The sequence below is a fragment of the Bactrocera latifrons genome, unplaced genomic scaffold (assembly GCF_001853355.1).
Source record: "Bactrocera latifrons isolate USDA-ARS-PBARC rearing strain unplaced genomic scaffold, ASM185335v1 scaffold_61, whole genome shotgun sequence".
Taxonomy (NCBI): Eukaryota; Metazoa; Arthropoda; class Insecta; order Diptera; family Tephritidae; genus Bactrocera; species Bactrocera latifrons.
In genome coordinates this window covers 617296-684661 of record NW_017537279.1, presented here as the reverse complement: position 1 = coordinate 684661, position 67366 = coordinate 617296, and the positions used below count along the sequence as shown (strand labels likewise).

General features: G+C 38.5%; 2 protein-coding genes across 2 annotated transcripts; both read right to left on the bottom strand.

The window, feature by feature from the left end:
* Nucleotides 1-26040: 26040 nt before the first annotated feature.
* Nucleotides 26041-27833, bottom strand: LOC108975103 (trypsin-1-like). Its single transcript, XM_018943381.1, has 2 exons — nucleotides 26863-27833; nucleotides 26041-26805 (listed from the first exon to the last, which is right to left on the bottom strand). Exons 1-2 carry the CDS (start codon nucleotides 27532-27534, stop codon nucleotides 26356-26358), a joined length of 1122 nt encoding a protein of 373 aa, XP_018798926.1. The 5' UTR covers nucleotides 27535-27833; the 3' UTR covers nucleotides 26041-26355.
* A 217-nt stretch (nucleotides 27834-28050) lies between these two features.
* On the bottom strand, nucleotides 28051-30448 carry LOC108975102 (trypsin-1-like). The gene is made up of 2 exons (XM_018943379.1): nucleotides 29398-30448; nucleotides 28051-28570 (listed from the first exon to the last, which is right to left on the bottom strand). Exons 1-2 carry the CDS (start codon nucleotides 30295-30297, stop codon nucleotides 28244-28246), a joined length of 1227 nt encoding a protein of 408 aa, XP_018798924.1. The 5' UTR covers nucleotides 30298-30448; the 3' UTR covers nucleotides 28051-28243.
* Between the last annotated feature and the right edge of the window lie 36918 nt (nucleotides 30449-67366).

The window sequence follows — 67366 nt, the reverse complement described above, 5'->3', positions numbered from 1 at the left end:
CATCACCCTGACTTGGAATTTCTCACCCCCCAGATTAGCTGTTGTACCTGTCTCTTATACACATCTAGATGTGTATAAGAGACAGCCTTCTTCTAACTGCTATATAGTTTAAATGACTTCAAAATTTTAAAAATACTTTTCCAACGTATTCATGACATATCAAGAAATCTATTTATGAAAAAAGAGAAATTGAATTTTTTGAGCCCATCACCCTTTGACCCTAAAAAAGTGAAACGAAATGGAATGGCATCTAAAAAAGAATCCGCTAAGGCTCTAACAAAAATTTCCGATGCCTATTTTCATTCTTCGCCGATAATGGTCAATACCGATTAATCGGTCGGACGCTAATCCAGATTACAACAAACTGTTGGGTGAACAAAGCTGCAATACTCTGTAACAACGTATAGCGATATTTAATAAAGGAATTGAAATATGTTTGAAAATGAAATTTCGTAAATTATGTAGGAGCAATGCTTTGTACTTTTAGGCATACTCGTAGATAAAATATAAAAATGTAAAAAGTTGTAGAGAAATTCAAGAAATGTGCCTAAATCAATGGCTTCACATCTTCCCACCAAACAACATGCCGAAATTAAAGATATACTCATACAAAATGTCCGACATCCAATGAAGCTCTGAATTTAACGGGAACACGCGTACGCCGTTACTAAAATTGATACTTTGAGCTGGTATTTCTCAATCAGTTGCAATGAGTCATATCAAAAGCATCTCAAGGACATTACAGGCAATGAGCCTGCTACAGCTGCTGCTAAAATCTGCGTGCCGCACAAGAGAATCTCGAACGAAATACATATATCCAACAAAAACAGAGCAACCATGAATGGCAACTTAACAAGCGTCAGACCACTGCGAAACGCGATTGAGCGACGATAAATTCAATCATAGCCAGGATGAGTGACGCGCACACACACACACACAACGGCATGTAAGTATGAGCATAGCTGCCTTGCCTGTGGCATCATTTCACGCCACACGGCTGGGACGGACATATTGCATGCATGCCACGAAAATCGCACGTAAGTGAAGTGAATTGAACTGAGTGAGAATGAAAAAGAACACACACACACACAGACGCGCACTAAACCAAGTTTGTGGCCATGTGGCACATACGCGCACACAAACGCACGCAACATATGCGCGGCTCGTAAGTTGTTCGAATTGCGGCAAAAATCAACGCGCCACTAAAAGTACGTGTTAAAAGCCGTTTCGCATTTTAATCAGGCACAAATAGCGCCAACAACAACAACAATGGGTTTAACAGAATTGTGGCTTGCAGCGGATTGCTGTTACCAGTGGCGCAATAAGGCAACTGTTGTGGCGGCAATGATTTGCAGTTGAAAATACCCTTAGATAACAGTAATCAACGGCTGCCGACGCAACTATGTAACTGTATGGAGATTGAGGCGTTATTGCTTTAGCATTGATGGGCAACGAAATTGTGCTATGGCTGGATTTGTTTTGCTCTGATGATATTGCACGTTTCCTAGAAAGGCCGATTGAAAATTGACGCAAATGCGAAAGGAAAGTGGAAGGAATTTAATTAATGGCAGTGCGAAACTCCAGCAGAAGATAACAGAGTATGTGTAAATTATGTGGAAAAAGTACAGAAAAAAGTAGTAGAAACTAAATAGTGGAAAATGTAGAAAAATTAAAAAAAAATAAGTGTTAGGTTGCGCTTTTTAAGGCTATGGGTGAATATTTATTCAAATTTGAAAAATAAGTAGCAGAAATAAAAAAAAACGAAAAAAGTAGTATATTTTTTTCCAAAAAACTAAGAGCGTTTTCTACAAACCAGCTTTGGGTTGAAAATTTTAAAAATTAATTTAACAAACACAAAATCGTACTACTAAATGAAAAAATTCAGTTAGTGAAAAGGTAGTTGAAAAAGTAGTGAGTTTTGTTTACAATTTTAAGAAAATAGAAGTTTTAATTTTTTATTATTTTATAGAAAAATACTTCAAATTATTGTATACATCTTTAAAATGAGTTAGTATTTAAACTGAAGTAGATTTTAAAATGTAGTAGCAAAAGTAAGATTATATTAAGGACGATCTTAACTGGACTCTCACTTGAATAGCTTCTAGCAGGTCCGTTGTGACTCCATTCGGGTCCGTTGTGACTCTATTAAAATTCGTCCTAAAATCATAAATGGCTACTGAATAATGCCCAGTAAGAACTTCGACGCTTATAGTTCAGTTGATCTCCTACGTTTTTCTCTAAGTGGGAAGGATCTGGCAGTCACGCGAATGCTGGTCCTCAACCATAGCCAGCTAAACCGCAAATACACCATATTATAGTACATGATTTTTGCAAGCATTATTTGGTACCAATTGATCACTTGAAAGAGACATCTTTTCACCTAGGTCGGGTGGAGGACGACCGGCACACCAGTTATGCGCTCAATAAACGCAATGAAAGGTGACATTTGTCCCTTGAACTTCAAATATACAAGTATTTACAATAGAATAGGAATCTCATTCAAATCTCCTCTTACGACAGGCATATCTTACCTCGGGAGATATTGGGGGTACAATTAACATACTAAAAACGTGTTCACCGGGTTTCATCAAGATTCCATACATACAATATGCAATAAATTCAGTCGAAAGTTAAAAATTCTTTATATTTATTAGATTTATAGGACTAAAGGGTATATGGATCCGATTAAAACTATTTTTGACACAAAAGATAAGGTTATCCTATATGAAAATTAGGCGTGGTTTTAGTCCGTTTCGTTTATTTTCGTTCTATAATATTGGTAGAAATCGGTCGACCAGGTCCCGAGATCACGTTGGCAATCTGTCAATCAGTGTATTTACAGCAGCCCCTTAAGCCGGTACACTCAGTGCGATTCTTACAATGGATACTTACAGGGTGCATTCCAAAGTAAACTGGAATTTTTGCATCTAGCGCCCCCTGGTGGTTCCATGTATATGTCGATTGGTGTTTTAGAATCTGCTATCTTTATCCAGTGAGAATATCATAACATTTAATTGATTGGAAGTGAAGTTATTGCGTTTTAAGTGCCAGTATGTTTGTGTTATCGGTGCGAATATGAGCTTCGAACAAAGAGTCAATATTAAATTTTGTTTTAAAATTGATAAAACTCTTACCGAAACGTTTCAATTAATGAAACAAGTTTATGGCGATAATTGCCTATCCCGTGGCAGAATGCATGAGTTTTTTTCAACGCTTTCAAAGTGGTCGTGAGGACATAAATGACGAACAACATGTGAGCCAAAATCCCTGATCACCACAAATTCCATCGAAACTGTGTGTGAGTTCATCAAAAAGTAGCCGAAATCATCATTGAAATTCATGGATGTCTCCAAAACATCGATTTATCGATGTGGTCATGGTTTGACCCGCACAAATTTACTGACTCCCAAAAATTGCTTTCGTCCATCGACGCTTGTGACCGATTATTTGGTCAAAAATCACATTTTAACCATTAACCACTGTATTCACCTGATATGGTATGGAGCGACATCTTCCTTTTTGGAAAAATGCATTTGCCAATGAAAGGAAAGCATTATGCAGATGTAGAGGCCATTAAAAAGGCATGCACCGGCATACTGGCGACCATACCGGCCAACGAGCTAAAACACTCGTTCGACATGCTTTTGGACCGTGAAAAAAGCTGCATTGAAGCAGAAGGAGACTATTTTGAATCAAATAAATTGATTTTGCCGAAAAAACCATTTGTTACTTTGGAAAGCTCCTTGTATATAAATCATATAATTTATCTAAAATTTTGTAATTCTGACCAAATTTCGTGTGCGGCAACGTAACAATTGTTGGAGGAGGAAAACACAAGCCTACGAGTGCTACAAAGTCTGCAAACACGGTCGAGAGGTCGTTCAAGACATGCTTCGTTTCGGATGATCTTTGACCATTTCATCTGATGAAGAAATTACTAAATCAAATACATAATATAGTAATACATATATAATAGTAGATTATAATGATTTCCTTAATAATAAATAATATAGTATATGAAAGTGATAAAAAAAGTAGTAATTATTGACTAGAGGAAACCTGAAGCTTATTTGGTAAAAGTATTTATTTGGAAATATTTAAAAGTAGTTTTAAAGAAAAATTTGGAAGTTTTTTGTGAAAATGAAAAGTACTTTCTAAATGGCAGATAAGTAGAGCATTTAAGCCTAAATCTCACCGTTTTGGCAAAAACTGTGTTTTTTTTTTTTTTGTTTGGCTTTGAGACAGTTGGTATGCACTTTCCACACCTTTAACTTCCTTTTTTCGTTAATTTTTGATCATTGCCAGTTTTTGTGCAAAACAGATATTTTAAATACCTGAAGCCACCAAGCACGTCCGCTGCTTTTACCCATATCATTTATGTACACCTACTAAAATCGAAATTCAATCAGTTAGTCAGCATCCTTGCCTCAAGTGACCGCACCTTTTGTATCAGTCGAAAACTTTGATTCATTTCATTTTATTTCATTTCATACGCTTGTCATGCGATTCGTTGCGATATTCGCAAGTTCGCGTCGCGGCATTTCGGTGGCACAGCGGGTGGCATGAAATCAATTTAGTCTACACAGTGCAGTGTTACATGCAATCAAAGTTTCTACACGCGATTGGTTTTTGTGATTTTTATACCCTCAACAGTAGGAGATGTTGGGGATCAAAACAAATATATATATGAATGGTCAGCGTGATGGGCCGAGTCCATTTTGAAATATACCCGCATTAGTCACTCAGTTTTTATGGAAAAATATTTTATTTGACGAGTTGTATACACGGTACAATCTCCGAAAACATTTCACTTGTAAAGGTTATTAAAGCTTCTGTGCAGCCAAGGTGAACAATTTTTTGTTTCTTATTTCGTTCTTCTTTTTTCCAATAACTATTGTCTCCCTTGACAGCACTTCTCTCATTCCGGTGGCATGTGTTTGCGCCACAATGTTTCACATATTATATTTCGCGTTCCTTTCCGATGAATTTTGATTATTCTTTCCCCCAGGTTCTACACATACGAGCCACAAGCGTCTCACTGGCCTCTCATCCTTTTCTTTGTTTCTTTTCGTACATTTGCTTCTGCTATGTTCGATCTAGATTAGTTAATTAAGCAATTTAAAGTTTTAACTGATTTTGCAACGCCATGTTGCAGGCCGCAAACCTGCTGGCAGCAGTAAAGTCTGCTCCACTAAAATCAGTTGTACAATCAATGAACATCAGAATGTGTTGTATACGCGTGTTGCATGCTGATTGGCATTGATATATGTGACATATTTATCTTGGCGTTCATCTTCATGGCATATCCTTTTCATTTCGCTTTCCATGGCATGCTCTTGCTGTTTTTGTTCAACAAAAATTCGTTGGGGAACTAGTGTGAATGAATTATGTGTTAGTGTGAGTTTTGTTCTATAGCTGATTAAAGGAAATTCTTCATTATGGACAGTCCTCATAGCCGCACATCCCTCACAACCGTACAAATTTCATTATTTTCGTATAAAAGTAATTCCATTAATCGGACAAGAGAACGTTCTAATAAACGGAAAATAATTCATGGAATTTGTCAAGCAAACTTTGTACAATTAATAGTTCCCGCTTTTATAAATTCTTATTAATTTTTGGTTATTTTAAACAATTATTGTTCTTAAGAATAATACTTAAAATGATTGCAGGAAACAAATTGCCTTGCTCTACTGTCAACTGTTTCGCGGTGGCTCAACGGACACTAAAGTGAAAATTGTCATTCATTCATTCCAGTTTGACATTGGCTCGCATTTATTAGTTCAATAAAAAAAAATGTTCTCAGTTGCAGATTCTGACTCTAAATTTTAAGGTGACCGGTTATGTGGAATTTGACTGTATATAATAGTTTGTCAAAAAAGTCTTGCGGTATTTTTATTGAATTTTCAATTTTTCATAAAATTTGTTACAATAATGCGATTCAAGTCAAATATGCGCCGTTTTGTTCGATGACGTGTTCCCAACGGGATGCCAACTTCATAATGCTCCTCTCATAGAAGCTCGCTTCTTCCCATCCGAGCTACCGGAGCTTCTGGCGCGTCACTAAAGATGTGTGTGGCCTGGCGTTGTCCTGATGGAAGACAATTCGGCCTCTGTTGATCAAAGATGGCCTCTTCTGCATGAGTGCTGATCAAGCGATCCAGTTGTTGGCAGTACAGGTCCGAGTTGAGCGTTTGGCCATAGGGGAGAAAGCAACTCATAGTGGATTATTCCCTGTCAATCCCACCAAACACACAGAAGAACCTTCCTGGCCGTCAATCCAGGCTTACCCACCGTCTGGGCCGCTTCACCGCTTTTCGATCACGACCGTTTGCGCCTTACGTTATCGTAAGTGACCCACTTTTTATCGCCAGTCACCATACGCTTCAAAAACGAGTCGATTTTGTTGCGATTCAGAAGCGATTCGCATGTGTCGATACGGTCAAAGATGTTTTTTTGCGTCAATTCGTGTGACACCCATACATCGAGCTTCTTAGTGACTCCAAGCTTCTTCAAATGGTTTATAACGGTTTGATGACTTATGCTCAGCTCTTGACCGATGCTACGGCTGCTACTATGCCGGTCTCTTTCGACCAATTCAGCGATTTTATCGCAATTTTCGACAACAGGCCTTCCGGAGCGTGGCGCATCTGCGACCACCTCTACACCAGAACGAAAACGTTGAATCCATCGTTGTGCGGTGGAAATGGAAACTGTATCGGCTTCATAAACTGCACAAATTTTATTGGCGGGATGAGATGGCGTAGTACTGTAAAATATGCTGCATTTTCTCTTTATTTTGCTCTATGTTTGCGACGCTATAACTCACGAACGACTTAGCAGAAATGACAATCAATCAAACACGTGTTAGCGCGTGAAATGAGCTTTCCAAAAAGGTATAGCATGACGCGATGCGACGAATAAAACCAGAACTTTTGACAACATAAACTTAAAAATTTTAATCGAAAAATCATCTTCCGTCATGTCGCTTATTTCTAACTGAATGGCTTCGTCAATAAGCAAAATATACGTTATTGGTCAAGTAGCGACTTCAGCTGTTCTCTTAAGAAGGTCTGCAGTCAACGCAGTAGAACCATTGTGTTCTTAAAATCTTTGTATAATATTATATTTGGAATATACAAAGTTTGTATAAAATACTTAATTTTTTAAATGACAAAAAAAAACGCTGAAAAAAAGTCGTTTTTGCTCGAAAACCCCTTGTGACCCCGTAAAGTTGCGATAAAACTAGTATGGTATATTTAATAAATATCGGACCAGTACTAATAGCTCCCATAAAACACATTTTTTAGTTGAAATATTTTCGTTACCAACACCTTCAATTAATATTTGCTCGACATTATTCCGCGTATATAAATATGTGAAGATATACATGAATTTCATTATTGAAATTTGTAGCTTTAGCTCTGTTTGATACTTTCCACAAAATCCACAAAATCCGAACATCAAACAAATTTTTATGAATAAGACGGTCTTTGCACCACCAAAATCACATGTGAGATAGAAACTGAGCGCATAAACTCAAATTTGCACAAACAACTTCCCAACGACGGCAAATGAATTGCTTTACATGAAATATTCTAAATCACTTTGCAACAAAGAGCATACAATTTCCATTCGAGCACTCCACATCCAAACTTAACCGATGAGTCGAGCCACTGACCCATAAAAACGCTTGACTTCCTTGTACACCTCAGCACATTGCATGCTCGACGCTGCCGTAAGAATCAAAAGCGAAAGAAAAAACACGCTGAAACATGGTAAGCGGCGAGTGTATAAAGCAAAGGGTCGGAATGGTGGAGCAATAAGTTGCAACAAAAAAGGATACAGTTAAAATAAAAATGCGAATTTGAATTTGAAACTCATTTATGATTATGAAAACTGCAAATGAGTTTGCGATACTTGAGAACATGCGAAATGCTTGTTCCGCTCGAAATTAATTTCTCCACAGACATATTGGAAACGTTCGTGCAACAAATACATACAACCTTTATTATGTATATTTGATATATGTATGTATGTATATATAATCTCAGCATAACTACATGTGATGTCATGCGCTGGTCTCCCGCTGGGCTTCATAAATGCAAAAATACTATATGTATGAAATATCGAAATCGTTCAACATGCTGCGGACTAACAAGATACTTGTGTGGCAGAGCGAAATAGAAGCGCGGAGTTTCTCTTTAATTATTTTGCTTTGAAGTACTTGGAAGGTGACGTGGCGCGTTGTTGAGGTTTTGAAATGAAAGCGAGCTATCTCCGGGCAGCGGTGCTTCCAAAGGAAACTAAAACCAATCAAAATGTCCATGTGCGTTTACATACTATACATTTTATATACACAAATAGTCATAATTAATACAAAACTTCAGCAAAAATTCAAAATAATTCACATTTCAAGCGTAAAAGTTGGATGTTGTATTTAAATTTAAAAAACTTTATAAACGTTTTACTGCAGAATCGAGTTATTGAGCAAAAATTGCTGAAATTTATCTCAGCCAAAGTTTAATCTCATTATAAATACACGCGAAATCGATGTGCTGCAATGCGCCAAAATGCATTCAACATATTACTATGAGTCACTCCTGTTACATAAATTCATCTTAGGACTTGAAGAAAATGAAGTTACGAATGATGAAGCATACGAACGCCAAACCCTTTGAGGGTTTTACTATACTAACCTAGTACCATCACCCTGACTTGGAATTTCTCACCCCCCAGACAATAATCTCAAAAATGTTCCACAGTGTTAGCAGTGAATGAATATAAAAACAATAAAATTATTTTCGAAGTTCCTGTTGATTTTTAAAAGTGGTAAGACTTTGTTCATAATTTAAAAATTCTTAAATCATTTTTGTCGTCCCCCACAAAATAATCTTCCTAGGCTACGTTTTTTCCATCAGTGCAGTTTCTAAACAGCCAGACAGCAAAAGCATTCCATGCGCGTAGAGTTTCACGATTTATGTCATCAATCAGCACAAAATAGTTTTGTAACGGTCTTTTGAGTTTGCTGAATAGACAAAAATCACACAGGGCTAAATAAAATGCATAGGTTGATTGACTGAAAATTTTGCAAAAACCTTTCTAAGAAACAACTATGCGACGGTGCATTATCGTGGTGCAAAAACCATGGGTTGTCGGCCAATAATTCCATCCATTTTTCACGAATAATATTCCTTGTTGACAAAAATGTCAGCACAACCTCGATTTTTAAACTGCTTTGACAAGGTTTCTTCAGCTCCGGCTCACCATTGCCATGCTATTCGATCGATTGATCATCTGTTTCTGGAGCATAATCATAGATACAAGACGCGTCGCCAGTAACAATACATTTCATAAGATCGTGGTAGTCGGAAAGCATTGTTTCACATACTTTAACGTGATGCTGTTTCTCGAAAAAAGTGAGTGATTGTGCAACCAATTGCGCTTGCACTTTTCGAAATGGGTTTCACTGATCCTTCTGATTTTCCAACCATGCCTGTAAGATCTCCGACTGTTAATTGTCAATTCTCAAGCTCCAATTACTTTACTTTGACGTCATGAACCATCAGTTTCTGTTGACTGCCGTTTTGGGAGTGGAAAAATCGAGCTGAAACCGGAAAAACGACGAAAAAACCGCTCAAAAGTGAAAGTGATGCTAATTGTCTTCTTCGATATTCATACTTTGGTGCATTATGAATATACTCCGGAGAGATAGACGGTAAATACGAAGTTATATATGGCTGCATTAAGGCATTTATGAGAAAATATTCGTCGAAAGCGGACGTAATTGTAGAAAAACAATTCAACAATATTGGAGAAGAATGTAGAATGCAGCAAGAATTTCAGCTTTTAATGTGGATGAAAGTACAATATCTCTAATGGCTGGTGATTTCCGCAAACTCTTCAAGTTATTTATAGGGAGACAGCATTTGGTAAAGTTAAAGTATACATTAAATCACCATGCGCCAAATCTTGGAAAAGACCCGTGAAAGGATAATCGACACTCACCACCTCTTCGTCGATTTCAAAGCTGCTTTCGACAGCACGAAAAGGAGCTGCCTTTACGCCGCAAAACTTATACGGCTATGTAAGCTGACGTTGAGCAACACCAAAAGCTTCGTCAGAACCGGGAAGGACCTCTCCGAGCCGTTCGATACCAAACGAGGTTTCAGACAAGGCGATTCCTTATCGTGCGACTTTTTCAACCTGCTTCTGGAGAAAATAGTTCGAGCCGCAGAACTAAATAGAGAAGGTACCATCTTCGATAAGAGTGTACAGCTGCTGGCGTATGCCGATGATATTGATATCATTGCCGAGAGAAAAGTTCTGCGAAAGATTTATGGTCCTTTGCGCGTTGACCACGGCGAATATCGCATTCGATGGAACGATGAGCTGTACGAGATATACGACGACATTGACATAGTTCAGCGAATTAAAAGACAGCGGCTACGCTGGCTAGGTCATGTTGTCCGGATGGACGAAAACACTCCAGCTCTGAAAGTATTCGACGCAGTACCCGCCGGGGGAAGCAGAGGAAGAGGAAGACCTCCACTCCGTTGGAACGACCAAGTGGAGACGGACCTGGCTTCACTTGGAATATCTAATTGGCGAAACGTAGCGAAAAGAAGAAACGACTGACGCGCTGTTGTTAACTCCGCTATAATCGCGTAAGCGGTGTCTACGCCAATTAAGAAGAAGATACATTAAATCATCACGTTTGTGGTAAAAAGTTGAAAAATGCAGTTTGAAAACGAATATGGGATACATCTTCATAATCGTGTAGATTCCGAAATTTATGCAGAAATGCTTTCAATAACCGGTGATAGTTGTTTAGACGTTCACGATAATGGTTATACTATATTTCACTTTGAAGAAAAATTTTGTAATTTCGTTGAAAATGATGTTGATATCTCATTTCATATTTTTTCCGAAAAAGCTAAAAATTTGAGTAGTGATCAATGGTTGTAGAACAATATTATGCACCAAAAATTAAGTGGTTAATAGATTTATTCCGACACCTTGAAAAAAGTGCAAGTACAAATGAAGAAGTGTTTGTCAATGGATAGAATCATAAAGACGGAATTAAGTACTTCAGGTTCGCTGATTTTTTTAAATTGACTTGGACTAACGGGTATGCGGTCTTATAAACTGGAACCTAATAGTACCATAATGATTATGCGAAAAGTAAATTCTCTTAGATTATGTAATAGAGAATAATAATATAATAAAAGACGTCGGGTTACAAAATTGAGATAAAATAAATTTCGTTCTTTGTCCAAAAGTTTATTTTATGATTTTCTGATTAATTATGAACCAAAACGAAAAGAAAATACCTTTTTTTCGTATAAAGTTTGCTTTTGTAAAAGTTATAGTAATAATACACATTTTTTCAAATGTTTTGCACATATTTTGATTGCCCTCTTCGGAATCAAGACAAAACATGTTGCATGTAGTTATTATAAGAGATGTTTAGAAGGCATAGAAATTTTCATTAAACGGTGGATCAAATATAATAGACATATTAATTTCTAATTACATATGTTAGCTTAGTATCGAGGTGAGAAAAGTTTTAAGAAATTTGCAATAATGCACGAATCTGACGAGAACCAAAAGATCACGTTAACGACTGCTACTTTGGCATTGTGAATCCGAGTAACAAGCGTAGAGGTAAAAATGCAAAACCTATCGAATATCCTGACATTGAATCTTCTTCTGCTCCAGTTTCACACGATTCGACACGAGCTGTACCTGAGCCACCGATAAAATTATCACAAAAAAGGAGCTCATCTCTTAGTTCTCATAAAAGTAATTAAGATAAGAAGTTTTTACCGACACCAGAACAACCAAATCATCATTTCGTCACTGCAGAAGATTTTAATGATTTGATTAGAGATTTAAATTTGCTAAAAATTAAGACAGAGCTTTAAGGCTGCCGCTTAAAACAGTGGAATTTGCTTGATGATGCTAATATAACGGATCAGCGGACTCGGCATGAAACATTCTCAACATTATTTACAAAAGAAGAGTTTGTTTTTGCAATGACATAAAAGGTTTGTTCGAAGAAATTGTCATATTTTTGGTGTTCCTAGCGAATGGCGTTTATTTTTCGATAGTTCTACCAAAAGCTTAAGAGCTGTTTTATTACATAACGAAAATAAATTTCCATCTCTTCCAACGCTCACTCAGTATATCTTAAGACAATTATTTTTTAGGGGACTTCAAAGCGGATATACATACAAAGTATCCGTGTTATTTGTGCTTATGGGATAGTAGAGCGGATGCTAAGCATTATACTCATGGCCTGAAAGAAGAGTACTTTGCATCGGAAAAGAAAACGTAAAATTTGAGCCAATGGTTGAAGCAGAAAAAGTGTTAATGCCGCCTCTGCACATTAAGTTAGGGTTGATGAAACAATTTGTTAAAAAACTGGATCAAACCTTGAAAGCATTTCAATACTTAAAACAAATTTTCCCGAAGTTATCCGAAGCAAAGGTTAAAGCTGGGTTTTTGTTGGTCCGCAAATCAGACAGATTATAGCCGATCAAAAATTTCCAACGATGCTGGATCGTATTCAAAAAACGAGTTGGAACAGTTTCAAAACAGTCGTTTCTGGATTCTTAGAAAAAAATAAAGCCGAAAGTTACGAAAATTTAGTTCAAAATATACTAAAAAATTGTGAGGCCATGGGTTGTAGAATATCATTAAAAGTACATACGAGGTGTGTTCAAACACTATCGCGAATTTTGAATTTACGCGGGTTACGTACATATATTCGAATTTCGAATTTTTTGTGGCGTTATGTTGGTACCCATGTCTCTCATTTACGCCGACAAGCTCGGCCATTTTGAATGTTTATTTAATTGTTGACAATTGCTTTGCTTGCCCGTGTTTTGGTTCGGCTTCGATTTTTACCTATTCAAAAAAATGGATCAAAGAACCTGTATCAAATTTTGTGTGAAAAACGAAATTAAGTGCGCGGATGCATTCCGAATGTTGCCTGTGGCATACGGAGAAGCTACCTTGGATCGAAGCAACGTTTATCGGTGGTACAAAATGTTCTCAGAAGGCCGAGAAGATGGGACAAAAACTCGCTTTTGCACCACGATAACGCCCCTGCTCACACATCGTTGCTTGTGCGCGACTTTTTTGCCAAAAACAACACACTAATGATGTCGCAGCCATCGTATTCCCCAGATTTGGCCCCCTGTGACTTTTTCTTGTTCCCTAAACTGAAGATGCCCATGAAAAGACGACGTTACGCTTCTCTTGACGAGATAAAGACGGCATCGAAGGAAGAGTTGAAGAAGATAAAAAAAAAAAATAATAATTTTTTGAAGTGCTTCGAAGATTGGAAAAACCATTGGCTCAAGTGTATAATATCTCATGGGGATTTCTTTGAAGGGGACAAAATAGATATTCATGAAAAAATAAATAATTTTTGAAAAAACAAAAAATTCGCTATACTTTTTGAACACATCTCGTATGCTGCATGCTCATTTAAATAGATTCAAAAACAACATGGGGCGTATTCAGAAGAGCAAGGAGAATGTTCATCAGAACATTATGAGCTTCGAACAACGTTATCAATTCCAATACAATGAAAACATGATAGGAGACTACAAATAATTGGGGTTTATTAAGAGATAGTACTTATGAACATAAAATAAAAAGTAAAGGTGTGCACTTTTAAATTATTTATTATTTTCTTTAAGTGATTTCATTTTCAATTAAAAATTAAAATCACATATTTTAAAAAATATCGTTAAAGCGGTTTCCTAAACAAAAAAGCTAACTTTTTCATGGCACATATTTTTTTTCGTCTAAACACGACCTAAAAAATGGAAATTTACTGCTTTAAAGTTATAGTAAAATTTTGTGTTGATCCGTGTAATCAATCGAATCGTGGGCGACGTTCAGCACGCAGTGAAGAAAATGTAGCAGCCGTAGCTGAGTGTGTACAGGAAGACAGTGGGAGTCAAATCGGCGCCGTTCGCAGCAAAATAGAATGACGTATTAAACGATTTGGCACATTTTACGTTGAGATTTTAAATTAAATACGTTCAAAATACAGTTTTTGCAAGAACTGAAGTCGGCCGACCCACCAAAGCGACATCGCTTCGCTCTATGCGCTGTTGAAAAGTTCCACGAAGATCCGACGTTTTCGAGCCAAATTTTGTTCAACGATGAGGTCCATTTCTGGCTCAAGGGGTATATAAAGAAGCAAAACGGGACGAAGGGCAACTTGAAGAGACACAACAGCTGCTATTTCATTCAGAAAAAACCACGGTTTGGTGTGGTTTGTTATCCGGTGTAATCAATGGTCCATAGTTCTTGAAAAATGATGTCGGTAAAAACTTAACCGTCAATGCCGACCGTTATTGCGCCATGATAACTGACTAATTAATGTCTGAATTTGAAGCTCGTGATCTCGGCGATACTTATTTCCAACACACTCAAGACAATTTCACGTTTTGGACAGGTCGTTTGGCTAGCAAGATCATTTGATATCACACTGTTAGACTTTTTTCTGTGGGAATGTGTAAAGTCTACAGTAATATAATTCATATTCGCTTACCATTCGCCAGTTACCAGTCGAAATGCTCGATCGACCATTTTAGACCGAGGATTTGAAAGAGATATTCTTCAAAAATAAATGAAAGAATATTCTTTCTTAAGATAATAAACATTTCGCAATAAATTTTAAGTTTGTTTGGTTTTTCTTAAAAAAAAAAAAAGTAGGGAACTTCGCAATGGATCACCTTTTATAAAGTCTTACACGGCGGCCAAATAATACAGGGATATATGTCTCAAAGCGAGAGAAGCCGCAGCTAAAGCTAGTACATGATAAATTAACTCCCTAAATTTTATATTTGCATAAAACTAACTAACTAACTAATTTCTACCCTAAAATTTCTGCAGCTTTGTAATAGAATGTATTCAATCTAGCTTGATTTTTTATGTAATAAACCTATTAGCATTGGTACATATGTAAATGCAGCTATTTTTCAGCAATATCGGACATAAATAATTTTTCAAGAACCCTAAAAAAAAACGAAGCACTTGCAAATGCGCTTATTTGGACTTCTACAAAATTTCCCACCATAGGATTTGAGGCAGGGTACATGCTTACATTGGCTAGGTGAAACTTACACTACTCGCCCCTGACCTATAATCCTTTCTAATACCCTATTAATAATGCCTTGGAGTGCAGTTCGTGCCACCAAAGTTTCTCGAACAATAGCCACTTATGTGTGTAGAGACAATTTGAATTTGTGACACACACACGTACACATACATGAGCTTTGTTTAAGGCAAATGCATGAAGTATATATTATATTACTCAGATACCAGCTTATAAATTAGGGATTTACAAGTGTTTGCATATGCATATGAGTGTGCGTGTGCGTGCGTGTGTGTGTGTTTGTGTATTTGCTCGCTACGCAGATATGTCAAGTGAATTGTCAAATGTGATCGGCTTAATTTGCAGCTCATTACGTCGCATTGCAGGAAAATCTTCAAATTTATTGTTGAATACAACGTTACACGACAACAACAACAATAGCAACAACTAAGCCATGCGTCGTTTTTTCCTGCCACAAATGCTGGAAATATTTTGTTTGATCGGCTGGTCGCCTCGGCGGTTGGCTGCTTCGGTTTGGCTGATTGGCTTAAGCTGCTTTCCCCACCAAAGCACCACAGCTAACCGAATTTCTAATTTTTCTATAGTATGTGCATACTACATACAAGTGTGTGTTTGTGTGTGTCCCTGTAGCGGCAACCCTGCCAAACAACTTGTCGCTGCTAAGCTGCGATTATTAATTGTGGCAACAGCAGCAACAACAACATGCATGAGTGTCTCTAATGCCATCTAAGCGTTTTAGTTGCGGAATTTTTACATACATACGAGTATTTACATACAAGTAAATATGTATGTATTCATATATAGCATGTATGTTATAGCATAACTGTATATACATGTGTGTATAAGCATACAAGCATCGCACTCTGTTGCCACTCTGGTTGCAGCTTAGTTGCAGTGGGTGTCTAATGACTTTTTATGCTCCAAATCACACTTTTACACACACACACACTCACCCACATACATTTGTAGCTTACAAATACACCAACAACGTGTATGAGTGGCTGTCATTAGCGCAACCACCCACTAACGTTTGGCGTATTCATTATCGCTTTTAATGCTCTTAATTAGTTAAACTAGTTAATGTTGCAAACTTTTGTGGTCGCTTTGTGGACAGCATAGATGCTGGTTAGTGTGCGGCTATTTATTGAAAATAACATTGCCGTTAACTACCGCAATTTGTTATGATTTTGTTCGAGCAAATGAGAGAAAATTAATTTTTGAAATAGAAGTGGTTACAATATTCGATGATATTTATCACATTTTTTTTGGAAAACTGTGTATAAATTCAATAAGAAGCACTGAAAGCCCCACTCGTTAGCTGACCACACATAACAGGTCTTTTGCAGCCTAATCTGTATAAAAGGATAACTAGGGTCATAGGTTTTTAATTAATCTCATATTTTTGAGAAGGATAAAAAAAATAATCTACTTCAGTTTAAAAAAAGTTCCTCTTCCTGTTTTCCGTGAGAGCCATGACGTTTCCTTCATAAGCTACACACTTTATTGATTGACGAACTAAGTGTTCTCGCATTGTATGTGGTTGATCTTCCATACTTTTGGCTTCAACTATAGTCCAATCAAAATGAACTTGAGCTCTAGGAACTAGTCTAACTATGGTCTTTCGGAGACATACTAGCGATACGAAGGCTATATTATACTATATGATCTTCCTCTGTTATTTACGTTTACTAATATTTTTTATTTATCCAGTCGTTTTTATTTCGACAAATTTGAATGCTTTTCGTATACGAAACGTTGTAAGAAAAATCAGCTTTAGACTTTGTCCTACCAAGTAATGGGGATTCTCTTAGATCTATGATCATGTTTATGATCATGAGTGCCACTAGGAATTTTGTGTACTTCCAATCTACCATTTTGCACATGATTTTTGCAGTCCTGCGCCCAGGTAGCACATTCAATCGGGTTTGGATTGTCCTTACCATGCTTCTATTGCGACCGTCGTAAAGACAATGAATGGGTTTCTCAGCGTTGATCACGTTTTCGGATGTTAGCCGTACAAAATTCTAGGCAATCTCGTCCACTATTTCATTGCCTTCAATGCCTTTTGTGGCCTGGTACCCAGTATTGAAGTTGGCTGTTCCTGACAAAACTTTCCACTACTGCACTGCTTCCCAAGACATTTCTGGTTGATATGCGATACCAAGTTACTGACTTGATTGCTGCTTGGCTGTCTACGTAGATGTTCACTCTGGCATTACCAGCAGGTGCATTAGAGTCTAGATCCACGGCTTTCACAATACCAAAGACCTCAGATTAAAGTATATTGCAGTGGTCCGGCAACTTGAAATGTTGCCTCAGGTATAACTCCGGATTTAAAAAAACCGCACCAATTACATTTTCCATTTTCAAGCCATCCGTATAGATGTTTAGAGTGTTGTGCGTAGCTAACACACCTTTACGCCAGTCATCTTTCTCTATGTTTACTTTGAACATTCTTTCCTATTTTAAAAGTGGTATCATCCAGTCGGTGTTTGCACAATCTCCATTATCCACCGAGTTATGCCCGAATGTTCTAAATGTTAATCTTCTGCAGACAGTAGTCGTTCCGCCGATTTTGCTACGCAGTTTTCAGCGAAGAGGTCTATAGGTATAGTTGGTAACAGTTCAAGAGCCCTCGCTGGAGTTGTTCTTAAAGCTCTCGTTATGCACAGTGCAGCAAGCCTCTGAACCCCTTCCATTGGCTTCTGTTAGGTGGATTTCCGTACACCTATCCGCCATAATACTGCGCCGCAGAGCAGAATTGGTCCTACAAAAGCTGAGTAGTACCAGTATTTGAGAGAGACCCCAGGCTGTGCTGATCAGCTGCCTACACGCATATAAAGCATTACTACCTTTTCTTAATATTTCTTCCATGTTGTGCTCCCACTACAATTTGCTGTCCAAGGCTATACCAAGGTAATTGGTGCGGTTCGTGAGTAAGATAAGTATGAGTTGGAATAATCTTATACATATTTTTATGCCACTTATTTTCGTTTAGACTCCTTCATTGTCAACAACCTATAAGTTGTGTCAGTAAAGGCCGAATATTTCAGATATATATAAATAAAAAAGTGAAATAAATTACGAGAAGTCCACTCGAAGAAAGCTTTTAAACCCTTCAGCCAAAAATTTACTTCTTTCTACCCCATCTCTAATTACTCCAAATATTGGTATTGAGAAAAGGTTATTTATCTATCCAAGAAAAACTCTCTCTCTTATTAGGGATTCGATCAGCTTGTGAATTACAATGCAATCAGCAATATATCATCCTCTTCTATTGTCTTTTTAGTTTATAAGGGATAGAAAGAAAGAACTGAAAAAAAAAAGAAACATTCGTTCCAATTCCAGTAAAGCCACAAAGCGGAAGGTTTTAATGTTGCAACTTTTCTATTGCGATTTAGCCGTTTATTTTTCATATCGGTCGACAATTGCAGCGATATTGAAGTGAAAAAACTGAAACATCATGTTCGACGAAGATGCGAGTTTTTGAGGGCACTGTGATGATCATAACCTTTATTCTTAACAAGTAATCCTGTAGTAGTTTTCGAGATATGTACAAAAAAGTTAGTAGGGGGCGGAGCCACGCCCACTTTTCCAAAAAAATTACGTCCAAATATGCCCCTCCCTAATGCGATCCTTTGTGCCAAATTTCCGCCATTTTGTGGGCGTGGCAGTGTGCCGATTTTGCCCATCTTCAAACTTAACCTTCTTATGGAGCCAAGAAATACGTGTGCCAAGCTTCATCAAGGTATCTCAATTTTTACTCAAGTTACAGCTTGCACGGACGGACGGACAAACGGACGGACGGACAAACGGACGGACGAACAGACAGACAGCCGGATTTCAACTCTACTCGTCACCCTGATCACTTTGGTATATATAACCCTATATCTGAATCTTTTAGTTTTAGGACTTACAAACAACCGTTATGTGAACAAAACTATAATACTCTCTTTAGCAACTTTGTTGCGAGAGTATAAAAACGAGAGTTTCGCTGTCGAAGACCAGATCATTAGCACTTACTGAATTCTGCGACGCAGATCGAATCCGAATTGAAGTATTGCCATTTACGGGATGCGAAGTCTCCTTAGTCAATTAATCTAAGAAAAGTTTTAGATAAAGTTCAAATGTATGTTATGTGAAAATCATAACCGCACTAACCGGTTATAATAAGTATTCAATTAAATAAAGTGTGGACCTCACTAATTATGAAAATTTAAAGTCACAGCGGTTTTGGTGAAAATAAGAGGTCAAATCTCCAGCAGACCTCCAATTCATAAGCCAGCCAATTACGCGAGAGCACTCAAAAACATTTCAAAAAACAGCGGAAACTCGAACAAAAGACATCGTAAGACGACACAACCAGTCAGCGAGCAGCTTATGTACGAACAGCTCCAGTTGCGCCCACGCGTCGTCAATAATCTCCGGCAATCAAGTGGCAGCAATCAAATATAATAATTGGTGTGTGTGTGGATCCGCTCAACGAGACTGCGGTGGCAAGTTGCACGGACAGTGCATTAAGTTGCATGAGCGCTGACAGACAACAGCTGTGTGCGTGTTTCAGTGTGACGGAGCGCAGCGCATACAAGGCGAAGGCGGGACCAGTGCACGCACGCATCAACACAAGGAGGGAGTTGACAATGCGCTGCAAGCAGACGGACAAACAGACTGGCTGGAGCGCTGAACTATTTACGCTATTTTATGATGGCAACGGACTGCCGAAGGTAGAAGACAATTGACAATTCGACAGTTGTGCCAATAACATAAACAACGGTTAAGTGCTGAAAACTACTACAACAACTGTAGCGGAGGCAACAACATATAGTACATTGTCAACTGTTGGCCCTGTTGTCATTGCTGTTATTTTTATTTTAAGTCCTCTTTAGTAATCTGCGTTGTGCGCGGTCGTCAGTCGTCAGTCGTTTGGATAATTGGACATTTTTATTGTTTATTTTTCGTTTTTGAGTTCCTATTTTTTAAGTGTTTTATTGCTACTATTGTCGCATTGTTGTTGTGCGACGTGTAAAGGCATGCAACCTTAAGGTAGTCTCTAATATAATATAGACCACTTAACAGACAAAACTACGCCCTAATTTTGTCGTCAGAGCGGAACACATAAAACACTTGCATGGTTCGAACATAATGACTACCAATGAGCGAGGTTAGGACAAAGAGAGGATAGTATCGTTAGTACATAGTTACAACTCTTGCATTCCTTTTGAAATTATATTTTATACCCTTCACAGACGGAAATCCTAAGGTCGTTAGAAAACTATTTGAGTCTATGAAGTCTCTTGTTCGGTACACTTCATTTGTTTGATCCTCAAGTCAAGTTTGATCCATAAGTCGTCGACTGGGTTAAGTACATATAAACGCAAGTCTATCTTCAGTAAAAATATGAAACCTGGAAGCGGACTTCGGAAGCTTTCACACCTCGGATGAGTTGTGTACGGATTTTAAGCGGAAGTTCTGGTAAAATCATGTTACTACTGAGTCTGCGACTCTTTTCGATAACATCAACTTAAACAGCGGAGTTCGAAAGCTTTTATATCTCGGAGGAGTTGTGGAGGGATTTCAAATAGAAGTATGTCTAAAATCTTGATTTTTTTTGATAACATCAACAGTCGCATCTTCGAATTCTCACCGATTTGAAACCGATAATTCAGAAAATCTTATTTCTAACAGCGGATTACCAGCAATTACTTTCTATACTTCTATCTTCAAAAGGTTTTCTATAGACTTCAGATATCATTTTAGAGTCGATATTTCTAAGATTCGCTCAAGACACGTATCAAAAATAGGCGTATAAGCCACTGACGCCCTTACATGCTGCCTTTTTACTTATCTTTTTTCGTTGTTTACTTCCTTTTTCTTTGTGAAACGATTTGGTTTGATCGCTTTCTGCTTCATACAATTGTCAAATTGTTTTTGATTGCTTTTTAAATTGTTGTAATTTATTGAAAATGCCTTAAGCCAACAGCGGCACCTACCCCTCGGCTCCACTAAATACCACCACAGCGCATGCCACCACGGCCACAGCAGCTGCTTCCTCACGCACACTCATTTCGTTGCGTATTTGTCGCATTTTTTATGACCGCTGTCTCACAGAAGGCGGCTAAAATAGCAGCTCGACCAGCCTGCCCGAACGCGTTTGTACATACATGTATGTATGTATGTATGTGCGTAGCTGACAGCGTGTGGGCTTCTGCCTTTAAGCTCATTCCATTTCATTTGGTATTTAAGTGCATACTTTAGTGGACAGCAAATCGTCTTTTTGATTGGAATTTATAGGCTTCTGTTTTGGAAAAAATTGTCTACCACAATCTCACTGCCAGGTGTGTGTGTTTGTGCGTTGTAAAGTTGACAAAAATTGCTCTCTACATAATTGCTGCCTGTGGTCGAAAGACGCGCGACAGTTGGCGGAATTGCTCACCGTTTATCGCTTCTATTTGGTTTGCGGGTAGCAGTGTTGGCCTGGGAGTTGTTCATCGACTTTGTCAGCGGAATTTATGTAGCCGATTTTATCAAAATTACTCTTAGATAGTCGTGTTAAGTGAAATGGAAAGAAATTAGTTCTTGTTGAGAATTTCAACTTTGATGTAAACATCGGTAATTGCTGATGAAATGAGAATTTAGACAAAGCCTTAAGAAATATGCGCTCACTTCAAGTTAATTTTTATTGACTTCGGACTATAAGAAATACAGTACACAATAATGGCAACAATAGTTCACAGAGATTTACAGACCTCTGGAAATTCTTATATAACCACAAAGCAGATGGACGGGCTGACGGCTGAAATGAGATGAAGTACAGAAGAAATCATAAGTCCGCCAAAGCATAAAGAGCCCAACAGATAACAAACTCGATAGATATTTATATAATCTCATGAACAGGCAGACTGGACACAAGTTGGACCTCGGAGGTATTCTACAATTTCTTGGTCAGAAGATCATTTCCGCAAATAAATAAACCAAAAGACAGCAAAGTTGATTGACAGATCGCCGAAGCCCAAATGAATGGAAAGTTGGATACCCGAACCGTTGAATTAAAATACCGTAAGAGTGAGAACCGTCTCAAGAAATAAAGCACTAGTAATCCCACGAACACAACTTTATATTCATTGAAAGCGGATCCACTATCAAAAGAAGGTTTGAGATAATGGATGGAAAGTTTGATTAATGAACCGTTGAGCTAAAAGTCGAAGTAGCATGCACCGTCTAATGAGATAATGAAGAAATAAACACACGACAAAATTTTGAGTACATTGAAAGTCGGGTCCATTACCAGACAAAGGTACGATATTGATTGATTATGGATGAAAAGTTCGATTGATGAACCGTTGAACTAAAATACCGAAGAAGCAAGAAACTTCTAAGGAGATTAAGAAGAAATAAACCTAATAAATAATTGAAAGTCGGATCCACTATCAAACGAAGGTGGTCAGGAGATCAGTAAACGGGCTAAAACACTAAAAGATTGATAAATGGAGAAATCTATAGCTGGTACTGGAAATGGGTAAAGACTAGGCGTTAAAAAAAAAGTTTGGAAATTACCATGAAACCAACATAATTTGATTAGTAGATTAGAGAGATAGATAAATATTATTGTGGTAATAAGAATCCGATTTCGATCATAACTCAACTTTAGCTGCTTAAAATTGAAAAGATGAACTTCTTTCATTACAGCCACATAAGTATACTGACTTGTAGGCCCATAAGACTTACAATAAGCGCCTTAAAGCTCAGACTTTTTGTTTCGAATTTTGGTTCCGGTTTTATTCCAGAGCTAAAAGTAACATAACTCACCTCATTTGCGTAACACCAGCCAACCTTATTTTCATATTTCCATCATCGATCTAGTTGCAAACAAAACTAGCTAAGCCATGAGCTTTTAAGCACATTCGGCACTTAAGCACATGTGCTCTCTTCTAACCTCTGTCGCCGTAATTCCTTAACGTTTCAAGCCCTCAGCACCAGCATAGCTGATCACACCTTCGTACAAAGTAAACGCGCTCGTCGCCAAGGTGACGAACGATTTATGGCAGCTGTCAATCGTCACCGACCGCAATGCAACGCTGCATAAACGAACTCGCGCACATACACGAGCATAAGCATCCTCCAAAGCCGATTAGTTATGGCTTAAATTTACGATTTGATTTTTTCAATTATACGGTGAGGAAATTACATTTCAGATTACAAATACCGTACTAGATGTTAGAAATTATTTTTCTATTTTTGGTCGCTCATTCGCTGTTGGCATTATCAGCTGTCAAATCGATTTTGTTTGCTGAGCGTGGGCGGGCGTAGGTGTATGAAAATCGTATAAACTCGCCTAGAAATATTAGTGCAATGGCAACATCAGCTGAGGCAAATGAGGCATGAAGAAGCGCAGCGGTGTGTGGATGACTGTCAGTCAACAGCTTGTCGAGCACTTGAACTTCAACACGATCGGCAATATCGTAAATTGAATAAATAGCACTTTTTAAGGTGCCTAAATGTGGTGGGTGGCAGGTTTATGCAGTATTTTTGAGTTTATTTTTATATATTGTTATTCTGGAAGTACTTTCCGTCGAATGTTTGAATTTTAATGAAGTTTTAAGCTCTTGCGTAGCAAACTAAAATCTTAAAGGGAGACGAAATAAATTCGAAATCTTTTTTTACAGAGAAGCCGTGAGTTAGATGGATCTGTTTAACTTTTGTATCCAAACCTTAGTCAGACATTTTTTGCGGTTAAGGAGATCGAAAATACCTTCCGCTTCATCAGTGCTCTCGTCAGAGCAGGTCCTGAAACATATTTGCAGTACTTCAGTGATGATCCATTTTTCTTATTGAGAGACTTGTTATTTTCAGATGATTTCTTTAGCTCCTACAGATTTTTCTGCTCGTATGCTAGAAGGTCAATTCGAACATTACCGCTTATAACTAATATTACATCGCCTGGCACTGTTCGTTAGGCTGATACAACGCTGAGGCTCCAATGCAACGCCGGTTTTCCTTTCTAAACACATCTGCTCAGATTTCAGCTCCGTATAATACAACGCTAATTTGTCGTCGACATTCTTAGCTTTCTCTTTTCTTAGCTGGCGCCTTCTACGTTGGCCATTACTCTAACCAGAATTTTAGTCTGGCGTCGAATCCTACGCTTTCTTTGAGCTTCGTATGTGTCTCGTACCGTAATTACTACTGTAATGTCGTCTGCGTAGAAAATAAAGCACGATTTGTTTGGCATTTTCAGTTTTAGTACAGCGTAATATGGATCCCTGTGTTGCTGATGACGTGACCTCAATCTGTTGTGATTCCTCTCTAGGTTTGTACAGCAGTTTTCTGTTACTAAAGTAGCTCCGCCCCACAGCTCTAAAGTAGTCGGGTATTTCTAAGTTTTTTTTCGAGAGCGGCGATCATATCCACCCATCTAGCACACCCACCTACGATGTGCGGCTTCTACACTTCCCGTGACTCATTTTAGAGCTTCTAGCGTTGTTCTGTTCGTCGGTTCTAAAGCCGTGTTGCCTAGCGAAAAATCCTCCAGCTTCGTTAATAGCCACTTCGAGCCATTGGTAGCCTTTCATATAGTCAGAAAATTAAGGTACATAGTATAGCATTTATTGTTAGAATTGCGTTTTTGTAGCGAAGTTGACTGACGTGAGATTCTAGTGACTTATCGAAATAGAAGGTGCGTTCCAAAGTAAACAGGACTTAAAAAAAATAGAGCAAATGGTTTTTTTCGGCAAAATCAATTTATTTTATTCAAAATAGTCTCCTTCTGCTTCAATATAGCTTTTTGCACGGTAGAAAAGCATGTCGAACGAGTGATTTTTGGTCAAATAATCGCCCTTCGAATGTTGGATTCCGAGCAATTTTTGGTCGTCAGTCAATTTGTGCGGAACAAACCGTGCACACACATTTCGTAAGCCCAACCATTCGGTCAAAATCCGATAAATCGATGTTTTGGAGATGTTCAATTCCATTTCCATGAATTCCAATGATGATTTCGGCTGATTTGTGATGAATTCGCGCACAGCTTCGATGGAATTTCCGGTTATCACGGATATGGATTGGCCCACATGTTGATCGTCATTTATGCCCTCCAGATCACTTTGGAAACGTTGAAAAAAACTCATGCATTCTGCCACGGGATAGGCAATCATCGTCATAAACTTGTTTTATCAATTGAAACGTTTCGGTAAAATTTTATCAATTTAAAAAAAAAAATTTAATGTTGGCTCTTTGTTCGAAGCTCATTTTCGCACCGATAACACAAACATACTGACTCTTAAAACGCAATAACTTCACTTCCAATCAATGAAATGTTGTGAAGCTCTCACTGAACACTCGATAAAGATAGCATTCTAACGCACCAGTCGACACATAGATGGCGCCACTAGGGGGCGCTAGATGAAAGAAGTTCTGTTTACTTTGGAACAAACCTTGTAGTACATTTCCTTAACGAGGAACAATATCTAATCGTAAATCAAAGGCTTTTTAATCTTTATATAGATCTTTGTCTTGAAAGCAGCATATAGTACCTCCACCACCTAGATCATAGGCCTACTTTTTCACACTACCGTTGGAAATTGTAATAAAGTCGGATGGAACCCAGTAATATATCCGAGTGCCTCATATGACTGATTTACACACATGAACCGCACAGAATATGATAAAGGGAACACTTATTTTCAAATAAAAATCATTCTTCAATAAATATTTTGAAATATAAATCATTCTTCAAAAAATATTTTGATATATAAATCATTCTTCAACAATACAAATCTTTATCCAATCCAACCATTCAACACCTTTCCTCTGTTGCTACTTGATCCTCTTTGGCCAAGCGAGTTAAATGTTTATACTTGCATTGACTTTTTTAAAATTTATTTTTAAAGAAAAATATTTTAATATTTTACGAATAAATACATAAATAAATATATATAAGAAATACCTACAATTATGTGTAGCTTTTATTAGCAACCATTTTAGTTCATTATTCTCCAAACTTGTTTGGAGCGAATGAAACACAAATCCTAACAAATTTTCCTCTCGCTCTATTTGTCTCTACCTCAATCCTCTTCATTATTTCAGTTTTCTTTACAACACTTTTCGGTTGCATGCGAAATTGCTGCCACACTTTACTCACTCTTTAGTAGTGTCTTCTTTATCTCTGATTGCAAAATTTTTCTCAAACTGCCATAAACTATCTTCACAAAAACATTAACTTACAAAGCTGAGCTTTCTTGGTTGTTACTGCTCTCACTTGCTGCTGTAGTTGTCGTGGTATCTACAACACTCTGTGTACTTGACTCACTATTTTCCATTTCTGCGGCTTGTGTCGTGCTGCTACTCTCACTTTCAGCAGCCCCATTACCCGCCACACATTTGCATGAATCATCAGTGCGCGCTTCAATCCAATCCAAATACTGAGTAACGCGCGTATAAACACCTGGTGCATTGGGCCGTGCACAACCCTCTCCCCAAGAAACCACACCAGCCAACTGATAGGTCTTCGTCGCATTATTGGGTATATGTAGGGGACCACCGCTATCACCCTGGCACGAATCCTTGCCGCCTTCAAGATAACCAGCGCAAAGCATATTATCCGTAATGCGGTCAGAGCCATATTTACTCTTGCGACAGGTCTCCTGCGACATAACCGGTACTTGCACCTCCTACAGGAGTCAGTAAGTATGAGTAAAAAATAAAACTAGCAAGTTGTTTGCACTCACCTGCAAGCGATCAGCTATGAAGCCACCCTCCTTGATGGCACCCCAACCGGTGACCACAGCCAGCTCACCATCGTAGGTATTACCAGCCTCCGCAAGACATACGGGCCGCAAAGGATCACGCAACTCTACAGGTTCAGTGAAACGTAATAATGCAATATCGTTATCTAAATTGCGTGTACTGTAACCGTCATGCACAATAATCTTATCAAGCTGGCGATCGATCGTACTCACACGGCCGTCCGTGCGATTATGCGACAGTAGACGCACGGAGATCTGACGCTTATTGAAGCCACGCACACAATGCGCTGCCGTTAGCACATACTGATCGTTGATCAGTGCGCCGCCGCAATAGAAGTCGCCACGACGCATTAGCATGGCCATCCAAGGATACTCATTCACCTCGGTATCCATGCCGCCGACAATGCGATGAAATGTGTTGATGCTGCCACAATTGCAGGACGGACAAGCGCGCATTGGTGTGGCCGGCGTGGCAGAGGTCGACGGTGAGGCGGTGGTGTTTGGACGGAAAATTGCTGTGATCCAACCTATAATATTATCCTGCCGTAGAGCCGTTGGTGTTGCCGCGGTGGCGGGCACAACTGAGGCGATGCCGTAGTGCAAGAAGACATGCACAAGGATAAGCGCAGCTAACCAGTGATTTTTATAAGCCATATTATTCTTGGTATACTTTGCCAGTATGAACCGTTATGATGCAGCAAACGGCAGCAACTGTTTGCTGGATAAATGCGCGTTGAGCCTAGAAGTGAGCGCTGTCGAAAGCGTTCCACAATCAAGCTACTTGGCCGGTTTGTGGTGGTCAGCAGACTAGTTGTCCAATTATTTGCGGCTTAGAAATATCCTCTTCGCATGCCAACGACTACTTTTCATACAACTTTCCCAATTGAAACCGGCTGCGATTGGGATTAATTGGTATGCAAGTTGGGTGCAGTAGGCCAATCCACGAAACCGTGACGGTCAAGTCTCAACAGCGGCAATACATTTAATGATTACCGCTATAAAAATGAGCACGTACTATTCGCAATAACAGCAACTGCTTGCTGAAAAACGACAAACAGATGTATGGAAAGTTCCCAAACTGGCTTGAACTCGAAACCGTCTAACGAAATCGCACTTGAAAGTCGTGATCTTCATTGCAAATTTTGTTTTTATTTTTTGTTCAATAAATAAATAAATAAATAAGTAAAGCAAGTAAGCGGTAAATGCAACATAAATTAACTAAGCTATTCAACAAACTCCTCTCTCTCTCTCTCTTATGTGACCCAAATAAATACGTTAATAAATATGAAAGCTCGCGTCTGACAAACTCCGTAGCGCCTCGCGCTCTCTTCATTGTCCCTTTACGCTGACATACCCGAAACAATTAAAATTTCTTTATCTTCTTGGTTTCCGAATGACAAAGGCAAGCATTTCTTGTGACGGTCTTAATCCAAGTACCATAACGATTGACGCGTGCATAGACGCCAGGGAATCCGGATTTGGCACAACCTTCACCCCACGATACGACGCCAGCAATTTGATGTTCTCTAGTGCCAGGCGCGACTACATGTAGCGGTCCGCCGCTATCGCCTTGGCAGGAGTCCTTCTTGCCTTCATCAAAACCGGCACACAGCATGTTGTCTGTGATCCGTGTGGCACCGTAGCGCGATTTGCGGCATTCCTCCTGCGACATGATGGGTACTTGTACTTCCTGTAGGGTATAAATAAATTCGAGAATATAGTAGCGGCTGAATTTATGAAAAAATTTCGGAAAAAAATAAAAGTTTAACTAGCAGTAGCTGCCCATAATCGATAAGGTGCAAAAGGGCAAAAGGGAGGTCTCTTTACGGACGATATTAAAACTAGTGGGGCTCAACAACTTCGAAAAACCATTTCAGACAAGAAGCTTCTTAGGCGAAGTATCAGTATGTTATACCTTTTCTGGATTAATTTCGAGACAGATTTTAAAAAGGATCTTTCGCAAACTTGAAACGTATTAAATACTCATGTGCATTGGTCCATGGTTTCAAAGCAATCTAAAGTGATATCAGTGGTGTCTATACCCTCTGGACTACAACTTTTCAACATGCTTCATAAGATATGTGGTTCATTTTGCCAAGAAATTTGTCTTTGAAGAAATTCCTTCATATGTCTTTAATAAGTCTGTTGGTTCTCGAGATCTGATCTGAGTCGTGTGAGCTATTTTCTTGAAACTACAAAATGCCTGTCTATCTTCCTTTTATATTCAAAATTGCTTAGTCGAGTCGAAGGTTTTTCAGAAATTAAAACAATTGTCGGTTGTAGTGGGAAAATAAACGAAAAATAAGTCGTGGTGTAAGCGAATGGCAAGCAAAACTATCGGAGAGCAAATAGTAGATAATACGATTAAAGGCTAGGAAGGTTACTTAGACTTTATAAAAAGATTTTAAAGGTTTTTAAATATGATTTCGTCCTAACACTGTACACCCGTTAAAATCTTCAGCACAGCTTAAAACAATGCGTTCTCTACTTCTCTATGTACTTTAAAATTTTGCTCACCTGCAATGTATCAGCGGTAGGTCCACCTACTTTAATAGCACCCCAACCAGTCACAATAGCAGTTTCACCCTTGAAGGACTTGCCTGGCGTAGGCATGCAAACCGGATGCAAGAGTTCGGTCATTTCCACCGGTTTATCCAACTGTATGATGGCAATATCATTATCATATGTACGTGCATTGTATTTCGGATGTGTGGTAATATTGACGACATTGCGATCGATCTTCTGGAAATGCGACATCTTACGATCATGCTCCAGCAGGCGTACGCTAATGCGCTCCTTGCGGAAGCCATACACACAATGCGAGGCGGTTATAAGGAATTGATCGTTGATCAGCGAAGCGGCGCAGTAGAAGCGACCACCATACAACAGCATAGCCATCCAAGGATACTGATGCACCTCCGTCTCTTGACCGCCCACAATGCGCTTCTGCGTATTGGCTATGCCGCAAACGCACTCCGTGCAATTCCGTGGCGGATTGAGTACGATCGGCGGTGGTGCGGGTGTAGTGCTGGGCGCTACCGTGCTGCTGGTGGTCGGTACTGCTGTTGTGCTCGGCGGCGTTGGTGTTGTGGGCTGCAATGTAGTGCTGGTGATCGGCACGGGTGCTGGTGTGGCGGTTGCTGGTTGCGGTGCCGGTGGCAATTCTGTGGTGCTGGTCAAGCCATCCGGCGATGTTGTGGTCGTACTAGCCGGCACACCGAATATATTTGGACGGTTGGGCAGTAGCGAGAGCACCCACTGTATGAAGGTATTTTGTGATTGACGCAACAGCGCAGCAGGTTCACTACGCAAACGCAATAGATTCACCTCATAGGTGGCCTCTGTGGCTGTAGGACTTGTGACGGCGATTATAGCGAATGCTAATAGCAGGCTACAAACGATATTTTTCTTAAACATTGTTAAATATCTTTCTTTTTATTTTGAGGAAATGATTTTTTCACACTTTTTTCGCTACAAACACTTCGAGTAAGGCTACTGCGGTGTCGGACACTCGCGCATTTCTCCACAGCCGAACACTAACTGACCGTGGCGCACCGCATTAGCGCATGTGGTAGCTGATTTCTGTAAAGTGGGCCAACACGATCGGACTGGATCGACGCATCACGCGGCTTATTTGCAAATTATTGCGCTAATTTAATCGTTGCAAGCGGCGGCGGCGGCGGCGTCTAGCTGAAGCGCGAGCAGCTACTTACACCGCTGTACGTTGTACTGTGAGTGGGTACGAGCTATGCCTACATAGCCAATAGCCAAAAATAACTCATATGCCTGGTAGCGTAACGCGCGTGATTGGGCGCCTTAAGTGGCGAAAGTTTGCTGCGTCCCCAAAGTCACGGCAGCTGCTGAAATAAATTCGTTTTTACTTATTTCTTTGTTTTGCTTTGCTGCCAGACTTTTCTGTGTCAAGCTTTGCTTAATAAATATACACACACACATATTTTGATTTTGTTTTTCTTTTTTTTTTCGTGAGCTCATTACAGCTGCCTATATTTTTTGTATTTTTTTATCAGTAGCTCTTCAGCTATTGTCTTTCGTAAAGCACGATTGTTTTGCTTTTGGCGTCTGCTTGCAAATTGTTAGGTAATCGTTAATGGTGACACTTCAGTTGGCATTTCAGTGTACACTTGTCGCCCAGAATTCATATTTGGTCAGCTTTTGTGTATTACAACATTTTTATTTCTTTCTTTTTTTTTGTTTTTTTTTTTTTTTGAAGTAAAGTTAAGTGCTTTGTATCACATACTACACAAAATATTAAAGTGAGAATGCCAGCAACATCGACGCTTAGATAACCTATTTAATTAAGTTTGAAAATTATTTCCGGACACTCGAAGCAATAGGTGGGCTATATAGGGCTCTTGAGTGGACGAATTGCCTTACGAAGTTATGGGTTAAGATCTCAAGGTCAAAGGAGAGGCATGATCTTTCTCAAATAATTCGCAGTCATTGTATCAATACTTTTTCTTTAAAACATCCGTTCTAGGGCCCTATAATATCCGAGCACACACCAAGCAACGTTGTACTTCTACAGAGTCCGGCATTTTAAAAGTAACCGATTAAAAATGCCAAAAATTCGGTTTGGAAAATTATTTTTATTTATTTTAAAGTACAAAATGTGTGAAAAAAATCATAAATTCATGACCAATTCACTTTTGTGCGATATGTCCACGTTTTGCCTTAACTATGGCCTTGAGACGGTCAAAAAACGAACCGCAAGCTGCCCGAATTTGATTGGCCGGTATTTTGGCCCAGTCACGGAAAATAGCTTTCTTCAGCACCTCGAGTCTGGTTTATTTTTTACTTCGAACCTTGCTCTCCAAAATGGCCCAGAGAGAATCAAGTAGAATCGGTAAAGTAAACCCTATCATTTTGAGAGTTTAACAAATTGCTCAATTGGAAAAATCGTTTCGTCAAAAAATACAATGTTCGGAATTTTACCGCATTCGGCCAAGCGAAGCAACTGCTGCGCTCTCTCAAGTTGCAGTCTTTTGATGACCACCACCATGGCTTTTTACGATGCTACCAGTATCATTGTAACGAGTGATGATGCGATAAACAAAAACTTTATTCACATTAAGGTGTTTGAGCTTACCAAAAATTTCTGGCTTTGATTTTCCAGTTAAATATAAAGCAATCACACTATTACGTTTGAATTCCATCGCTGATAAATATTTTTTTTTTTTTTTTGTTTGGTTCAGTTTTGGCAAAACGCTTTTGTACACTTGTGAACAATACTCCGAACTGTCATTAAGCAAATTTATAAAAAGGTGATTCCAGTGCGACAGCTGCGCGAACGGTCTGAAGTAGGTTACACTTCGAGTGTCGGACCATATTTGACTTCGTGATCACGAAGATATTCATGAGAATTGCTCAATAAAATATCGCTTCTCTAGTCATCTTGCTTATTTGCTACACAGCATAGGGAATTAATTAGTCTAAGCTGTCATGAGACTCATTCACGTTTCGATACCATCATGCTAAATATTCTCTGATCTGAATGCGGAGTGACCTCTTTCATCTACTATGGAAACAGTACATCTATAAAAACTTAAGTAGCAGTAATGAACGCATCCCAAATGGAAACGCACACACCACTTAAAAACTAAAAAGGAAACTTTCTGCTTAGTCCGCCAAAACCAACTCTCAGAAAAAGAACCACAATAAAACGTTGGAACTTTTCAAAAAAAGCTTAAGCAAAGGGAAGTCGAACTAAACAGCACAACAATAGCTAGACATGCCAGAGACTGCCTCCAATATAATAGACTGAAGCCCATTTTCACTTAACACCACTTAGAAGAGATGTGTAGAGATTAACGACAGATTGTGGATACTAGTGTTAAGCTACATTCTCGACGTTCCGTTTTCCCATCTGAATTTTGACTCCTTGGAAACCTTTAGGGGTTTGATTATTACATGATGAGTGCTTTGCGACCTTAGGTGTACTGTGCCCTTTCCTAAATCATGACAACTAACATTCGTAGCATATTGATAAAGTTCAATATTCTGCTGGAATCATGGATCCAAATGTCTTAAGCCTACGTGTACAGACTGCAGTGCCTGAACTGGCAATTTATGCAAGAAGCTAGGTCCATGTTGTGTAAATGATTCTTCAGCGTGCAATGGCCAGTGTAGCAGGCGGCAAGTAGCCTAAATATGATTATATGCTCATTGCGTTAGTTGCTTTGGAGGTTTATCTCTATGCACTGACTTATGACAAAGACTTCTGCTTGAAAAATGCTCGGAAAATTTCCAATAGGTATGGAGAGCTTGGTGCGTGGCCCTGCGACCCCTGCACCGATTCCCTACGACGTTTTCGAGCCGTCAGTGTACCACTTGAAACCTTTAGAGAATACTTTTAATTAAGTACACAGACCGGATTGAAAATAAGGTAGTGATGCTGGGACTAGAAGCTTATTAAGGAAGAAAAAACAAATCAATCGAGCAAACCCATACTGGGGAAATTTGCCAAGAATCAATAGCGGCTCTATCAAAAATTGACAAAAAGATCAGTTTCGGTATACGCAAAACAAGGATGAAATGATGATAAATGATGGGATAGATTTGTCATGCCCGAAAGGTTAGCAGCAGTGTATTGCTTCCGCCAAAAATACCATTTTATTCAAAAGTAGTACACAGTTCCTTCTTTCTAATGGTTTTTGCAGTAGTCTCACATCGAAGTCTTATTAAAATTTGACCTGATTATGAAGTTTTTCACTTTATTCAAAAATAAAGTACCAAACACCAAGACTACGTTACTATGACTACTCACCTCCAGTCAATAAATCGATCAAATTTGAGGAAAAACGAAAAAGTCTTTGAAAGAAATGCAAAAAACTCACCTCTACTTCACCGATCGAAGATTAAAAGTCAAAGGAAAGCCGGAAGCGAAAAACAATAAAATAAAAGTCAAACAAGATCTCAGCATGGATTAATGTGCGACCAATTTGGACAACGCGAACTGCACAAAAACAAAATCGAACCAAAAAAGAAGAGCATATTGATTACATGCAGCTAGTTGTTGTTACTGTGGCATTTGGCTGCCTGTGGCTGTCAACGCGCTTTGCTGCACATACTCACAACACGTATTTGCGCCACAAATTGGTAACACTAGCAACACCTGCAGCCAAACACCTGGCCCAAAAGTAGCAGTGGGAGTGGGAAACTGCGCTGCACAGCAAAGTAGATTAAGAAAATAGTGAGGACAGAGAAGCCCCGCGGCGTGAAATTTGTAAGCGGCGGGAAGGATGGCAAAGCAGCTTGCGCCTTGCCCGGTTTTTTGGCAACGAACGCGAAGCTGCGCTAGTTCAGGCTTAAACTACTCACCTGACAGACGAAGGAGGAAAAAAGTGTGTTCTCGTTTTTGTCTTAAAGCGCACTACTAAATCAAAAAAATTCAATAACAGCGCGTTGCAAGTAGATTACCGTTCGTGTGGCTGCTTAGCGCGCTTTTCTATCTATTTAATTTTTTTTTTTTATTTATTTTTTTTTCATTTTTTTTCTTTTGGTTATCCACTTTTGATGAAGAACTAAATAATAGAAATAATAGAATAAGTGATAAACTTTCAGCGGACGACGCCGACAATGTGGTTGCTGCCACATAATCGCTAAAGGCGAACAAAAACTTACAATGTTGCGCAAATGCCGCTCTGTGTTGTACGTTGCAAGTGATTTCTTGGCTTCGTAGCGCTAATTTTTTATCTTTCCCAATTTCAGGTTCAGAGCGTTTGTTATTGCTCGGCTTTGACTGGTTAGCAGTTTCTTTCCTTCTTAGTTTTTGGGTGCAATCAATTGGAATATGGCCACCGGTTGTAAAATTTATTAGTGCGCGAAATTTCGTGATTGAAGTGGCTTAGAAAATTTACACCTCACGTAATTGGGAGTGATAATGTATTTAGAAACCAGAAGAGTAAGTACTAGTAAAAGAGTTACTATTTGTATTTGAAAGAGTAACTGCAAATAAGGTTCGACATCGAGAAGCTGCAATCACAACAGACACCCGAACGGTTTTCTACGCGACTTGAGCTCCTGCTCTCTGTAAGCACTCATTAGTCATAAAAAAAAACTGTGAGAAGACATTTCCAGCTCCTTACGTTCAGCTGCTAACGACGACATTGGTTTTCGGAAAATGCAAAATATAGATACCGAGAGTTGAAGAGGGAAGCGTGATGCATTTGCCGACAGAGAAAGAGAGAAGCCGAAATTTCTGAGTATGAAGAGCTTGGCCGACAGGGGTAATGTTCTAAAGTTCTACAAAAAGACGCGTTGACTAAATGAAATTTCACGACCAGAACATACTTTTGTACAATCCGCAGAGCCAAACTAGGGACTGATGCCCAGGGTATACTGAAACTATAGAGGGAACCCTTCTCAAGCCTACTAAATGATATCGAAAGCATAATACAACGAGATGATGAACCCGATTCCCCAATCGATGACGGATAGATGGAACAGACGTTCCATCGCCCTTCATGGTCGGGAAGTTCGAATAGCAATTACCCGTCTGAAGAACAACAAAGCGGCGGTGGACGAGTTATTCAATTACGGCGGCAAAGACCTGATATGGAACGTGTATCGGCTTCGTTGTAAATAATGGTCGGACGAAAGTATGCCCAACTCCAATTGAAATGTAAGTGTAAAAGGGAGACCCTAAAATCTGTGCCAGCTACCGTGGGATTAGTCTCCGAAATATCGCATATAAGGTTCCATCGACCGTCTAGTGTGAAAGATTAAAGCCCACCGTCAACAAACTGATATAGTTCAGCGCTGAAAATGCTTCAGACCTGAGATTTTTCGACGCAGTACCCGCCGGGGAAAGTAGAGGAACTTTTTGTTTTTTTTTTTCGGAAGGGAAATTATGCGCCGTAGAATGGCAGCATACAAGATTGATATTACCTTCCAACACTATTTCGGAATCACGCCAACTTAAATTTTCTGACTTTCGACAGCTTTAGATCGAATTTGGATCTGTGTGGCCGCCTTTAGGCATTAATTCGCAGTTCCAAGCTAGGCAAGAATGCTTCTTCACATACTCCATACTCCATATTCAAGCTTCTCCGCTGCCGTTCTCTTATCCTGTGTTCATGGATCGCTATTACGTCTCACTCTTCAATTTTCGCCCATACCAGTTTTGATTGTAGCATGTGACTTATAATGTTTTCGGACGTCATCCTTTGGTTTATCATTCGTTCGCTGGTATGGGAAAAATATATGCTCAGCGCTTTCATCGGCCCTGCTGCAGAATGAACATTGAGTGTTGTCACCGTGGCCGAATCTGTAGAGGTACTCCCTGAAACAGCCATGGCCCGTTAAGAATTGCGTCAGATAATAGTCTGTATCCCCGTGTTGTTCCATAATCCGCATCCCAGTGTCTTTGCCACTCTTCGATGCTCGGCAGTCTCTTCTTTTTTCATCATCCGTTAGGCGCCTATACATAGCTTTAGATTTTTGATAGACTCTACTTAGCTCTAAGCCCATTAAATCAGACGGCATAAGACCAGATATGACACCGGCCGCTTCATATGACACCGTTATAAACGCCGTATACACATGTGTACACGTAAACATGTGTTCTATGTTTACAATTTCCATGGCTAGTTCTTTCGCTAACGACCATGAACTAAATTGAATTAGATAGTTACCACGACAACAACAACAGCCCATAGCTAAACATGTGCTGACCTAAATCACACAGTTTGGCGCAAACATGAGCACCAACCCGATTACGATGGTTAAATCAGCAACGAAAACAAGATTTTCTTCATAATCAACTGCGGTGGCATACGCTGTCACTGTGGCAACCACAAAAACATAGCGGTGATATTGCAAATAAATCAACTGAATTGTGATAAGCAAATTGTGGCAACATACTATATGTGGTTAAATGTATAAGTACATATATATATATATACGTATATACATATATGTGGATTAATGGCTCATATTATGTAGTTTATATGTATGTATATGTACATGCTATACTTCATTTATGTGCTTATATGCGGTTAGATAAATCATGTATGCTGCAAGTTTGTAGCGCTTCCCAGCCAGTTAATCACTGTACATGCACAGCCTCATATATACACACACATATACATACATACTTATGCATGTTTATGCGGTAGAGCAATATGTTTGCGTTTGATAAAAATGCGTAAATCCCTGTAAATACACCGATAAGTAGGTTAGCATGGTTATAGCTGAGTTTCTGTGGCTTTATCATTGTATTTGTTTAGACACACAAATACAATGATAAAGCCACAGATACTCAGCTATACCCACCAACACATATAACGGCATCTCATTTGCTAGCTTACTAAATGATTGACTCCTCTTTACTTGCGCTCCAACTGTGCCACAGCACATTAAAGAGCTGGCAATATTGATAAGTGTGTTGTTTTTTTTTTTTTTTTAAGTTTTCATTCCAAAAATTCCTCGAATTAATTTAATATAATTGTTCTTGAGGTGATTTCTAGACTTTCCTACATGTTAACCGAAACAAGAAACACTTAACTCTTAATCCACATAAAATGAGTTAGTCAAGTGCGTGTCTTTTCGCTTTACAATTTTTTTTTTTTTCGCAAAATGGTGGATATGTAAAAAAATTTACTAGTAACCCCACCGCTTCATTACTAAAGCCACTGGGAAAGGGAAAAGCTGGTTAACTATGACGTCAAAGCCTTACTGACCTTGGTAAACACAAAAGTTCATCAACTTACCAAATGAGATAATTTTCAACCAACAAATATCTAGCGACTTACTAACAAACCAAAGATAACAAAAACAAGGATATGTTTTGGAATGTCTTTGTACGAGTGACCACAACAATTTATATACCAAGGTGCTCAAATTCGTACACAAATACTATGTATGTATGTATGTATCTACCATGTGCAGCCAATGCTGAAACTTAGAAAATGTTAGTCATTAAAGTGAGTCAAATGGAATTTATAAGTGAAAATGGTATGATAAAGGACATGAATGTCAGCAGAAGGACTCTTCGGAATTCAGTCTAGAAAATTTATAGAGCTTCATACTACATACTCTTGCACTTATACGTCTTTATGGCCTACCGGTCTATTTTGTTGCACACATTCTTATGTATTTGATTCACATGCTCAAGCTTTTAGAATTATCTAATGAAGAAGCATTTGTGGTAGCACTCTTGTCAAAAGAGAGTAATTTGAGTAGAAAATATTCTACAAGGCATATAACAGGCATAGGCATTATATAAAAAGTACATAATTTTTCTTGAAAATGTTGCAAAACAATTGAGTTGCATAGAAATATTTCTGTATAGAATGTCTTTTGCGCGCTTCCCTCAACTTATGGTCAACATAATCGATCGGAAAATATCTCCCTTTCGCTTTTTTGCTCTTTATTCAGTGCTTTATAAAAAGTGTTACAGTGATCGGATTTAGTTCAAATATGCGCCGTTTCGTTCGATTATCTGTTTCCATCTAGACGGCAACTTCATAATACCCTCCTCGTAGAAGCCCTTATTTGCGAAGAACTCGGACAGCCACTTTTCACAAGATTCTTTTGAGTTGGCGTTATGTCCGGGCTATATGGTGGATGCGATAAAACCTCCCATCCGAGCTCCCGTAGCTTCTGAGGAATCATGAATGAAGTCTGTGGTCTGGCGTTGTCCTGGTGGAGCACTACACCCTTCCTGTTGGCCAATTTTAGACGCTTCTGGTCGATCGCCTGTTTGAAACGGTCCAGTCAGATGGTAGAATTAAGGGTCTGGCCATATAGGAGCAGCTCTTAGTGGATGATTCCTTTTCAATCCCACCAAACACACAACAAAACCTCCTGGTCGTCAATCCCGGCTTATTACTGGCCTTCAACCTCGAACGTTTTTCTTGATATTGTCGTATGTGGTCTATTTTTCGTCGCCAGTCACCATCTCCTTAAAAATGGGTCGAGTTTGCTTTGTTTCTGCAGCATATCGCAGACGTTGATTCGGTCCAGAAGGCTTTTTTGCGTCAAATGATGCGGCATCCAAACATCAAATTTTTTTGTGTATCCAGCCTTCTGCAGATAGTTTAAAATGGTTTGGTGACTAACTTCCATCTTCTAGGCGATGTCACGAGATACTACATGCCGGTCTAACGCGATGTTTTCCATTATGTGATCAGTATTCGTCGTCACAGGTCTTTCGCCGGGTGACTTATTCATAGTGTCGTTTTCATCCGCTCTGAATCGTCGAAACCATTCGTCCACAGTTTGAAGTGATAGAGTACCATCCCCCAAAACAACATTAATTTCACGGAACTTTTTTTTAGCGGATTTGCCTTTAACGAAGGAAAATTTTAAAATAGCGCGAATTTCGGCGTTAATGAACTTCATGTTTACACGTCTATAACTGTTAAACGCAATATCCAAACTAATCATGCATAGCGTCGTTTTGTAGGTTATGTCAAAGCCTCACAAAGATGTATAGTATTGTCAGATACGAGCTCTGTAGCGCTTCATACAAAGCCGCGAAATTCAAAAGACCAAAGGGCGGAAGAGAGATATTTTTCAACCTAATATTCGATCGAGTAGACTACCGCGGAGAGCCCATTCGACGCCGTGTGCAGCAACTCGGAGTAACGTATGGACTGGCTTGCTGCATTTTATGTCGACATCTTAAATCGCATCAATCAATGGATTGATGGAGAGAGCACTTCGAAGAGCGGATAATTTCACATTTTGGGCCGGTCGATTGGTCGCCAAGATCGTCTGATATCACACCACTAGACCTTTTCCCGTAAGGATATATAAAGTCTAAAGTCCAAGTGGACAATCCCACTTCGATTCAGGCCTTCGATCAAAACAACATGCATGCCAGTCGAAATGCTCGATCGACTTATCGAAAATAATACTCAATAGATGGTCCATCTGCGACGTGGTGGCGGAAAACATTTGAAAGAGATAATCTTCAAAAAATAAATGCCAAGAATGTTTTTTCGAATCATAATAAACACTCCCCATTAAATTTCATGTTTATTTGTTTATTCTTTAAAAAAGTAGAGAACCTCGATATGGATCAGCCTGGAAAATTTCTGAATCGGCTCAGCGACATTGCCTGACTAAGGAAACTTAGAAAATGAGGTTGTTCTATACGATTCCGGCTTCAGTATGAGGTCAGTTTATGAGGTTCGTTTCAAATCGTCGATCAATTTTATGCTATCTCGTATTAGAGAAGGAAAAAGTGAGAAGGGATTTATCTTTATTAGACTACTTAGGCCTATATTGTGTAGTTTACCAGCAACTACAAACCGAGTTCATTATATGCGGGTCTTACTTTTTACGTTTACGTTAACGTTAAATACACAAGATCGATCTGTCGTAAACTCGCTTTGCAATCCAATCATTTATTGTATAAAGCGAAAATTCATTGGATTGTCATCGATTTATTGAATATTTTGAGTTTCGCACATATGTAAAAACTTTACGATGGTGAAGTTCGATGTTGTAAGAAAGCAAAGAAACGGTAAATACACATTCACTTTTCGCCACAGCTGCGGCTCAAACATCGCTGACAGCAATTGACGTTTTTGGAATTTTAATTAGAAATTGTCGGCAACGACAACAACATATTGACAACCAACTGACCAACGACACGGTCGGCATGGTGTGGCAGTTTAACCAGTGCCAATAATAACAACAACAAAAGCGCATAGAGCATAAGCAAACAAACGCACATGCCACAGCAGCTGCGGCAAGTCATATACATATGTATATGTATGTACACATGTGTGTATTTGCGCGTATTTATTTTTGTGCTCATCATAATTCGAGGCTGCAGCTGATTATACGAATATCAGAGTTCTTGTTGTTGCGCTGGTGTTGCTTTTAACAGCTGACTGCTTGAACACGCAGCTGGGTGGTCAACCCGCTTGGTCACTGCCGCTGCTGCAGTTGGAGTATGAGGGTTTGCGCTTTTACTTAAATAATCTTACATATGACCAAACAATTTCAATATAAATTCTTATTTAATAAAGTCAAAACTTCATGAAATACTGGCATTTACTTTTTCCTATTTTCCATTTCAAGCCGATAAAATTACATTGGAGCAAATAATAATTTAATTATTAATATTTTTATAGCGTTAAGTCAGCACTTAAGGAGTGAGCCTGCTTTAGAGGCTTCAAAATATCGATTTTTTTTTTTTTTGAGGTTTTTTGGGAGCGACAGAAATAGTTGCTTAAAGCGCAATTTCTTGGGTTTATAGTTATGTATATTATATAATTAAGCATCGTTCACACAGTTTTTAGATAGGTACGAAAACTTTGATATTCTGCCTTTAGGAAGCAATTGCCCGACGCATCTCGCAATTTCTATCGAAACCAAAAAATTCAAAGAGACTCAAATTTCGTATGTAAATTGTGAAAAGCCGAGAAATCGTGCGTCTGCTAGACGCTCGATCACTATTTCCCTTCTATCTTCGAAAATATTTCCGATCTATAACTTTGGGGACATATTCTTAGATATTTTTTAAAGAGCTTTAAGCAAACAAAAAACAGGTATATATTGTCTATAGAGCGATCAGTTCGAAGTTGTTGAAGGGGGAGCCGGCTTTAGAAGCTTCAAAAAATCGAATCGAAAACCGTCTTTTTAAGCTTAGTAGTCAATTCAATGGTAAAGGCTAATATTTTACAAAAGATATTATTGACTAAATATTGTGCTATATAAGCATAATTGCATTAGTTTGTGCAATAACAACATCTGACCAGTAAGGGTGCTTTTTAAGTTGCCCACTGCCCACAAAAATCGTTAAGCATGGCGATAGTAGCGTGATAGTCTGGCTAGTGTTTCATTGGAATGGCGTTGGACCATTGCTAATGGTGGATGGTAGAATTGACCATAATTCATTCCTCAACATTCTCAAAAGTAACATGGAACCATTCGATTTTTGATTTTTATGCATGACAGTATTGCAAAGCATACAGCTAAAAACATGTGAACAGTTGGCTCTTAGAGCAACGATTGACGTCCAGAGCTGGCTGAGCTCATCGAAAATTTATGGAGCAATGTTACCACTCAGAGTTATAATAAAAATTTAAAAATGCTGCAAACTTTAGACCGAGAACGGGAATGCATGGTACGCAATTTCACAAAGTTGGTGCCAGAAGTTAGTGGAGAGTTTATAGCGATGATGCTAAGAAATTTCAAAAGATCATGGACACACTACAAATAGTTTAGAAAAGTTGAATTTTGACCGAAAAATATACAATTGAAATTTAGAGAGATTTTTTCTGATAACAGTATCTGTATATTACTCGTATATATCAAAAATGTGTTGAATCAAGTCAATACTTCCCTGAGTATTAAATATTCAGTTGCATCGAAATTTAGCATGTCCTTACTTGTTAAATTTTGTATTTCTGGGAGATTCTTCCGACTTCCGTATATTTGAATTCTCTTTAGAACAAAAACAGGTTCTTTTGGATGGATACGTCTCTAACAAATGATAAAGAATCACGATTGACAATCCCATTCAAGTGCAGATATATGGTATGAAATTCTTAAGACATACAGATATTAATATGTCATAATATTATTTGACTTTCCGTGTGAGCAGATGTATGTTTGTGATATTTATATACGGATTTCGTTAAAGATTTAATTTGACCTTCTCACCAATAACGATATATTTGGCTAATGAGTGAAATAACCTCTTTCAAACTTTTATATTTGAATCTAACATAGAATCCCTCTCCTCTGCTCTATCGGATTAGATCCTCAATTTGTTGAAAGGTTAGTAAAAGTTATCCGCGTTTTTGGTAAATCGTTTTATTACATTTTCGGATGAGATCACAGTTACAAATACGAACGAGTTTGAGCAAGTACGAAACGAAGTTTACGCAAAATGTTCATAAAATCACTGAGAGAGAAAGAGAGCTTTAAGTCTCCAATCCTAAACTAAAGCACCAAGTATATTTTGCGGCGAGTGGCGCTATTTTCGGCGGCTTGAAAGATTTCTTTCTTTTGCATATACGATTTGCATTGCAAGGGCGTTCAGTATACTACCGCCTAATCGAATAAGATTGCTGGATACTATTATTACATTATTTGAGCGCCTAAACATATTTGTGTTTTTGTATTGGCATCTTTACCTGGATAATATTTTTGTCTACTCGATGCTTTTTCATTATCGCGCTTTATTTATCCAATTTATCCAATTGTTCAAAAAGGTATTTGCTGTTCAAATAACAATCATCATAAAATTATTTACCCGTAGGTTGATAAATTGGCAATGGCACATCTGACTGTTAGCAATTACCAAACAAAAAAAAAAAAAAAAGAAGATTCGAAGTCTAACAAATGCAACTTTTGTAAGCCAAATTATTCCCTCAACATAACAGCCTCTCCTGTGCAACTTATGTCTGTTTGCTTTCGGATTGCTTGACAAGCTCGCGTTCAATCATAAGATTAGGTAAACCCATGCGCACCTTCAAAGAAATGCCATAGGGTGGTGCTTAATTGCCTGAGAAAAATAGCAGATAATTCTTAAGAAGATTTTCATATTTTGTTTCTTATTGCAGAATATTGAAGTTTAAAGCAAGTCGCATTAGTAAATCATAATAAAAATTCATGTGGGAAATATTTAAATTCTGCAACTACCAATGGCACTAAATGAAATGCAGAAATTTTCGTGAGACCTCCTAAAGGACTGCCCGATTACATACATATACAGACTTATGAGTATCTCTTCCATTATTTGCTTGCATATCACCCACCTATCTAAATATGTATGCACATTCACACGTCCCTTTCATTCTTCAGTCTATAAATCTTCACCTCTCCATAGTGCTTAGCGCGTTGAGATATTTTTATTTGTATTTGAAAAGGAAATTGACTTTTGTGTGCTGGCATTTGGTTGCTTGATTAGCTGCATGAACCAACTATTTGTGTTTGCAAGTTTGCACATGTGAGTGTATGTTTGTTGTTTGTTTTTATCTGCGCTTTACTTGATCTTTTGGCCTTTTCTCCTTGCGCTTTCGTGGCTTTTCGGGTTGAACTCAGCCCGTTGCACGCTTGGTGTTCACCTCTTCGGCGCAACCACTCATATTGGCAATTAATTATAACTTTTTATTTGGTTTTGCTTTGCCGATTTTGATTTATGGTTTGTGATTTTAGCTGGCAGGCGTTAATGATGTGCGCCGCTCTTTGCATTGGAGCGGGTGTGTACATTTGACGGTATCGCCCAAGGATAATTATTTGCATGCTCATTTCCTTTTCGCTCACGTTTCAGAAGTGGATTGGATGGTATTAAATTATTTACCGACTAAAAAAAGGTACGAGAAAAGATTTGTACTGAAATATGCTGCAAGTCATCATTAAAATTGAGAGTTCTTGAGAAATCGTTTTGGTATTAACCAGCTTGTTCCATGTGCTTTCGTGTGTCCAAGACAAGATATCATTATTGATATGAATGAAAGTGGATATAGTAATTTACATATATCTAAAGAGTCCAACCTTTTCCTGAAAATCGCATATTTCTACCAATACCTGCACAAACCTTAGGTTAAAATATATTCATCATAAATACTAGATAGGGCGATATCCTTCATACCCCGAACTCAGTTTCATCTCATCTTCGAAATTAGTATCCTTTCTGAAATAATTACGTGTGAATTAGTGGACCACTTGAATAATCACGAGCCCCATATCATGTCAAAGAAGTGGCAGCATAATATGTCAGAATAACTCGCTAATCAGTTGGATACGTTTTCTTCTGATCAATATAATAAAAAAAGAACACTTTTTTGAAAATTAAGAACTTTAGGCCATATTTTTCATTCATAGCTTGAGGAATACGTTAGGCTTAAATTATTCGGTGTTGGGATCTTCCTTGATATAGAGTTAGCTTTCAATTAGGTGGTGCCGCCGGAAGCAGTGGTAACTTGGGGTTTAATCAAAACTCAAACGCCTCATTTTCAGTCTTCTGTGCTACAGAGTGATTGAAACGGAAAGGGCAAAGGACATGGTCGATGAAATGTGAGTAGGGGAACGCCACAAGGTGGAGTTCTTTCTCCTCTTGTATGGAGTCTGGTCGTAAACGACCTATTTAAAAACTTGACGATCGTGGCTGCGCGGTGATTGACTATACAGACGTTCTAGCGTTTATGGCCAAAAGAAAGTTCCCAAGTACTGATTTAAACGGTCTCGCTATCAACCCAAATAAAACCGAGATGGTTTTATTCACTACAAGATATAAGATTCCGGCGATAATGCTGCGCGAATGGGAGACATCCGTCTACAACCAGCGGATACAGTGAAAAAACTAGCATTCATCCTGTATTGCTCTAGAGAATTCATTTGCAAAATGCCCGTGGACATCGCCGGAAGGTGCATGACTGCGATAGTTGCCATTGTAGTCGGAGAGTCTGGGTTCTTAAAAGTACACGTGTCCGGACACTCGAAAATCCTCATTTACTTTGTCTTCATACGGGATCACTTGGATCGTGAAGTCGCCACACTGAACTCTGTCGACTCCTTCTATACATATATATACCGGTGAGAGAGTTGTGGGTGAGAAAAAGACGTTGGAGTTGAGGAGTAATGAGATTTTTCATGTATGTATCAAAGCTTGTTAAGTTAAGGTTGGTTGAGGGGTATACTGTCAGAATCACTCTACCGACTTCATTTTCAGACTTCCTGACTATTGCAGTCTAGAAACGACTGGCGCGCTGTTGTTAACTTGGCTATAATCGCGTAAGCGGTGCATACGCCAATCAATAAGAAGAAGAAGACTATTGTAGTGTTTTCCAGACTGAGGTTCCAGCCATTAAGGTAGCAGATTTATTGTTCTAGAGTGCAGCCTCCTTCAAAGAAGTGACAATCCATTTGGATAGCAGAGCGGCAATACCAGCCATAAATTAATTAACCGTGCTTTCAGGTCTCGTTATCAATAGCATGGAGTTTCTTTTCAATTTCAAGTGAAATCGTGAGAAATAGTAAAGCTGATGATCTAACAAGAAAAGGCCCTCTAGAACCGCTATCCGTAGAATGGGTATCAGAATTAGAGCTTCCGTATCCTCTTGTGTTCTATTACTAAATAGCTGGGTTTCGCGGAAGCTTGGTCAGTGCTGGGCCATGGGATATGCGCTGTCGCAAAAGTTCAAGATCGATTGCAAGAGATCTAGTGATTTCTTTGCCGTCAGTGCTCTTTCGGTAACCACGTCCACGTCCCTACGTTGAATCGTTATCCAAGTGATTTCGGATTTTTTCTTTGTTTTTCGAAAATTTAATTGAACTCGGGTTCCATATAATCTCTTGCGCTAGACTCTATCGCACACAGTAAGTATAATTTCAAATCAGCACTGCGTCAGAAAATGTTCTTAGAAGCAGAGATGCAGTAGATATATACTGAGTGTCATACCAAAAGGGTGTATCTGCAAATTAAATAGCTGATGAGAATGGCAAAAGTGCCATCCACTTGGCTATCGAAACAGTTTAGGAAATATGTCGGTAAAAACGATACACAAAATTTCCAGAAGAGCTCACAAAAAAATCAGGGTGACAAACAAATCTTTAGTGGCAGGCAAGATTGACAAGATTATGTTCAAGTGAGCGGAAGAAAAACTAGTCATACTAGGCCTCGAAAAGACTGCTGGACGACTGTTAGCGTAGTCACAGATCACAATTTACTGGCAACACATGCGAGCCGTATGCGCATTTTGAATGATGACACATGTAGCAAATGCATGAAGTAGGTATGAGAGAGACGCTGTAACACCTCCTTTTCTACAGTCCTACCTAAACTTCAGCTCTTGTTACTAAAGAAGATTCAACTGGAGTTACAAAGACAGTCAACCATGCCTAACCTGAACCTGAACCTGAACCTGAACCTGAACTATTGAGTTATTCGAAACGCTTGTTTAGACTAAAATATTTCCATATTTCTTATCTGTTATGAAGGAAATCAAACGCATAATTGGATAATACTGTTTCTTGTTTTGTAAACTGTTCTCTCTTTTAGCGAATCTTAGAGATTAGAATTAATATGAGTTTATGAACCGAGAAGGGAATTTTAAGCTACGTTGTGTTACAGTTAGCTTTGGGATTAGTAGACGCGAGTCTTCAACAGTCAAAATCATCTTAAAAAACTCCAAGTCATTTCCATAATGTGAATAAAATAAAACTCTTTACGCTAAGTTTACTAACACACTCTCCTCTGATAAGTTATTATACATTTACTCACATAGCGGTACTTAATTTCCTTTTCTCTTTTGCCACCAAAATTTTTGGCGGCAAAATTTGCGGCACACTAATGAGCGGTTGGAAAATGCGTGGTAGTTAAAATTTTCTGTGGCGTGTTGTTTGAGTATAGAATTTTCATTGTTTGCACGCCTAAAAATATGCAAACATTGATGTGATTTTCAAGTCAAAATGTGAAGTGAAAAATTTTCCGCTTTGTTTAGCAAACTTATGCATAGGTCGAGGTGGCTTCTAAGCGGAAAATTTCGCAAAATTTTGCACAGCGGCAGCAGCGAAGGGCAAGCGGTAAGGGAAGGAAGGCGAGTATATGAAAGTTGGGCGTCGATAGTTTAACCTGCTGGGAAGTCAGCTGATATATGAGAGGTGAAATGCCACTGCTACAACTACTAACTGTGTGCAGCTAGTATGTGGCATGTGAGGGTGTTTGAGCTCTATGTGGCAACACCAACGCTGCCGCCGCATGAAGGATGTGCCCATAAATAACTATCTAATGTGTATGTGTATACGTATAGGTGTATTGAGTTAGGTAAGTGCGCTTATGTACTTGCAGCTCTTCTATAAGCATATGGCTGTGAGTGTGTGTGTGTTTGTATTTTGTTTGCACATGCACCTGTTTGCTTTTGTCATGCATTTTAGCGCCTTCTGGGCCTTTTGGGCTAATTTAAAATTCAATTAGCAGCTTTGTTGACAGCCAACCAACCAACCAATGAGGCAGGCGGCAGCCAGTAAACTCAGCCGTCAAATAACCAACAAAAACAAACTTAGTGCGGGGGTGGTGGAAACTGTTAGCTTACCTCATGACAGCCGCATACCCGCCTAAGCGCCCTTTAATGCCACCGCTGGCTTAGCAAAATCGATAGAAGCATATTTGTGTTCGCTGACAAAATATTTAAACGCACCAAAATTTCACCACAAACATTGTCGGTGCCTTCAGCACACAACACACATATTTATTGTTCATAAGCATATGCAGTGCAGGACTGTTATGTAAGCGCATTTACTGTGCTGCATCGTGCTGTTGCAATTTTATCACTTCGGAGTGTGAGTGATTGTATTTGTGATTGTGGCCGTCGGCTATAAAGCTATGTCTAGACGCTTGAAAATATAGATTTAAGATCTTTATTGTATTACGTAATCGTATGCTGTGTTATGTGCCGCTATACGTGAGTGCATGTGTTATGATTCATTTTCAAAAATTATGCAATTGATTTTGCAATTGGCTGAGTGTCGTTGGTGTTGAAGTTTGAAAATTTCTTTTGTGCTTAAAATTTTCAGAAGACTCTAGAAATCAGGAGAATACAGTTTATCTAAAGATTTTAGAGGCTATTACATCTAATAAAGTACATATTACTTCCTGGGAGTGATAAGACATTTAAGACTACTCTATGGACGCCTATGGACTAACCCTTAAAGTTTTTCCCATGTACTTAAAAAGGCCCATAAAATAATACATGCTCGGAGTCTTCAAATCCTGAACACGTCCGACAATTCGTACCAATGTCGGTCTGGAATCTATACAGGTAACTTCTAAAACACCCATGTTCACTTAGTATTTGGGTCCAGTCCTTCATGCAGCCGATCTATCCACGGATGAATGTCAATCCGTGGGTCCACCGCTGTTCACTTTAGCAGCATTGCTTCATATTGTTCGGAATAACTCATAGTGCCGACAGCTTGTGCATTCGGCGTATATATAATGCCCAGTGCCTGGATTCATACTGAAAATCACCGACTGGAACGTAGACAGCCTTTATTTGCTATAATTCTTGATAAGGCGTTTAGGATTTTATCAGCTTTACCTGCATTGTCTAGGTGATCCTTAAATGTGAGCCTTAAATCTTTTATTACTCACTTTTATTTACCCCTACGATGAGAGATATACTTTCGTCCACTTTTCAATTACTGATGATCGAGACTTCTGTCTTTTGCTCAGCCAGTTCTAAATTCATTGAAAAGAACCAACGGTGTAGACCATTTATGCACCCATTTGCTCCAGAGGTCATCTAGATGTTTAGCCACTGCTACAACAATAAGGCCGACTGCGTATGCAATTAATTTAAGGGCTTTTGGTTGGTGCCCCTATTAGGATCCTTGCTGTACTTCACTCGAAATAGAGTAGTTCTTAGGGCCTTTATCATTATAGAGTAATAGTCGCCTGTTTTCAATGTAACTCATAATAATTCTCATTATGTTTATTCTAGTATATCTGTGTCTAATGCCAACTATTTGTGATATCCTTTTAGGCTTAGTGAAAGACTGTTATTGACTCTCAAAGATTTGCATATAATTCAATAATTTAAGTAAGTTTCATTAGAATTTTACCTCCATTCTTTTCCAAATTAAGATGGGTATTCCAGTTTATTCGCCTAATTTACAGACAATACTTCAAAGCCGTTCAGTAAGACCTTTAACTCGGCGAAAATTTCTGGAACACATTGACAGGTTATGGGCGCCTCAGAGACTTTATTGTTTCATAATCTGCCAAATCTTTAAATATGACTTCTTTTGCTTAAACAACCCAGGAAAGAAAAATCTGGCCGGGCAAAAATCGCAACAGAGTTCTTCTTAATATTGCAAATAATTCATCTAACATTAGAAGAAGTATTTAAAATAAGTGAACCCACAATTATCTGTGATGACTTTAGAATTTCCACTGATTGTCGGACGACCGATTCTTGGGCAATTACATTTAATGGTATCCTCAGATTTCTTAAAATTTCAATTTTGGCGTGGCTAACAGAATTTTTTGTTCTTAGTGTAAAAGTGTCAGTAAAGTGTCAAGAAAATATTTTAAATTCTTCATTTAAATCTCGTGTTTATATGGAAGACAGGTAAATTTTTTTCCTAGGTTGATCCCTAATTATGATGCCAAAAGTACGATAATGCATGAAAAATTGGGGTTACATGCAAAACTTGTTCCGATAGAGCTGAATTTTCCTTCAGAAAAGTTATCGAGAGGCAGGTAGCTGCAGACATGCTAGATCGAGCCAATTTGGATCCCACCTTCATGGAACGCATAATTACTGGTAACGAGACATGGGTCTACGAATACGACACACTTACGAACCAACAACCATCTAAATGGCGGCCCAAAGGCGCGCCAAAGCCGATCGAAAGTGATGATAATACTCATTGTTTCCTTCGATATTCGTCGTGTCATCCACTACGTTCTAACTGGTCAAACTCATATCATTGAACAAGCACCGTATTCACCTGATATGGCACCCTACGACTTTTTCTTATTCTCCACACTGAAATATCCACTTCGGGGAGTAAGCTTCGACTCAATTGAAGACATCAAAACCACTTCGACGCGAGGATGAAGGCCATCCCGGAAAGTGCCTAAGAGCGACTGTGACTAATAGAGAGAAAAAACAAAAACCTAGAAACTGTAGTAAAGAGTGTGGCAGTGAAGAGAGAAACTTGCAAGTCTGAAAGAGAGTCCAAAATTTTTAAAGTTGACTACAGCAGGAAACAAAAAATGAAAACAATGACATATTTAAAAAAAAATAAAATTTAGAAATCATTATAAATTTGCAAATTTGCTTCACAGTATAATTAGTGTCTACGCTGAGGATAACTAACGGAAACTGATAATTAGTAAATAAATACTAAATTTCAGATTTCACAGTTTCCTAATTTAATCTAGAACATTATAAATAACGTGTGGTTGACATATATTATATCAAATTAATAACACCAATATCACACATTAAATAACTAAAATGAAAAAAAAAACGAAAAATGTATCAACAAATTCACACTTCGTTGTTGCTCTGACCACAACGAAAGCATTAATTAAATATTTTGCAAACATTGATCAAACACATTAATAAAATTTTATAAAACATGTAAGCAAAAACTAATTTTCTATTTTGAAATTAGAGACTAGAGCAGAATGTGTTGAAAGTTATGAGAAAAAACTTGATTAGAGATTTACTCTCATCTGCCTCGCATGTTGTTAAAAATATATTTTTTTGCAAGAAACAAACGTTTTTTAAAATTATTACTCCAAATGGTATTTCATTTAAATATTTTTATCCATAATAAATATATATTTACTGTTTCAAATTCTTGCCGGGAGAGCCTAATGAAGTGCTTCGCAAAAACTAATAAATTGTTATACGTTTTTTTATGTTTCCGAAAATGATATATTGCTATCCCAAATGTAAACAGCAAAGTATTTTTCATGCGCTGCAATTGAAAAAAAAAGTGAATTTACCGCAAAATTAACTGCAAACTATTTTCAATTTATAGAAGCGTTGGAGAATACGCGAGCTACCCAGTAAGAAATGTTTTGCCTTATGAAGGGGCCACTACAACAATCTTAAAACAAAAAATTTTTTTTTGCACCTTCTGATCCGTTGATACCCTTGAAGCATCCATATAGTCGACCATTGTTTACTTTCGGGCTCGTACGCGTAAAACCACGATTCATCACCTGCGATATATGTAAAAAAAAAACATATTTTTATTAATTAAATGAGACAAAAAAAGGCTTTTTTATCTATCAGCATGTTTTCATGATTCTAATAGGGACGATAACTATTCACATACTTTTTGAGAATAAATTGATTTTTTGTGTTTCAGATGATCCAAACATGAGATATCGTATCCACCAGTGAAAGAACGCATCTCATTCGCTCAGGCATTTCTCCGACAGATCTCATCAAAAAACTCCAAAAAAATTTGTTTATACACTCCACGATATACCTCATGATATTTGAAAGAAGTTCTATTGTAAAAGAAAAATTTCTATAAAAGAAATAAAAAAATAAAAAAAAACCAGAGTACCCTACTGACCACTTAAGATATGGATAAATTATTTCAACGTTGTTAGTTTTATTTTTAATTAATTTTCAAAAGACTCAACAACTTTACTACTCTACTCTACTCTACGATTGTTTTATCATGGATTGGTTATCATCCCAGATGAAAATAATATAGTTTATACTCGCGAATACGAGGTATTATTGGTATAGGCACTTTTTTAAACTTTTTTGACTGATAGAGCCAAATTTTTGAGAGAACACTTCGGTGAACAGATAATTTCCCGTTTTGTACCGGTCGATTGGCCACCAAGATCGTATGATATCACACTGTTAGACTTTTTCTTGTAGGGATATGTAAAGTCGAAAGTCAATGCGGAAAATAACGCTCGATCCAGGCCTTGGAGCAGAACATCACGCTTGTCTTTCGTCACATACTAGACGAGTCATCGCAAATTGGATGAAATATCTGAGATGAAGCCGCGGTCAACACTTGACAGGGATAATATTAAAAATTAATGCCAAAAAGTGTTCTTTCGAATGAAACTAAACATTCCCTCTTAAATTTGTATCTGTGTTTTTTCATTAGAAAGTTAAAAAAAAAACAATAGGGTTGGATTGGACCAGACTAAGATATTTATACATAAATTGAGGGAAATTTTAACCAACCTAAAAACCAGCAATTGTTGGGTCGAAAAAATCAAAAGTTTTACAAAATACAAAAAATTACCAAATAATAAAAATATATGACCTCTAGGTACAAATGTCCTGCCACCGCGCATTGAACAAACTAGGAAATATACCTATATAAGGCTCGCTGTTATCTCCAATTGAAGCCAGACTATTGAACTAGCATAAAAACGTAACCTCTAAAACTGGTTTGTACCGAAATTTCGGAAAACGAAACGGCAAAGAAGTGATGCGCCTGCAAAGGCACAAAGTGCCACAAAAAGGACACACGCGAAGCTTTTGAGTGCGAAACACGTTTGAAAATTGCTTTCCTGACCATTACCGCTGACACTCGCACAATGAGTAAACACACGCGCACCTACAGCGAAACACCAAACGTTCCACCCGTTTCCACCCACCCATTGGTTTGAAAGTAACAACACAAACAAACTCTATGCAGTTCGGCGCTTTCGGTGTGTTTGTGTGCGTTTCACTTTTGAATGGAGGAGCGCTTCAATAGCGCACAGCCAAAGGGCGCGAAAAAAGAACTCACTTTCCCTGCTCACCTTGCATCGCTTTGGCAGCAGGACCTTGCACACTTTGCACTCCTAACTGTCTGTTGCATACACATACCATCGCTCATTTCGCTAGCCATTCTTTTTGTGAATACTGTTTTCAACAACTCGCTCATCGACCGAAAAAAATGCGTTCACTTATAGTTGCAGTTGTCGTGGTGAAAATGGAAAAAATAATTTTGTTTTTGAAGAAAAAAAAAAAACTTCTTGCACTGTGGGGACATTTGTTGGCTCTGTGATTAGAAGTTCTTATATAAGCGTTTGATCTCTTTTCAAAAATCCAAGCAATACTCTATATTCTTCTTGATTTTAGAGAAATCATCATATTTCCCTTGAGGGTAGTGCAAGGATTTATAATATCCTTCGCAAACACCATAAAAGTCCTTTAAAGGTGTTTCAAAACGTTCACTAGACTTGAGCATACACAGATCCAATTTTCTTTGAGTTCCAACCACGATCCCGAATAATTGAGTTCCCTAAGAATCATATTGAGTACTAATCCCATCCAGCTTCTTCTGTTTAGGATTTTGCAGTGTGTGAGAAGCGTTGCTTCATTTGCATTTGAGCTCGATCAAATTCAGGCGTGCTTATCTAAAACACTACTTTGTCCAACCGCTGAGGAAGATGCTCATACGCCCGTTGTCATGACAGTCGGGTCTACATAATTGGAACGGATCGGGATTTTTATCCGCTCAAAGACTGTGAACTCGGAAATCCTCAAATTTGAGACGATTGGAGGATTTCACAGGTTGGCAAAAGCTTTGCACAATAAACCTGAGTAAACTTTGAATCAAAGTTTCAGAGTTGGTGGTAGCTGCGAATACCAAGGGATTATATTTTTGTAAATTCGGTATAAAGTATGTAGGGGTAAAGTCTCTTAGAAACATCAGAAGGAGCTTTTTCACTGTTACCATAAAAACCTTAGCTCGCAAACCGCTCTCGTAAATATTTTGGCTGTGCTAGAGCGATCATGTGCTTTCACATGTGCTTTCACTATTTCAACTCTTTCAACGACTAAACAAAAGTGTCTGGTTGCCCAATGAAAAGCATGCACAATATTAAATATCCAGAGATCATTCAACAAGAGGATCTTATCCTAACGGAGAAGGCAATTCCATCTAACCCAGAAAATTAGCAGTAAAAACGCACGGTGCCTATTCTCTTGAAAACAATGAAAGAAGGAACTCTTTTACTCAAACAAACTGAATTAATCGATCTAGTAAGGAACCTCTACTTGTTCAAGGGTCATGCTGAGTAGTGGTTTCAAGACTACAAGAGTTGAATTTATTGGCATCAGAGACGATCATTTTTATAATCCATAAAAATAAAATATATAACTTGTACTCTATAATTGAACATTTATGAGTTCAAATTCGTAATCAGGACACCAAAAATACACCCACAGACCTCTTAGCACATCAGCAACAATTTTTGCAGGGATTGACACCTCGAAAGGTTATGTTGCTGTAGGTGGAATTGGAAAGGAGTCAACCACTATGAGCTGCTCCAGCCTGGTCGAACGATTGATTTTACATTTTACCGTCAACAACTGATGCGATTGAATCAAGCAATCGAAAATAAATGAGCAGAACTGATCGAGAGAAAGGCTTCGTCTTCCATCAGTCTTCATTAGTTCTTCGCCGAGAAACCAGAAAAGTTTTACACTTTAAACTTATTTATAAAACTTCATTATAAATAAAGAAAAAAATGTTGTAATTTGATTATAAATATGAAAAGATCCAATAAATATGGAATAATAAGGGGTAATCCAATTTGAGGTTCCTCACCTTTTATAAAGAAAAAACGCGGCAAATACTTCAAATGTAAAGGGCATGGTTTAGTATGATTCGAAAGAACATCCTTTGGCATTCATGTTTCGAAGATTATATCTTTCAAATTTCGCCCGCGGCTACGTCTCAGATGGGCCATTCGTTGAGTCCAATTTTCGATTTCGATTGGTCGACTGGTGAGCCAGATATGGGCCTCATCGCTGAATAAAATTTGGCTGGAAAACGTTAGATATTTTCGGAACTTTTCAAGAGACCATAGGCCGAAGCGATGACGCTTGAGAAGGTCGAACGGTTTCTGTTCTTGCACAAGCTATATTTTGCAAAATCTCAATTTAAGATCTCGAAGTAAAATGAGCCAAATCGTTCCATACGTACCGCATTTCGCCCTTCCTTATTTGATTTACTTAAAAGCGAATATTTTTTGTTTTATAGAGGGGACAAGATATTTCAGGGGAATAGCAGTTCATCTCCAAGAAACATAAAGAACCATACAAAACTAAGCGATCGATATTTTTTCATATGATTTCAAATACTTATACAATTTCAGATTGGTTGGTTTTTAGTGTCATGATATCCTACACAAAGAGCTTGGCCGTATAGCTAAAATATCTTTAGTCTCGGTTGTGACGCATTCGGATTGTGCTCTGATTTAGCGGCAAGAAATGTTAAGGAACTGAAGGAACTGAACACTGGAAAAAATTATATTCGTTTACTCACAGGGTGATCTTAGAAAGCCGGAAGCGGTATTAATTCAAAAAATGGATTCCAGTTTCCAGCCACCAACAAGGTCTTTTTCTAATCACCGTCAGAATTTTGCATCGACCATATTGGCGTGAAATATCTTCAGGACAGACTTTAGCCAATATATAGATATGACTCTTCTTAAAATCATAACGTCTTCAATGTATCAAAAGTAAGTAAGGGCAAGAAAAAAAAACTCATACACTTTTTGAGCTCAGCTGAAGCTTATAAAAGCACTTTCTACTATTTATAAGTGCGTGTATGCAACGCGATATATGTGAAAAAGGACCCACGGTGCTTTACACAAAACGACTAACTAATAAAATTACATGATATACGAGCGCTGCGTCCACCTGTTAGTACTCAGTAACCACACAACTATTTCATTGAAAAGGTTTGCATAACAAAAGGCTATAAAATGAATTAGTATGCCAAAGGACGCTGGGGAAAAACCAATAAAGGCTATGAAATGAATGAGAAAAAATAAAAATAAAAAACCGAATGTAATAAAATCGGCAATTAACGTGAAAACGAAGAACTACCAAACAAACTATAGACCAACAAAAACTATTAAACTGCGCGCTGTTATCCTTAGAAATGTGAATGTGTGAGTTTGTGCATAAAACTACAAATAGATAACCGCTTCAATGCCGTTATAAATAAAACGTAATAAATTTATATGGCAACCAATTGGACTATATGTGGATTTTATGATATTTATATTGAACTATATATTTACATAAATCTTCATTGCTGCGCATTTATGGGCACGTGGGTTATTAAGTGGCGACTTAACTGCTAGAGAATGCAGAAACTGTTGGAGTAAAGAAACTTATTAAAAACATTTTAATATACGAACCATAGCAGCACGATTAGTAACGGTACTTAAGTATATAACCCATGCGCTGCTTATAACCAACTCCCACACTTCCTCAAATAGGCGGTCAGGTACTTGGATGACAATAAAATTCGAAATTAAATTGTGCAATGAAATCATTATGACGCCACGGACTGCGAAATAGTGCACGTGGCATGAGTGCTTCAGAAAGGTTGAAAACGTATGATTGCATCTTGAAATGGCTGAGTGCAAATTGAATGAGTAAACGTGTGAATGAGAGCAAAAGCCATAAAAATGCTTAGCAAAATACCGCAAAGTGACAAACACTGTGTGCAAGAAGTTTACACAGCAACACAAGCGGAGACATTTACCTCACCCACATGTGCTAGTTTTTTTCGCATAACTGTTCGAAGAGCAACGGTAATTTGGCGAGCTATAAGCACTGCCTTAATGTCCGCTCGGAGAAATCGTAAGGGGTTTATTGAATTTTACCTTTCAGTTGGAAATATGTTTGCAAGTAAGTTGTTCTTCATGTGGCGAGTATGTGTGCCTTGAATATGCAATTACGCGGAGCAAATGAGCGACTTATAATTGAAATGTGATTCAAGGAATGCATAGGAAACAAGACCGCGACTAATTTCCTGCACATAATAGCCAGAAGAAGGCATATGGTTTAATTACCGTGAAATAAAAACGAATTATTTTTGTATGATTCTGTCGATAAGTAAAAGCTTTTATTATTTCTTACTCACTCCTAAGTGACCGCCGTTGAATCGCTTTCCTTTGGCTGAACAATTGACTTAAGACTCTTACAACTTTTGTTACGTCCACTGGCTGTCCAAAAGTCGAATGAATTCAAATTTTGCTTGTTCAAAAAATACTGCTTTTTGAAGAGTAAAATACAGTTAAAACAAAACCTTGGCTTAAAGACGACTTTTCGGACACTGTCCCAGCAAAATCAACCATCAATAATTGGTTTAGACGTGATGAAATTACCTCCGAAGACGATGAACGCAACGAACTCCATAAGGAGTTACGGACGAAAACATCAAAAAACACGAAAAAATAATTTTAGATGATCGAAGGTGTAGTTTTTTAAGCTAAGCCCGCTGGCCTACAATACAGGGTTTGTGGTCGTGGTCGCTGATGAAGACTATGCTGGAAGACCTGCGACTTCGACAAACATATACAATATGACTAGTATGTGTATAGTTTTGAACTCAGACCGTCGACTAAGTATTCGCACTTTTTTGTTTCCTTGTCTGAAAAGGCTATCATTAGCAAGCATTTTGAGATGACAGAGGGGATCCAAGCAGCATACACCTCGGCTTTCAAGGCTATTCCGGAGAATGCCTTCCGTGACGTTTTTGAGCCTATTTAAAAATTTTTTAAAGAATTGAAACGATTGGTTAATTTTTTTTTCTTTAATTAGCTCAGTCCTATTACTTTCCGGACAAACCCTGCTTATCAATTGAGTTTGTACATCATATCGTTTCTATATTTGGGCATGGCAAAGCTGTATGCAAACAGAGCGCCGCTTGTGGTCTCTCTTGACCAAACGACAAGTTGATGAATTGGAACAGTGTTTGGAGATGTTCAAGCCTAATATACCTGAGTTTTTTCATGGTTGTATGAAAATTGATGAAACACTACTCCATTATTTGACCTCGATCTACCCGCTTCAAAGAGTGGAAAAATGCTTTAGTCAGCAGCCAACCTTCTGTATTTTATGATGCGCATGAAATAATTTGTATTGGTTAAATTGAAAAGGTAGTACTAGTAACAGAGAATATTACATATCGTTATTGGATCGCTTAAAGGACAAAATCGCCGAAAAACTGCCGCAATTGAAGAAAAAGAAAGTCCCGTCCCAACAAGAATTGTCATGCATGGCACCGTGTCACAAGTCAGTGAAAACGATGACAAAATCCATGAACTGTGCTTCGAATTGCTTCCGCAACCACCGAATTCTCTAGGTCAGGCATTTAGTGACTTGAGATTCTCTTCTCAGGTCTCAAAGTTATGCGCGCTGGTAAGAAATTTTAGTTAAATGAAGAGTCGAAATTCCAAAACTTAAGACTATTTTGAAACAAAGGAGAACTCGTACTACAAAAATGATATCAAAAAGTTGGAAGATCACTATAATCACCCTTGAAGATATGTTAAATAAAAAACGAATTTTGACAGAAACACGTGTTTTGCTTTGGCAGGTCGTGAACTTTTCAGTTCACCTGCTATATTGGATCGGTGCGTGACTATTAAGAAAACTTTAATGAAGGACAAAAAATGGCAAGTTTATTTCGAAGCTTTGTATATTGTGGGATATACATATATGGTCCAGCTAACAAAAAGATATAGTTTTTAACCTTGAATTCGCTATTGGTCACAAGTAAGCATCGGCTTCCGAAGTGCGTGTGGCACCAAAATATCGAGGTCTGTTTCGCATCGAAGTATTGACGCATATCTTTAAAGTTTGCGATTTATATTGAGTTCTATGTGCCACTTTACAAAGCCTTGACCACATATCGCGATCTCGACTTTTCAGGGTCGTTCCCACAAAATGGAAAATTGTATATTATTTATTGGTGGAGAAACTGCACTCAGCACCCAGAAGTCAGCTGAAATAAACTTCACCAAATTGAATCTTCGAATCACTGACGCCTCGAAGAACCTTCTTGATAACTGGGCACACCATAGACGAAACCCAGAAAACTTTAAGGCATATTCTTCCTGCAACCGCCAAAACTTTAACAATGCAGCTCCAGTCGACGACTACGTGAAGCCGCGCTGACGGGCACATCCCAAGAGGCGGCTGCCACAACAATGCCTCCAAGGAATGCGCGCCGCCGATGGCGTTGGATGTGCAAACAAGCGCGCTACCCTTTTGTTGCTACACCGAAAAAATTAACTAAAAAAAAAAGCACTGCCAGCAACGAATGTTGCACGAGCGGCAGCTGTTGCCACCGTGCCACCGTAAGTGTTGCATTAAGCAGCCAGGCGATGTCCCACAGTGCCAAATGTCATTTCATTTCAATTCATTTCATTTATGCGCTGCTTGCAACACCAGTCCACACACACATGCAGCGGCCGACGTCGCATGCTACATCATCGTCAACATGCGGCACAGCACTTGTTGCCGGTTGCTGTTGTATGTACGAGTATATGCGTATGTAGTATTTATGGAAATTATTATGCAGGAATATTTGTAACAGCATTTAAAAATAAATTTGCTTGTATATGTGTGAGTGTGTGTGTGTTCGCTTGTAACTTTGAGGTATCTTCGTGTCCTTTTGCCCTGCCGCATGCAGCAGCAGCCGCTGGCAAGTATGTACGCTTATAGTAGGTGTTTGTATAAGTCTCCAAATACATACATATATACACTTGTGTGTGTATGTGTGCTTCTGTTGGTGTTGGTGTTAATATGCAAAAATGTATTTGCTGAATTCGTTTAACTCAAAAGAGGAAATTAAAAGAACTCGAGCGTCAAATTTAATTTTCAGTTGAGCGCATCTTCAGTTGTAAATTAAAAATTACACCAACAACAGCAATGAAATTGTTGCAAAAACAAACAATAATGGCTATATAAATAACAACGCCTGGACAGCGTCAGTCGCATGCAGCTACAACAACATATACACACGCATGAGCTACTAGTGCCAGCCATTTGCTACGGTGGCACAACAAGCAGCTGCAACATCCTTTGGCAACATTGCCGGTAGACTATACGCTTCGCATAAAAAATATGTGGGAAAATATGAAAAGTATTCGCAAAGAAAAGCAGACAAATTTAAATTACATTTGCAATATTTCCGCTCGATTTTAAGGCTTCTGTGTCCGTTCATTTTAATTTCTTTAATTTTCCATTATTTATTCAATTTCTTCTCTGGCGTTTGTTAACTCCACATCGGTTCAAATAAAGAGCAATACATGGCTGTCAATAGCAGCTTTCCACTGTGTGAGACAAAAGCTAGACATAAATACACACTTCATAAAGTGAACAAAAAATACACGAGGTAATGAAGTACGAAAAAATGTATCAATAGTCGTATCTCCACAGAGTATACAAACACACATTTAAATCCTTATATGGATGCTTAAGGCCCAAAAAATAAGGTGACATCGTATTTATTTTGAAAATTCTTTATTTATTCTTCTAAATCAATTTCATCTCCTTCAAAGTAATCCCCTCCCGATGCAATGCACTTATGCCAACGGATTTTCCAATCTTCGAAACACTGGTTGTAGTCACTTTCCGGATTGGCCTTCAGTTCCGTCTTCGCAGCGGCTTGAATGGCCTCTATCGTATAAAAACGGTGTCCCCAAAGCGGTCTTTTGAGCTTGGTGAACAGCTAAAAGTCGCACGGTGCCAGATCAGGTGAATACGGTGGTTGCGGAACGATATGGGTTGAGTTTTTGGCGAAATGATCACGAATTACGAGGGCAGTACGGGATGGTGCATTATCGTGGTGTAAAAATAAAGAACTGTCTTTCCACAATTCCGGCCTTTTTAGGCGGATAGAGTTACGCAAACGACGCATAACGTTCAAATAATATTCCTGGTTGACTGTTTGACCGGTCGGAAGGAATTCATAATGCACAACACCACGATAATCGAAGAAAACAGTCAACATGACCTTGATTTTTGAGCGGCTTTGGTGCGATTTTTTTGGTCTCGGCTCTCTTTTGGCACGATATTCGCTCGATTGAGCGGTTGTTTCGGGGTCGTAAGCATAGATCCAAGTCTCATCGCCAGTTATAATGTGTTTCATGACACCCTGGTAGTCGGAAAGCATCGTTTCACACACTTTAACGCGACGCCTTTTTTCCAAAAAATTCAATATTTCGGTACCAGTCGAGATTTGACGCGCTTGAGGCCCAAAACATCCTTCAGAATGGTATTGGCTGAGCCTTTCGATATGCCAACTTCATCAGCAAGGTCTCTAATTGTTAAGCGACGGTTTTTCAACACCAAATCTTTGATTTGTTGAACGTGAGCTTCGTCGGTTGAGGTTGATGGTCGCCCTGAACGCTCTTCGTCTTCGACACATTCACGGCCGGCTTGGAACTCACTGTACCACTTGTAAACATTTTTTTTAGACATGCATCATCACCAAAGGCTTCCTGCACCATCCGCAACGTATGCGCAGCAGAAAATTGATTCCGTAATCAAAATCGAATGCAAATACTTTGCTCAAGAAATTTCGTCATCGCAAAAAATGAAAAACTCACTTTTAGCAGTTCACAAAACGACACGTATCTGAAACACTAATTGAAATTAGACATAAATGTGACTGACAGCAAGACCTAAAAAAAAAAGAATAATTCTCCAAATCCTCCGACGCGCGCAGTTTAAATTCAAATGTCACCTAATTTTTTGGGCACACTAACACACTTGTAGAGTTTCTACTTTGTCGAGAGAGGACTTTACTTCTTAATTGCCTACTCAGCCCGAAGTAGCACCTGTTGGCAAGAGATATTCTGCGTTGGATTTCGAGACTGACGTTGTTGGTGGATAAAAAAAATTATTTACGACTTCGAAGTTATGACTGTCAACAGCGACGGTAGAGCCTAGTCGTAAGAGTGATGACTATTTCTTTGATGACGGGAGATATTTTATCTTGCCCTCGTTCACTGCCAGACCCATTTGCTTATTTAATGATGATGATAATATTATCCGCGTTATCTTATTTGGTATTGAACGGCACGGAGAAATCCTTTCATTTTTTTTTTTTCTTTTTTTTTTTTTTTGGTATTGCTCAAGGTCAGTTTGCACAGCTGGACTTTGCTGGGATGCCAAGGCCTTATAAAAGTATTTCCCTGACTTTGNTTTTTTGGTATTGCTCAAGGTCAGTTTGCACAGCTGGACTTTGCTGGGATGCCAAGGCCTTATAAAAGTATTTCCCTGACTTTGATGCTGACAAGGTGCAACGAGGAAATGTCCTTCCTTACTTGTTCAATAACCTTCTTTCGATGTAGTTTAATAAATGCCACAGATAATATAAAATTCGAAGACGGATATTTGACCATCCAGATTTGCCATTATTTCTCTTGACGTCTAATACATTTTCATCCATTTCTTCGAAGACATACTGCATGCAATCAGCTATCTCGCTCCTAGTGAAGTCAATGATATATTAAATGCAAGTGTGCCATTTGCAATGAGTACTTTAAAATTACATAAATTTTAATTAATTATATCAGTTGTCGTAATTACATTCTAACATGACAGAGCAAGACAGCCAAGAAGCTAAGCTACACATCCATACAAGCGCGTACATTTGAGAAACCTTGCAGTAAACCACAGCTCACTTCACTTGTCATTTGACAGGCTTAATGAAAACTTATTGTTGTTGCCTGGTTATGTGTGCTTCTTTGGGAAAACCAAAATAGAAGTAACATACACCCCAGCATTAGGATATGATATACCTTAAGTTTTGACAAAAATCCCACATCCTCCACAAAAATAGGGGTTTCCAATACGGATGGCTCAATAGTCAGAGAGATGGCAAAGTGTAGGGAAGTTAGTATAACGCCAAGATTTGAGAGATAAAGTCTAAAGATATAAGAAGATTACAAACTTTGGTTTTCGAAATGGACTTCAATAGGATAATAACTTAAGTTGAAATTCCAGAGTATCTTCAAAATCACTGATATCTCCAATAGTGATTACTAAAAAATGCATATCCTTTTGGTTTGTATAGAACCACATTTAAACTTTTTGATACAGAAGGTTTTGTTTCCGAAAAAGCATTGATTCCACTACAGATAAAGCTTAATTGTTCTATCGTAAAACGATCTTGATAAGACCTTTAATTTAGCAAATCACGAGTTATTACGAAAAATCATGTTCTCTAACGAAAATACAATTTGTGCAAGAAATGAAGCTGCTCGACCTTCCCAAGCAACATACCTTGGCTCTATGTGCCCTTGAAAAGTTTCAAAAAGCTCCGACGTTTTCGAGGCAAATTTTGTTCAGCGATGTGGCCCATTTCTGGCTCAATGGTTATGTAAACAAGTCAAATTTTCGCATTTGGGACGAAGAGAAACCTGAAGAGATTCAAGAGCTAAAATTTCACTCAGAAAACCAACCAGCCGACACATCGCATCAATCAATGGATTTATTGAGAGAACACTTCGGTTAGCAGATAATTTCCCATTTTGGACAGGTCGATTCGCCACCAAGATCGTGTGATGTTACACAGTTATGTAAACTTTTATCCATGGGAATATGTAAAGTCTAAAGTCTATGCGGACAATCTTGTTTCGATTAAGGCCCTGGAGAAAAGCATCGCGAGTGTCTTTCACCAGTTACCATTCGAAATGCTCGAATGAGTCATCGAAAATAGTCACGGCCAATATTGGAAAGAGATAATCTTCAAAAGAGAAACGTCAAAGAATGTTCTTTTGAACAATAATTAGCATTAATAATTATATTTGAAGTTTTTCTGTTTCTTCATTAAAAAAGGGAGCCTCGTAATGGATCACCCACACAGTATGCTTAGTGATAAAGTGCATGTCTCCAACGGAAAGTATTTATATATATTATATAGATTGAAGCGAGCTTTACGTCATTAACATTGGTTGCTTATTTTTTGTGGGATCTTTGAGCTCTGGTCTATGTGGTCCAATTTAAAAATATATTTATTTAACTTTTTAACCATGCAATAGTTTGTGGTCTTATTGGTGAGATGAGCACCGATATATGTAGTGATCGAGTTGGTTAAGGGCTGTTGTGGTAATGCTGTTAAATATAGGCCTTTCGCCTCTTTATAGTCTATAGTGTAACGAATATAGTTATTCAGCTTTCGTTGGAATCTAGTATTTATGATAACAAGAAGAGCTTTTTGAATTTTCAGATCTATATGAATACTTTCGAAAGCGAATGTCGTCAAATAAGTCGTAAACCGAACTGTGACATCAAGAATATTCGGGTAACATTCGAATCGTAATTTTACAGAAGACAGAGAATTAGTTTAAGGGTTTACGAGTTTAAGAAAATCGAATTTTTTATTGTCTTACTAAATTCTAAAACACCTCTAGAGAATTATTTAAAATTTTCAAGTAGATCTGAGTAATAGTTTCGTAGATGCAGCTCGAGTCCGCCGTATTCAAATGCGATCTTCTCGAAACTGTGTGTTTGAAGTCGGTTGTCAAGATTTTTAGAGAAGATTTCTCATTTGCCTTTATTATTTGTGTATCCACTCGTACTTACAGGGAACCCCTTTCATATTTACAATAATAATTAAGTACAACTTCTACACAGAAGACACAGAAATTTGCGTGTATGACAAATGGCGTTATGTAATCAAGCATGAAAAGAGCTTTAAAGCACAAGCTTAGGTAGGTGTAAACATGTGTTCGAAGTTGTCAGGAAAAACAAACTTATAACAACAACAAAAATAAGCGACGTTACAACAGTAATAATAGCATATACAAACAGCAACAAAAGTTACGGAAGCCGACTTAGACTCAATTTCGCACAGAATTCTTGCCTTGGCCGTTAGACAAACTTGAAAGGCTGCCAACTTTTCACAACATACAGTCGATCAAAAAAAAAAAATACTATTGTGGTACAAATAAATGTAGTGACAGAAGTAACATAAATAAACAAAGAAATCACATAACCTCAACCTTTTGAGGGCCTAAAATGTGCATTGACATTGCTGCAAAGACCAAAACAACAACAGCAAACGCAACTACAACTACAACAAGCACTTGAGTGAGCAATGTATAATGGTAAACAAGTTGTGGCGGAAAAAAATGACAAGAAAGGCAAAAAATGGCAAGCAGTTAAGTTGAAATTTATTAACTGTGTAAGCCGACAAACGCCGATGCCGTCATAAAAGGCGCGCGGTCGCCGGAAGTGAAGTGCGGTAGAGACATCGAAGAAGAAGAAAAATGTGAGCACATGTATAGGGGGTGGGGAGCATGGTTTGAGAAACAAATAAAACGCAAGAATTTCGGCGTCTAGCGAAAAAGACACAAAATTCTATTGACTTGCTGGAAGAAGAGTTGGCAGAAAAAGAAAATGCTCATATGAAATTGTCTAACGCCTGTGTGCGTAGGAAATTTCATCAAAAATCGCAAATGTAAATATTTGCTGGCATGAAGTGCACACATATAAATATACAAGCAATAAAAAAACTGTGAAATAAACAAAAAGGAAGGACAAAGTTCGGGTGTAACCTAACATTTTAGACTCGCGCAATTTGTAGGAATTAAAGTCGTGGAAATACATTCGTGTGACAAAATTTTATAATTACGAATATAGGAGCAGACTTGTAATGATTCACTTTTGTCAAAAACACAAGCCAACGAGTGATATGAGATCTTCGAAGATGGTCGGGAAACTGTTGAAGATATGCCTCGTTCTGGACGACCTTCGAAAGTATTAAAAAAGTGAAGGATATGGAGTTTGAAAATCGTCAGGCAAGTGATTGAGAGATGGCAAGAGAGTTCGACATCTCATGTGAGTCCATTCTTATGGTTTTGGTGGATATTTTGGGCATGAAATTCGTTTGTGCTCGACTCATTCCGATAAAGTTGAACCTTTTTTAAACAAACAAAAACGTAATCCGGTGAGCAAGATTGGATGCTATGGACAAGGAGGATTTTCCACTTCGCCCTATGGCTCGATTCTGTCTGCCAGCCGAACCTTCCTCTATGTGTGAGATTGAGGAACTCTTTAGATACTGTATAAGGCTGGAAAGAGCCCAGAAACTATATCGGCAAGCGGTGATTCTGCTAAATGCGGAGTCCATCGGTCCTCTCATCAAAACCAAGGGAGCCATAAGCTATGTGTTCGAAAGGATAGTCCTTAGGGTACTCGGAACAGATGCCAAAGCAGATGGTGCTCAAGTTCAGATGTTATGGGTACGACAGGCGTCGATGGTGGTGGCCAAACGAACCGAGTCTTTCGCACGTAGCGAGTTCTGGGGGCGGATCGTCAATCAGCGACTCCATCCTCAGCAGCGAACAGCTATTTTAGGAGGTGCGGGTGGGGCACATTATGGCCGCTGAAATAGCGCTTCTGTAGGAGAGTCTGAAGGATGAGATTCCTCCAGATTAACCTCCAACACACGATGGGTCTCCGCCTATTTACTGCTTCGTGTAGATGAAGCCGATGTCATTCCGATCCAGAAACCGTGACAGACCAGTAACGGCATCTCTGGATGGAGGACGAATAGTCGCTGCTGGCGAACAACGGTATAGTTAGAACCAGTGCTTGTATGATGGTCCGAAATGAATTAACGTGTTTTCTTTTACCCAATTTCAGCAGCGCAAATGTCAGAAAAGGAGTGCGACGCCATAGATGCTTGATTCATTCACCTCCTTTATTGTTGAGGAATACATTGGCTAAAGCGACACGAAAAAGAAACGGCGTCAACATCGGTTCCAACGCCAACTCGCGATATTCAATCTAGGGCAGCTCGGACAATAATAGCAGAGGTCAGTCGCTCATTGATTTCGTTGTTAGCGAAAAAAGGGCAGAGAGAAACCTGTCTGGTTGACTATGGAACTCTCGGAAATCAGAGGGTCCTGGAGACGGTTATTAGACAAGAATTAGGCATTAAGCTATATCGTTGTGAGAAAGAAAATCTCTATTTGTTTCAAAAAAAAGCATACCTGACAAATTTTACCGATATTTTTGGTAAAAGGTTAACCAGAATCACCGTGGTACTCGGCATCTAGAGGCTTATATAGTATGGTCGCCTGGATGTAGAGAAACACAGACGATGAAGCTCCAAACTTGTCCGAACACTGCACTCCGAACTACGAAAATATGCGTCTTAATGTCTCTCATAGAACAACTGCATAGTGCGGCCCGTATCCTCCTAGTTAATGAACCCCTCTCCAAGCAGTTCTTGCGAGGGTGCT

Bases quoted from the DNA above. Each gene is read 5' to 3' on its own strand.
- LOC108975102 (XM_018943379.1), bottom strand. From the start codon at position 30,297: ATGTTTAAGAAAAATATCGTTTGTAGCCTGCTATTAGCATTCGCTATA. The intron at 28,571-29,397 runs GTGAGCAAAATT...TATACCCTACAG, and splicing joins CTACCGCTGATACATTGCAG to GAAGTACAAGTACCCATCAT.
- LOC108975103 (XM_018943381.1), bottom strand. From the start codon at position 27,534: ATGGCTTATAAAAATCACTGGTTAGCTGCGCTTATCCTTGTGCATGTC. The intron at 26,806-26,862 runs GTGAGTGCAAAC...TGACTCCTGTAG, and splicing joins TCATAGCTGATCGCTTGCAG to GAGGTGCAAGTACCGGTTAT.